The sequence below is a fragment of the Larus michahellis genome, chromosome 3, assembly GCF_964199755.1.
Source record: "Larus michahellis chromosome 3, bLarMic1.1, whole genome shotgun sequence".
In the NCBI taxonomy this organism is placed as follows: domain Eukaryota; kingdom Metazoa; phylum Chordata; class Aves; order Charadriiformes; family Laridae; genus Larus; species Larus michahellis.
The window spans coordinates 105,875,207-105,945,368 of record NC_133898.1 but is presented as its reverse complement, the minus strand read 5'-3'; the positions used below and the strand labels follow the sequence as shown (position 1 = coordinate 105,945,368).

General features: G+C 42.6%; 4 protein-coding genes across 8 annotated transcripts; 1 reads left to right on the top strand and 3 right to left on the bottom strand.

Moving 5' to 3' along the window:
- The first annotated feature begins 20,879 nt into the window (after window positions 1-20,879).
- TMEM14A (transmembrane protein 14A) lies at window positions 20,880-36,465 on the top strand. Of its 4 annotated transcripts, XR_012586335.1 has the most exons (6): window positions 20,880-20,938; window positions 22,170-22,255; window positions 24,011-24,112; window positions 28,040-28,127; window positions 29,021-29,116; window positions 35,094-36,465. XR_012586335.1 is itself a non-coding variant. In XM_074581643.1 (5 exons), the coding sequence occupies exons 2-5, from the start codon at window positions 22,180-22,182 to the stop codon at window positions 29,058-29,060; spliced, it is 306 nt and encodes a 101-aa protein (XP_074437744.1). In that variant the 5' UTR covers window positions 20,880-20,938; window positions 22,170-22,179; the 3' UTR covers window positions 29,061-30,171. The 4 variants fall into 4 exon arrangements, 3 of the variants coding, with proteins under 3 accessions (XP_074437744.1, XP_074437742.1, XP_074437741.1); XM_074581643.1 differs by lacking the exon at window positions 35,094-36,465 and having other exon boundaries at window positions 29,021-30,171; XM_074581641.1 differs by lacking the exon at window positions 35,094-36,465 and having other exon boundaries at window positions 20,927-21,052; window positions 29,021-30,171.
- On the bottom strand, window positions 31,809-42,358 carry LOC141741276 (glutathione S-transferase). Of its 2 annotated transcripts, none has more exons than XM_074581637.1 (7): window positions 42,234-42,358; window positions 38,985-39,091; window positions 37,859-37,910; window positions 37,482-37,614; window positions 36,210-36,351; window positions 33,007-33,138; window positions 31,809-32,159 (listed from the first exon to the last, which is right to left on the bottom strand). In XM_074581637.1, exons 2-7 carry the CDS (start codon window positions 39,069-39,071, stop codon window positions 32,037-32,039), a joined length of 669 nt encoding a protein of 222 aa, XP_074437738.1. In that variant the 5' UTR covers window positions 39,072-39,091; window positions 42,234-42,358; the 3' UTR covers window positions 31,809-32,036. The 2 variants fall into 2 exon arrangements, with proteins under 2 accessions (XP_074437738.1, XP_074437739.1); XM_074581638.1 differs by having other exon boundaries at window positions 42,155-42,289.
- Window positions 42,359-43,675: 1,317 nt separating this feature from the next.
- Window positions 43,676-49,358, bottom strand: LOC141741277 (glutathione S-transferase-like). Its single transcript, XM_074581639.1, has 7 exons — window positions 49,268-49,358; window positions 48,069-48,182; window positions 47,060-47,111; window positions 45,625-45,757; window positions 44,684-44,825; window positions 44,378-44,509; window positions 43,676-44,073 (listed from the first exon to the last, which is right to left on the bottom strand). Exons 2-7 carry the CDS (start codon window positions 48,153-48,155, stop codon window positions 43,954-43,956), a joined length of 666 nt encoding a protein of 221 aa, XP_074437740.1. The 5' UTR covers window positions 48,156-48,182; window positions 49,268-49,358; the 3' UTR covers window positions 43,676-43,953.
- Window positions 49,359-55,983: 6,625 nt separating this feature from the next.
- On the bottom strand, window positions 55,984-69,219 carry LOC141741275 (glutathione S-transferase 3-like). The gene is made up of 7 exons (XM_074581636.1): window positions 69,045-69,219; window positions 64,627-64,733; window positions 63,877-63,928; window positions 60,191-60,323; window positions 59,698-59,839; window positions 58,527-58,658; window positions 55,984-56,298 (listed from the first exon to the last, which is right to left on the bottom strand). Exons 2-7 carry the CDS (start codon window positions 64,711-64,713, stop codon window positions 56,176-56,178), a joined length of 669 nt encoding a protein of 222 aa, XP_074437737.1. The 5' UTR covers window positions 64,714-64,733; window positions 69,045-69,219; the 3' UTR covers window positions 55,984-56,175.
- Window positions 69,220-70,162: the final 943 nt, after the last annotated feature.

Below are 70,162 nucleotides of genomic sequence, written 5' to 3'. Positions count from 1 at the left end.
TCTTTGACCAATCTGTTACACTGCTGGGCTGTCCTTGTGGGGAAAAGGTTTCTCCTCATACTCAGTGGTAACCTCTCTTGTTTCAACCTACAACATGGTCCTTCATCCTCCCACCCTGCAACACTGTGAAGAGCCTAACTTCATCTCCCTGACACCCTCCCTGTAGGCACTGGGGGCTGCTGTTAGGTGCCTCTGAAGCCATCTCTTCTGCAGACTGAACAAGCCCAGCTCGGCCTCTTCTCACAGCTCCAGCCCTGACCATCTTGGCAGCCAGTTTATCTATGTGTTACAAGAGGAAGACTGGGGGCAAAACTGGACATCCTAATGTAGATAAGGTCTAATGATTGTAAAGTAAAGGGTAATAAGCATTACCTCAAATCAACCGATGATTGCTCCTATTATGACAAGCCCAGATACTGTTGGCCATCCCTGCTGCCAGGGCTCACTGCTCTCATGCTCAGCTCACTGCCCCAAAGCCTCTTCAGAAGAGCTGCCCTGCAGGCAGTCAGTCCCTGGCCTGAATCATTGACAGTGTTTTTTCACAGAATCACAAAATGATTGAGATTCAAAGGGACCTCTGGAGGTCATCTGGTCCAATCTCTCTGCTCAAGCAGGGTCACCTAAAGTGGGTTGCCCAGGGCCATGTCCAGGTGGCTTTTGAGTATCTCCAAAGATGGATATTCCACAAGCTCTCTGGGCAACCTATGCCAGTGATCCCCCACCCTTACAGTGAAAAAGCGTTTCCTGACATTCAGCTAAAACCTCCTGTGTTTCAGTTTGTGCCCATTGCCTCTGGTTCTGTCACTGGGCACCACTGGCTCCATCTTCTTTATGCCTTCTCTTCAAGTGTTTATACACATTGATAAGATCCCCGTGTGCCGCCTCCAGGCGGAACAGTCCCAGCTCTCTCAGCTTTTCCTCATAGGAGAGATGTTCCAGTCCCTTAATTATCTTTGTGGCCCTTCATTGGACTTGCTCCAGTACATCCATGACTCTTCTGTAACGGGGAGCCCAGAACTGGACTCTAGTGTGGCCTTATCAGTACAGAGTAGAGGGGAAGGAACCCTTCTCTCAACCTGCTGGCAACACACCTCTGAATGCAGCCCAGGATACCATTAGCCACCTTTGCTGCAAGGGCACGTTGCTGCCTCATACTTGCCATCCCACGTGCACAACTTCGCGTTTGTTCTTGTTGAATCTCATATTGTTTCTGTTGACCTATTTCTCCAGCCTGCCTAAGTCCTTCTGAATGGCAGTCCTGCCCTCAAGTGTACCAGTTGGTCATTCCCCTAACGCCACTTTGTTGTCATCTGCAAACCTCAGGAGAATGGCCTCCCTTCATCACCTCCTCCAGGTCGTTAATGAAGATGTTAAACTGGACAGGTCCCAGGACAGACCCTACATACCCAACTTGTTACTGACCTCCAGGAAGAGTACAAACCATCAGCCACTACCTGCTGAACCCAATCATCCCATGAGTTTCTTTCTGGGATGAAGAATGCTTAAAATTTGCATCTAAAGGTTTAGGAAAACCTTATAAGCAGAAGCTGGCCAATCTGCTGCTGAGACTGTGCAAGACTGGTTCAGGAAGATCTGGGGTTTCCACTAGGCTAGTTTTGATCATTACCACCAGTGGAGGAACTGGCTGGAGGAATTTTCACCTTTGGCTTCCCTTATAGTCAGTGGAGAGACAGAACAAAAGCCTTATCAAAGAAAAACCCATTCTATCTACTCTAATATAGATTTTTAAGACAGATGGCATAAATCACTGGGGGCTATCTGTCTCCACTAAGGAAGGAGCTTAAGCGACTAGTTCAATATTAAACATCTAATTTGCATGCGGCTCAAGTCAGTGAGATGAGCCATACACTTGCCATCTTTTTATTTTAATTCCCTATCTGTAAAATGAGGATGTTAATGCTTCCTTGTTCCTCACATCTATTTGAACTGTATGCAACTACTAAGTTAGGCTGAAAGGTGTTTTGCCTTGTGTCTAGAATAACGATAACATCTTTTTGAGCCTGTCTTTTGGCTTCATGCTACCACTATTCATGATGAGGAGACAGAAGATGGAGCTCCTAGAGGGAATAAATTTTGAGCACCTGCACACAACCTAAAAATCTCACATAGAAGAGGCATGAAGGGGAAAATAAGGCAGAGAATTTCCACAATTTCTCATTCTCTCAACCTTTTGAACTGCTGCCAACTTCAAATCTAAACTGGCATATTTCTTATTTTGCTGTTTTTAACAGGAGATAATTATAGCTCATTGTTCCACAGCTTACTGTGTAAAATGCTGAGCAGTACTTCTGTCTATTCTTCTTAGCTCTGAGGAACTTTAACTACTTTTGATTCTTGTGTCCCAGATAACCACTATTTAGCAGTTAAAAGTTCATTAAAAATGAGGCCAAACATAGATAAAAATGCCAACAAAAACATGTCTGAAAAGACAGATGAATAACATGGCAGTGCCAATAGAAACAGGCTTTCTCACACTACATTTTTAAACCTATATCTAATGAACATTTTATAAACTTCAAATGTATTTGATGAAATGGACTTTCTACAAAGTAATTGTCCTAAGGATTGGGAATTTAAAAATGTAAATGATACTCTGAAGCAGCACCCAATGAGAACACTTTCTGCAAATATCCATGTGGATTTCTTTCATGACCTAGAGTTCAAATTTCTCTACTGTTTTGCACACTATGGAAATAAGTTTAAACTATAATGCACTATTAAAATGAAGATGGAAAAAGCATGTTTTAATTGCACTCCTGCACTTTTCCACAATTAGGAAGGCAAAAGTTCCCTTGGGTTTTCTTTCTTTGGCTGTGAAGGAAAATGGCTGGTTAGTATTTCCAAAGCATTTCTGTGCTATTCCACAACATCAATTAGCTCAGGTTCCTTCTCCCATTCTTTTAATCCAAACTCCAATTGAAAAACACGTAAGTAGAAAGCATTCTTTTAGGGGTTCCTCAATTTTTCTTTTTTTCATTTGAAGTTTTCCACATTGAAAGGATGCTCAGATCATCCCTTCTCTCAGCTTGAACTTTGCTAACGAGAAGGTCCTCTGCTTTTTTTCTTCTTTGTGGATGGGTAGGGAAAACCCAGTGCTTTTCTTGCTAGCAGAAAAACAGGGTGGATGAACAAAGCGCCACAATCTTAGATTAGGACAGAGACTCATCACTAGAAGACAGAAGAAAGGTCAAATAATTTCTTACCAGAAAATACCTAAAACAGTGAAGAACCTTTGAAGCACAAGTTGCAACCAGAATTCCTGGCCAGGTCATAGCAATAAAATCTATTTTCCTACATTCAAAACTAACTCTAAAATACTAAACAATTATTAGTAAGCTTTGTGTTTTGTAGCACTGGTTGAAGAAGCCTAAGAAGCTGGCAGAGTCAGGGCTGGCAAGCAGGCAGCAAGGCGGGATGATAACCTGAACAGGGTAATAAAAGTGTGCCTCTGTGTCAGCGGTCACATTTCACAGGCCAGATGTTTGTGGAAATAGACATTCACTAGAGCCTGAAATAACTGTTCAGAGCACAAAGTAGGGCAGTTCTAGTAGAGATACGGGCTCAGTAGCCACCACCTCTGCTAGGGCACTGGCTGGCAGGAAGAGGATACAGATAACCAGCGATATGACTATCGGTTATGAGAGTAACAATTTTTTATTTGCCAGAGGCATGCAAACTGTTGTTCACCCATTCCTAACAGTTTACGGCATTGTTTGCAACATATTTCAATGAGAATCTGATGGTCATTCAGAGATACAAAATGAGCCTCTTTGTTTGTCATGCTATGGGCTGATAAAAAGAGAAAAACATAAAGTTCTCATTAAAGAATAAAAGAAAACAAGAATGTTTTCATTAACCCATCAGAGGCCTGACATTGTACGAAGGACCACTGACTAAATTCATGCTTGTTTTATAGGAATGTGTTTCGATGTGAAAAATATCTGGATTTACATTGATTGGTCCTTGCTAAGAACATTTTATGTAATAAGAATAGCTAGGCACTGCATGGAGAAACAAGCAGGGTATGATGCAAATTTTTAAGGAGATGGAAAATCACCCGTATGGTAATTATTTATTATGGAGACATTCAAAAGCATGCAACTAAAAGTGCCAGGAGTTGACTTCATAAGTTCCCTGTACTTTGAAAGCTTTTTCTCTTCTAGTGTCATGGAAATTGAAATTGTTTCTACATGTTCTTAGCTGCTGCAGAACTTGAGGAATAATGATCCAACTCCAAACTGCTGTGCTCACATGAACCAAAAGAGACAAAGAAAAAGTTCAGTGAATGTGAAATGTCAAACAGAAGAGAAACAAATTAATACAAGTACATAAGATAAAAATTGAGTCTAGAAATTATATCTGGCTATGCAGTCACCTTGATAACTTCAACAAAGAGCCTTTCCAGATTGGTTTTGAGCCAACCTAGTGTTTTTCTCTTATTAAATAACTTCAATGATTTGTAGTCCTGTTTGTATGCTATTTCCTCCTATTTTAGTCTTCACAGGATCGGTGAAATGTTAGCTCAGGCATACTTTCTCTCTGAAGCACAAGAGGCTTAGTCAACCTGTTCTGCATAAACATCTGAAAATACATAGATCAATTGATTTACCAAAGGCAGTACAGTATCTAACTTGCCCATTCCTTCCTGTCCTGAGATAGTAATGATTAGAGACATGAGATGCATTTATTATGTTTTCCCTGTGCTTGAACAATTGTCATAAAAATGCAGTTCTGCTAAGTCAGTAGACCAAGAACCAAGGATACTTTGACTACCTGTGCTTTGCCATCACAGCAGGGTTTTAAGGTATGAAAGCTGATCAGATAAGCAGTCAAATCCCACCAGGTTTTCTTTGTCTCATTTCTGAAGGCCAGTCAGGTAGATATCCTTCATTTCAGTCCCCTTAATGTAGGACTGAAATAAAAGGGATGGCTCCAAATTTAGCAAAGTGAGACAGTCCTGTTCCTTTTTTAGGGCCTGAAATATATAGAAATAGGATAGGTATCCTTCTTGATACTTCTGTATGGCACTTTCCATCCAAAAAAATTTCAGGGACAGGTGAATGCTTTCACATACTCCTGAGAGCCTGAAGGTCCCCAGGTGGAGTTCTGGGGCCATGATCTGAGACAGCCATAGCGACTAACACACATAGGTGGAGCTGCAAGAAGCAGTAGCAGAAGCAGGCTACTCTTAACTAGATCAGAGCTAGCTAAGTGCCTAAGATCTACCCTTGATTTAAAACAAGGCCTGTGACATCTTAAACAGCCACAGTTTGTTGGGATGACGGCCAAGCCAATGTTTCCAGTGCTACTTGGAAATCCGATGCACTTCATGTATCAATTAAAGAACATTCTTTGGGTTTCAGTGTCCCAAGCTGTGACCGGTGTCCCAACCTTTATAGACTCACAGCTCTACCTGCTTGGCCAAACTGCACCAGAAGCACGTCTGATCTGAACCCACCATTCAAAACATGTGTCTTCATCTTCCTTGTGCCTAATCTCCCTGACACAAAATTTGACCACTCACAGGTGAACCAGACTGAGCAAAGGACTGACCTCCATCTGACAGTTTTAAAACCTCTTGTTCAAGGAAGAATACGCATCAACATTGATTTGAGCTTCTCTGGAGTAGCTGAAAGGAGATCTTCTGTCTTCCCATGGTGTCTACTCCAAAGCTGAGGAAAAAAACTGCAGACCGTGAACGCAGCTGAAACAGGCATATCTGTATCTCTGCCTGAACACTACACTTAGCCCCTATTTTTACCCACTGTTACAGCTAAGATGGCTGAATTACAAGGTCACGTATTTTGCTGAAGGCCATATCATGAGTCATTTGATTAAAACTCTGCCCTTCCTGGCTCTCAGTCCTTTGCTCTACTCATTAGTACACACAATGTAATGAAATGTTGGAATATCCCCAGAAGGGAGTCTTGCTTAGACCACTTCCTCTGTAGTTCACTACCACAGACCTCAATTCTTGGCTTGGGCAGCTTTCCAGCTGAACTACATGATGCAAAATAACATTTTAAGTTAAATTTCAAGTGGGATAATGAGCAGCTACAGAACTTCAACATTGTTCTAAATTTAAACAAAACAGCAAGAAGAATTTTAGAGAGTATTGAAGAGAGTAAACAGAATAGAGGCTAAGCAAATACACAGCGGACACTATTCACCCTTCCAATTATCCATCTTGACAAGCGTTCTTTGATGCTTTTAGTAACTTATGACCTCCCTTCCCCTTTCTTCAATTTTTAGCAAAAACGCTTTACCCAACCCTCTACCCCACGATAACTGAAAACTGAAAAGCTGGTAAAATTAACCAGCTGCGCTGACTGATGAGAAATCATTGATAACATTAGATACTTTATTAAAGTTGTATTAAAACTCTTCTATTTAATAACACGGTTTTAGGAAGGGTTCATTTTATAAACTCATAGGGTGTTGGAATGAAAGATGTGTTAGTTCCCATGTAACCTCATAAATTCTCTTGCTAGTCAGTCTCGAGTCTATGAGCTCTAATAAAATTCTCATGAGAACACAGTATCCGTCCATTAAAAACTCCTGAACCCCCCATGGGAATAGGCTGGTTTAGAAGGGTTCAGAGGTTCAAGCCTGTGGTTTATTTATTAAAATTTTCTCAGTAAATATATCATGGTATAATAGATAACAACCACACTGTTCTGTGCTAGTAACATCCGTCTTCCATAAAATACATGAACAGTAACCTTCAAAAATAGGAAGGAAGAAGAACCTTAAGTTACATTTAGATGTGGGTGCACCAAACCTTTGCTCAAAAAGCAGCTAAAATTGTAAACAAGAGTGAGAATTTGCTTCTTTACTTTTCCTTCTCACAAAACCACTGTCATCAGAAGCCGCTAAAACATTGCTCTATGCAAAGCAATAAAAAGGGAATTCAGATCACCTGAGCTTTTAATAGACTGGGCTGAGGTTAGACACTTATAATCCCAAAAGACGATGGTGACTTAGAGATAACATAGCTGTAGTATTAGAAGTGTGAATCTGACCAGGAACACCACGTCCATGCTGGAAATACAAGCATTGTGTATAGTCTGTGGTTGAAGGCTTTGAACCAATTTTACTTTCTTCCTCTATAAAGCCTCCGAATCAACCCTAAAAAGAAAAGTGCAAATTCCTTCCCCTGGAGCCAGTGAACAGCAGCAGGAATGTGACAGATAACAGTACCTTCTGCGAGGCAATATTGTACCCAAGAATTGTTCAGTTACTCTAGTGATGAGTTTGATAGCTAGTTGGTGTTAGACTAATTATTCTAACACAGGATCCACACAGTCGTTTCCACCATAAAAGGCTCCGTAGGGAGAAAAAGTATCACTAAAATCCAGACAGATCTTTTTTTTTTTCTGTTGGAAAGCAAAACCAGTTGGTCTAAATCCTGGGCCTCTGGTGGTATTGCCTTCAAGAACACTTCCACCCTAAGAAAGAGTATGTCTTAGATGTTTTATGGCAGGTCAGTTCAGGCCTTTAGAGGCAGGCTCTTGGGGTGGCAGGAACAATGAGGTGACAAAGTCCCTTGCTCCCAGCACTACCTGGGAGCTTCCAGCTCTGAAAACGAACAGGCAGATGGTCACAGCGCTCCTGGTCCAACAGACACTGCTTCACACAGGTGAGCAGAGCACAACAGCCCCAGCACACCACGGGATGCAGGACTGCTTCTGCCAAAAACACCCTTACTTTAAGGAGTGTGCCACAGGCAGTCTCCACTTTCTCTACTTCTCTGCAACTGCTGTATCCTCCACCCTCCTCCTGGTATTAAGAGAAAATGGCAAAGGAGGATGTTATGTGGAAAGGGTGGAATACCCTTGCATATTCCCCACCTTGCCTTCCTGGGACACAAATGCAGAGCCTTCATACTCAGCTGCTCTGTGCTCCGTACTGCATCCCATCCTCATCTCCCCATTCCCTAACGCTGATGCAGTGTTCGCCTAAAAAGAGCACAAGCCTGCGCAGTAAATGAGCCGTTAGCTTCATCTCTCTGAAGCCTGTGTGCAGGCAGATCCTGCAGACCCATCAGAAAAATGGACTTTGTTCTGATCTCTGCCAACCATCCACTGAAATGTAAATTTCAAACAACTCCAGGCAACTTCACAGGCTTCCTTCACTTACCATAACTTGGATAATAAAGTTCTGGCTTTCTATTTCAAAGCAGTGTACTTCAACCCCTGCTGGGACTGCATTTTTATTAAAAATTCTCTGTATCTTTCCTTTTTCTCTACGTGAGCTCAGCACATATACAGTATTTAAATGTCTGGATTACAAAGATAATTAATAAAAATATTCAAACAACATTTTTTTTTTCCCTGGAAGAAACCAAACTTACTGTGTGTATGTGTGTGCATGTCTGCATGCTCATGCATGTGACAGAGCTGGTTCCCTCCACACTGACACACCTAATAAATGTTTAAACAGAAATGTGTGTGTAAAATTCAACTGTTCAACATGTAAATTTACCGTTAAAATCTTTGTTAATTTCTTAATGGAATCAAGAATTTGATCTTACAAGTAGTGTACGCTATTATTTACTGTTAGCCAGCTACAGCTGTGCCCATACAGGAAGCCTGCAGGTACAGCACCTGTACACATCTATACATCTTTTCTCTGGAACAGAGTTGGCATTTACATTTGCCAAATGATTTACACCATACAGATAACAGAAAGCAAGGGAATCCAGCATTCATTGACTTTTGCAAAGTAGAAACTAGACCTGAATCCCATTTTAGCCCACTCAAAATCCTAAGGTTTTAGGGAAAGCTTCTGCTTGCATTTTAGCTCCAGCAGTAACAGTGACCTGTAATTTACATAGCACATCTTTTGAAAAAAATCTCAGACTTGCAAAGATTTACAGGGGTCATTTCAGCCAACAGTGAACTGCAGAGATGAGGGGAAATAACTTTGCGACATAAAGAGATAGGCCACAGAAGTGAAAGACAAAAGACCAAGAATACTGTATTCCCTTGAAAAATGTAGAGGATAATAGGTAGACATACTATAAACGATAACACCGGATTATCCTTCAGCTTGTAAAAAATGTCAGGAGACCTTAAATACCTACAGATGGTCAGTGCCTCCATTTTCAATTACCTCTGACAGATGGCCCTTCCCTATGGCCCAGTGCTGATATGCCAAGAACAGCAATTAGAGATTGACTCAGCGGCAAGAGCGGTGCCATACTTTGCAGCTGCATTTATAGTCAGACCCAGAGTTTCCCTTGCATGCCGATCTGCAATTCAAAAACGCTGCCTGAAAACATACTGAAACAATAGCAGTCACATAGCTCTATCCCCTTGCCCTGATTTACCACCATAAATCATACTGTATTGAGAGAAAAGGCTACTCATCAGTTACGTTAAGACCCCAGAACTTATCTGTTGACTTTCTGGAAGTTAACAGCTCTGCGTACATTTAATGCATTAAATTATCAATGCAACTCTCTTCCATTCCCAAAAGTTGAGGATTCTGTTATAGATCAAATCATCAGTTGAACTATTGGCCAGTAATCACAAAACCCGAGCCAACTGCTGACAAACCAAATCCATAACTGGCATTTATACTAAATTAATCATGTAACACGTGGCATTTGTTAGCACTTTACCACACTGTACACAGTCTGGTTATTTCCTGACTCCAGTTCCAGTTCCAATCACAGCTCTTCATTTTATGTAAAACATCTAAAAAATAAAATGATCCAAATGTCTTTATCACCTCAGAATATGTAAACTGTGGGAGTGTGAAATGTAAATTCTTCACCATCCATAAAGCACCAGGCCCAGATGGCCTCTCTGCACAGTTTTTCCAAGGATCCAATTTGCTGCTTCCGTCTCATTTATGATCCCCTTATTGAGAATCATAATAGGTGTTCAAAAGACATTTAGTAAAGCAACTGCTAATTTTATTTTTGGATTTTGGAGCCTGAAGAGAGTCTAGAAATAGGTCTGCTTGCCCACTTATCATTACCTTCAACCATGTGGGATGCATCCAGGACATCACAAGTCTGGTTTGAGCAGTGTCAGCCACATGGCTGCAGGCACTTGCTTGGCCGTGCCCCTTCCTCACCCTGCTCCGGTGGCCCACGTGCCTCCCAAGGATGGCTCTTCCTCACTATGGACCTGGCAGGGATGGCGTAGATAATGTCACCTGTGAAGATAAAGATGTGTCCAAATTGTGTCTGTGGATCAATTACACCAAACTACCTGGTCAGCATTTGCCCAAACTGGTCATGTTACAGAAGATGACCATCAGCCAGATTAAACAATCACTGGGGAATTACAGAGAGAATTGCGACACAAAGCAGGAGTGAGACTGAAAATAAATATAAAAGAAGCATAAAAGTTTCTAACAGGAGAGATCTGGGAGGGAAAACAGCTTTCTCAAGGGTGTGTGGTTCAGCCAACAACTTGCAGGGAGCTGCAGGCGTCTGCATAAAGGTGAAGGAGCCACATCTCCCGCAGGAGGCATGTGTAAACAGGGAGGCCTGCAATCTTTGGGAAGGGGGGTGTTTTTGTAACCCAGACTGCCCAGGAGTGAGGGGGTGCACACAAGTCCGTCCGTGTGTGTGTCCATGAGTTGCTGTGTGTGTGCATGTGTACACTAAGAAGGCTTTGGGATTAGTTACAGGAAGCTGTTTAGAAATTTCCAGTATGGTTCACCTACTGCATTACTGATCTTGTATGCATAGTTCAGTGATTGATGATTAATTACATACTGTCAATAAAGCAATAAACTGCTTTGATCCGTATTTATTTTTAACTATGAGAACTCAGCAGTTTTTCCCTGCAATGTCTCACAAGTTGCTGAAGCAACCAGAGATCAATGTAGCACAAGGATTTTATGTTTTTTTCCAGAGCATTGACACTGAATAAATTCATACAAAGAATAAATTCATGTTTAGTGAATCACATCTAAATACAGGTGAGATCCCTTAAAAGCATACAATATTTGTCTCAAAATAATTATTTTTAAGTAAGACATTACACATATAGTTATTTCAGACCTATTTCACAGGAGTTTATACGCAGATGTTACGTGGTTAGCATTTGTAATTAAACATGCTTTTATGCTTCAATTTGGGGATCAGCACTCACTGTTTGCACCATATTTTCCCTTGGAGTTGTCTGTGACAATAACAAACTGGGCTGGATCCGGATCTCAGTTACCACAGTCCGACAGAGAAGAGCCTTAGCTAAGCTCCCCAAAAGAATCAAAATTGTAACTGTACAAGTGTTTTTTGTATGTTGCAGAGTTTCACTAGCGCTATAGGGTTTGGGATTTTGCGGGGGGAGGGTGGTGGTGTAACATCAACTCAGAATTTCCTTTTTCTGTAAGACAGACAAATCTTTTCAATTTTACCCATTAAATTGGTCTGGCCAATTCTCCCTCCTTCCATAGCTGTAATAACATACTCTAGTATTCCCTAAAGCATGTTTCGCTGTGCATGCCTGGATATGCTAGTCAGTGCTAATTTGCTCTAACCCTGCTGTCCTGACTTTCCCAGACTGCCCCGATACAAATGTAGGCAGTTTGATCCAAAGTGTGGACTTGGCGATAGCATCACCGCCCAACACCGATGCACTGACAGCGGCAGCAAACTCTCCACGCACCATCGCACTACGGAGAGGGCATAAGCAGGCAATCAATCAGGAAGGCTCTAACACGTACCAAACACTGAACTTTGAACAACTTGGTAAAGGAAACAGCAACAAAAAAATCTATTTCTGGACTGAGATTGTAGCTGGATATCCCAGCCAAAGATAATCGTATTTTACAAAATTGCAAACCTCACATGAGGGTTTATAGTGGAAAAACACTGACAGGCCATTGTCTGTGGCATTGTGTTCACAATGCTGTAATTATCACTTTACCATAACGAGTGTAACTCTGTGGTCAGAAAGATGGCAAGAATATGATATTTTTCCATGGAATACTTCTTCCTTCATAGATGTTTGGCTTGAAATCCGGAGTTTAAGTTGCAGTGTTGTTGGCATTATTTTTCTCACATTTTAATTTTTTGGGGTCAATCTATATCAGTGCTTTAACTTGGCTTCTCCTTTTAGGTGTACAAATAAAAAGTACTCATTTTTTCCAAACTCGATTAATTGCACACAAAAGTAGACGTGTAAACACTTCCTATCATCTGATGTTTATAATCCTCCCTTTGCAGCCACAGTGATACTCCTTTGGGTATCATCAGCCACAAAAAAAAATGAAGATAGGGGGTTTTTTTCTTTTTTCAAACTAGGTCACTGCTGTTATTAGGCGAGATCCCTGAGGTCTCACTGAGCTGTGCTCTTCCAGGCTGGCTTGGCAGAAGACACATCCTAACCCACGCTGCCTGATGACAACCACCATGAGATACCAGTCTTAAAGCCCACCAGGGGCTCCTTTACCACATGGTTGTGGAAGGTTTCTGGCTTGTCTGCACTGCAGGAGCAGCAGAAAAACCCTCAGCACAGACGAAAGATCTGGCTCCATAATCAACCAAGCATGAAATATAGTACTGTCTAATATACCCTCGTGTATCCAAGTGTGGGATGAGCTTTGGAAGGGGAAGGAAAACAACATCTGAACTGTTAAAAATGTTACCTCTGATAGGTCTAGAAAATGGGTTGGTAATCATTCCTGAGTAGTGGGTGGTCCTCCTTACTGAACATCCCCACACTAATGAGCTCTGAAGAGGAAACAAGGTCAGAATCTCACTGGGAAACTGCTGGAACTAAAACATTGCTTTGAGCGCCCAAGCCTGTTCACCTCTTTTTCTCAGTAGTACTTGTGTAAGCAATAGTCCTGATGTTAATGTGATTATCTAAAGGCAGAAGGAATACTCATGCAAATAAGAGTTGGGATTCATGCCTAGTAATCTGTCTAATCTGGCACTCTCTCCCCTTCAGCTGCACCATACGTTTTCCAGCAGAAGACTCTCAAATACTATATCCAAAATACACTGATATCCTGGGGGAAAATTCTATGATAGCTTACAAAATCCTTCCTGGGACATGATTATTCATCAAGTTCAGTGCAGACAGAGCAGAAGGATCCCAGGGGAAAAGTGGAGCATCAAGAGGGCTATAGTTTAGTCTAAAGGCCCATTTCTAAGTGCGAATACTATGTGGATTGTCCTAAAACTACACGTTTTGTCAACAAGGTACAACACAGTGTTAGTGAGCTAAACATCAGGTTTCACTGAGGTAAAAGAACCCTGAGAGATCGCCTTCAAAAAATAAAATACAGACTCCTACCAACATCACATTTGTCCTCACATAGCTGTGGACACAAAACCAGGACCCTGAAAAGAACACAAAGGATGCCCTGGTGGGTCAAACCAACATCCAGCTATCCCCACGTGGCAGGCTGACCCTGGCTGGACACCGGGTGCCCACCAAAGCCGCTCTGTCACTCCCCTCCTCAACTGGACGGGGAGAGAAAATATAATAAAAGGCTCATGGGTCAAGACAAACACAGGGAGAGATCATTCAGCAATTACCATCATGGGCAAAACAGACTCAACTTGGGGAAAATTAATTTAATTTATTACCAATCAAATCAGAGCAGATAATGAGAAATAAAACCAAATCTTAAAACACCTTCCCCCCACTTGTCCCTTCTTGCCAGGCTCAACTTCACTCCCGATTTCTCTACCTCCCCCTGAGTGGTGCAGGGGGACGGGAAATGGGGGTTGCAGTCAGTTCATCACACGTTGTCTCTGTCGCTCCTTCCTTCCCAGGAGGACTCCTCACGCTCTTCCCCTGCTCCAGCGTGGGGTCTCTCCCAACAGAGAAGTTCTCTCCATGAACTTCTCCAACATGAATCCTTCCCACAGGCTGCAAGGCTGCAGTTCTTCACAAACTGCTCCAGCATGGGTCCCTTCCATGAGGTGCAGTCCTTCAGGAAAAGACTGCTCCAGCGTGGGTTCCCCACGGGGTCACAAGTCCTGCCAGCAAACCTGCTGCAGCGTGGGCTCCTCTCTCCACAAGGCCACAGGTCCTGCCTGGAGCCTGCTCCCAGGCAAACTCACCACGGGGTCACAGACTCCTTCAGGCATCTACCTGCTCCAGCATCAGGTCCTCCACGGGCTGCAGGTGGATATCTGCTCCAACGTTAACCTCCATGGGCTGCAGGGGAATCTGCGTCGTCTTCACCATGGGCCGCAGGGGAATTTCTGCTCCAGCACCTGGAGCACCTCCTTCCCCTCCTTCTTCGCTGACTTTAGCGTCTGCAGAGTTGTTTCTCTCACATATTCTCAGTCCTTCCTTTGGCTGCAATTGCACAGTTGTTTTTTTCCCCCCTTTCTTAAATGTGTTGTCACAGAGGCGCTACCACCATTGCTGATGGGCTCGGCCCTGGCCAGCAGCAGGTCCATCTTGGAGCCAGCTGGCATTGGTTCTATTGGACATGGGGGAAGCTTCTAGCAGCTTCTCACAGAAGCCACCCCTGTAGCCCCCCGCTACCAAAACCTCGCCACACAAACCAAATACACACCAGCATCCTTTCTCCAATAACAAGAGATGCTATTTTAAGAGAACACGTAAGATGGGCTACTTTATGGGTTTCCTTTGCACTCCTCCAGCATCCACGATCACTGTATTAGGGATGTTAGAGACCACATCCCTACTCACCCCTTTTAGTATCTCTTTATGAACCTGTAGCCCATTTAATAGTTTAGTCTGCTTTTCAGTCTACTGAGCTGTTTCCAAAACCTCTGCTGGCAGCAAATTACACAAGCTCACTATATCTGCTATATAAAAAAGTATTCCCTTTTACCTTTTCTAAACCAATCTCCTATCAGTTTCAATGAGTGCCCCCTAGTTCTAGTACTGCAGGATTTGGAGAACAACAACCTGCATTCACTCTACCCACTGCCTTGATTTTGCAAATCCTGATCATATCCACTCTCTCCAAATTGAAGCTCATTCTGTGGATAGCCTCACTCCCTTCTCTTTGCCCCCTGAGAGTACGGCGTGTGGGTTTGAACAGGACTGTCCCTCTGCCTTTCGCTCCTCTCTTTGATACATCAGCAAGGATCCCAGGGATCATCAGCTTGCCAAGACTGCAGTTTCAGAGCAGAAATGTCAACAGTGAGCTAAGCCCTTTTTCAGTTTTTTGATAATTTATCATCATGGCTTGGCATAGAGTTCACTGAATGCTGCAGGTCGTTCAAGGAAGGGATCAAGAATGAGGAAGCCAGCAATTGAAATAACTGATTATTGCAAAATCAGTTTGAGACACTCTCCATGTACCCCATAAAAGTTAGGATCCCACAGACCTCTTCCTTCTGGGAGGGAGGTTGCGTTTTGCTTTCCTTTCTTTTTTTGGTGTGAGAATAATCCTAAGAATGTTTACTATTTGGATACTCTTATCCATAAGCTTGTCCATACTGGACCTGACCAAAGGTCCAGCCAGCTCAAGCTCCTGTGTCAGTCAATGGCCACGTGTAGGAGAGAAACAGCAAGGACAGTGGGCGTGAACTGATGTCAGGTAAGAGTAAGGACAGGGCATGCATATATGAACTTTCCTCCTGAAACTTTCCTAGCTTCAAACTATCTTTTAGCCCAGGCAGCTGCCTTGAGGCATACATAGGTTTTAGACATGCCTCGGTGTATCTGCTAGAATTTGGAGAGGGCAAAGGATCCTGTGTCTCTGTCCTTTGGTGAGCTGTTGTCTGGGAAACTCTTGTCTCTCAGTGTTTGCAGCTGAAAACAGACGCCTCTGTACCAAGCACATAGCGGTGAGAGGTATCAGAGGTCTGATGTCTATCACAGGACCACAAGTATTAGGGAAAGGGTCTGAAAATATACACACGCACACACAAAATCTCTCCTTTCCTTTCAGGAAACTTCCATCTTCCTAAGTTGTTTTCAATCAGCTGAAAACATAACACAATGACAAACAGTCCACTTCAAATGTCTCTGAAATCCCTCAGGGTTTCACACTGACTTCCTGAACTGCTTTAAAATTCACATGCTTACTAAGAGAGATGGGAAATTTGGGATATATCGGAAGCAGAGCACAGCTAGCCACCATAATCTGGATTTATTTAGCCCAAGGACTCCTGAGATACTGAAGAGAAAAACCTCAGTTTCTTCAGGAGACAGTCTATCAGCTTTTGAGAACTCAGCTAGGAAAACTAAATCGCTCCACTGATCAGAACCCCAAGGCAGTTTAATCATTCACTCCTTACACCCGCTACAGCCCTTTGATCATGCCTGATGGGCAGAAACAACTTTACATATGCTCTCCCAAATCACTGCGTATCACAATCACATTCTTGTAGTTTGTTCCCATTAACGTCTCCAATATTAAAGGTAGCTAGAACCTAATTTTGCTGGAAACCTCACAGTAAAATTGTGGATATTGTCAGCTCACAGCAAAATTGTATATTGTCAGCTCCAAGGCCCCACAGGCAGGTTTCTGTGGGCATGTACCTTATCTCAGTGTTTGCTAGCTTCCACAAATACTAGTTTGTTGAACTCAGCACTTGGGAAGATTCCTGAAATACAGTGAACCATAATCCTGAGCTGCATTTCACTGTATTTACCAAGAATTTCACTTAGTGCCATACCATAATGCTTTCTCACAGGCAAAGTTCCCTGGAAAGTCAGGAAATACATAGCTTCAGGTTATCTCACTCTTTCTTGCTGACCCCTGCAGAGGGTCTCTGCAGTCTCCCACCTGGTCATGCAGTCCCAGCTCCTCGTTTGTGTCCTGATGCTTGTTAGACCTTTCTGACTGAATTAACTGATACAAATGCCTGACTGAACTAATTCAGCAAAAACCTACTTATTTTTCTGCCCCGTTATGTTTCTGCTGGGCTACTGAGTTGACTCAGCCATTGAGGACTGGGAAAGAAGGTGTAAAACCCACTAATTACTGCACAAAATAAGGGACTGGAAAGCAGAATTGGAAATGAAGGGGCCCTTTTGGCAGCAGTGAGCTGTTAAATTTGAGCACCATCTCCTGTGAAATCACTGCGCAAGAACTCATCCCTTTTTCATTTGCAGGCTTTAGTCCATGTTCTCATTTATATTTAGTTCATAGAAAAGGCCTTAGTTTGTGTGGTTGTTTATTAACGTACATGCTGTGCCAGATTACTTCATGGTTATTATAAAGAGCAGTATCTCTGCTTTTTACCATTTGATTAAACTGACAGGGATGATTACGGATCTAAGCTTTCATACCAAATTTTCCAGTAACTGACACCTCAGGACTGGGGGATAATGATGCATAAATGCAGCCCACTGAGGCTCCAGATCAGTCTCCTCAGCCTTTTAAAACAACCTTCTATTATTTTTAACGACACTTCCCTTCTCACTGCTTATATACACGTGTGTGTATACATATATATTTGAAAGCTTACAGAATTTCTTTCTAACAGTCACCTTTCTGTAGCAGAACATAACTGACCTTCCTTATTTAACTACAGATTATTAAACCTCAAGCCTCTGAATCTGCATTTTTTTAAAACTACATTTTACTCCTCTTCCCTTTCCATAGTCCCACCTGATGAAGAGAGTTTTGCACCAAAATGTTCGAGAATTACAGCTGTCTCAAGGTGCTTAGCTGCTCCTTTTCCCCCCAGGAAAATAGGTGCTTATATGCTCCTTCCCCCCCCCTTTTTCCCACTCAGAACCTTTTCTTCTGTCTCTGGTATTTCAGAGGCACTCTTCTATTCTACAGATTCCTTCTGATATCACATTAGGTTCTGGGATAGAAGTCAGCATTAAATCTTACTTGGAGCTTGCAACTATGAGTAGCCTTTAGTGTTAATACAGGAAGACCAACAAAAACCGCACACAGCTTACAAGCAGGAGACAGGTCTTTCATGTGATTCATCCTGCCAGCACCCTCTCTAACAACAGGTAGCCTGAACAAAAATTTTCAAGGGGAGGGAGATGGGCTGCATTGCATTTCAGCCCACGCCCCTTAAAGCCTTCTTGTTTTATACAGAACACTATAGCAAAGCAAGCGACAAAGTCAGATTTTCTACAGAGAGAGTGCATACTTTCAGATGTGAACGCAGATGGGCCTAAAAAAAGTCACACATGATCGACATGAGCAAAACGTTCTAGGGACTGGGCTGTACAATTTTAAAAAGCTCAGCATTTTTAACTGTTTTTCTCTTCAGGTTACATTTTCATAAAGATGGAAAAATATATCCCTGAAACTAAAGCAATTTACTTGCCAAATTTGAAATCTGTTTTTCCAAACCAGAGAGATGCTAGAGGCTGTTCAGTGGAATGGTTATGTTTATAATGGACAAAACTGTGTATTCTCCCCTAAATTCATCCTTATAGTTGGCTCAATTGTTGTAAATGGAACTTTCCAAAAACTAAGCAAACAAATCATAATACAAAACAAAACAATGAAAACAAGCTAAAATAAAACAGCTGGAAGCAGATACCCAACAGGGGAAATTGCAGCTCAAACTGGCAGTTACGAACAACTGCAAACTAGAATAGAAAGCACTTAGCAACGCTAACACTAGCTTTGCTGCTAGCTCTGATATACCTTGCTGCTAGGACTGAGGGGTTCGATTTATCATGCTACCAACAAACTAATTTAATGAAATGTCCTCCCATTAAAAACCTCCCACAGAAGACTACCTGTGCTACAGCAACTGTTTCACATCAGAAAATAGTTTAAGTAACATCTTAGGCAAAACAATACCAAATACTTTTTTGTAATTGAAAATGGAAGGGAACATAACAAACAGCATATAATTATGAGAATTCAAATTTAACCCAGATTTCAGGGTTATCCAGTCTACTTTAGCGAGGAGTATCGTTCAATCAGTAACCACAACTGGTCATTATCCTAGAGGTGCCAAAAGACACTGTATTTGTTCCACTTTGGAGCCCTCTCAAATAGAATCGCATGGTTTTGTTCCATTTAGTCCATTGTTTATTTTACTGTGCTTTTAAAGAGCCACAAGTCTCAGAATATTTCATAAAGAAATCCAAGATTTCGGGATTTCAGTTTATGAATCTGCTTTTGGTTTGCATTTTGGAGCCGTCCTGCCCTCAAGTGTCCTATGTTTGTTTTCCAAAGTTGCTGTACCTTCAGTCTTCCTTCCCACAGACACTGGTGAGATAAGGAGAGCGGTTCTGTTTTCCACCGAGCAGACGGACTTGGACAGCTCACACAGAGTGGGTTGGTGTCACAGCAGTTAACGCTAACAGAAAAAACAAATGGAACATTAGGAGTGGAAATTAAATACGTTAACCCTAATGAGAATACTGATTCGCTTTCCAGCAAGCTCGTTGGAGCGGAAAACTCCCACACCTTTAAGCAAAGAAATCTAAAGGAAACACAAGATTTTGGCAGGGATTTTCAAGTGACCCCTGATGAAGGCAGGTATCCAAGTCCCATCACACAGCATTGTGCGTCTCTCCCTGTTGTGGCCACGTTTATGCTCAGCCTGTACGTGGGAACAATGGAAGCGTGGGGAATGTCACAGGCGGGCACCCCTTGATTACTGCTGAAGGACACATCCTGCGCTGGTCAAGAACACCTCACTTGACAGAAAGCTAAAGAAAGCACAGGAAGGACATGGACCTGTTGGAGCGGGTCCAAAGGAGGGCCATGAAGATGATCAGAGGGCTGGAGCACCTCTCCTGTGAGGACAGGCTGAGAGAGTTGGGGTTGTTCAGCCTGGAGAAGGCTCCAGGGAGACCTTACAGCAGCCTTCCAGTACCTAAAGGGAGCCTACAGGAAAGATGGGGAGGGACTCTTTACCAGGGAGTGGAGCCATAGGACGAAGGGTTTTAAACTGAAAGAGGGAAGATTTAGATTAGATATCAGGAAGAAATTCTTTACTGTGAGGGTGGTGAGGCACTGGAACAGGTTGCACAGGGAAGCTGTGGCTGCCCCATCCCTGGAAGTGTTCAAGGCCAGGCTGGATGAGGCTTTGAGCAGCCTGGTCTAATGGGAGGTGTCCCTGCCCAGGGCAGAGGAGGGGTTGGAACTAGATTTTTAAGGTCCCTTCCAATCCAAACCATTCTATGATTAAATACTATGGAGGGTGACAAAATACAGATAAAAATAGCTTGTGGCAGATTAGCTGCAGCAAACATGGCTAGCACATGAGAAGTCACTGCGTTAAAATAACCATGTCAAGCAGGTTCATAAATTAGCTATGTGTGTTGTATCTGAGTCTTGGGACTTGTGTGGGTTGGTTTCCCCTGACAAACATTATTAGCCTTTGGTCTGTGCGTCTGCCCACCTGACTTCACGCAAGCAGCCCTCCAAGTGGCAAAGATGGGGGTGAGGAGGAGGCAAGAGGAACCACCCCATGTGAGGGGCTGCGGGCAGAGGGGAGCCCTGCACGGCGATGGCGCTCAGGGACACTGAGGCGGCACAGGCAGGAGAGCCCAGCCCCAGGCCTTGGCCAGGTCTGCATGCATGCGCACCCTTTGGGGACACGGCTCTGCAGACATGACTGACTCTAATTCAGGGGTTCTTCCACCCCCAACATGGCAAGGCAAGGTGTTTTAAGCCTAAAAGGCTAAAAAAAGCCATGGATCTCTCTGCTGCCTATGGAGCCCCGGCACCTGAGGGCAGGAGGAGATGCCAACCCGGGAGCTGGGCCCTGCAGCTAAGGGGCCCCGACAAACAGGGTGCAAAGCCCCCCGCTGCCCCGGGCCTGTCTCCCCGACCCCCGCCTCTGCCAAGGGCCACAAAACTCCACTGCCTCCGCTCTCATAGGAGCTCTGCAAGCAGCTGGGCCCCGCCATGATGGCGGCAAACGCCCTCCTTCCCCTCCACCGAGGCAGCAGCGAGGCGGCCGCCAGCAGCTCCAAGGCCCCGCGACGCCTGACGGTGCCCGGCGGGGGCGGGAGGCGGGGCCGGGGGAGGTCGGAGGGCGGCAGGGCGGGCGCGGCGCGGCGGGAGCGAGGTACGGCTGGGCTGAGCCGCGGCGGGGGTGATGGAGGGGCAGTGGGGCTTCCCTCGGCGGTCACTTGCCTTCTCTGGGGGAAGCGAGCTCCGGGCTGGGCTGGGCGGAGCGGAGGTGGGGGCAGCCTGGCGAGAGGCTGAGGGGGGCGGCGGGGGAAGTCCCCGGCCGAGGGAGAATGGCCGGCAGCGCCCGGCCTTGGCCGGGTGGGTGAAAGGCCGGGCTTTGGGCCTGGCCCCTTCCTCTGCAGACCTCGGTTTTGGGGGTGCCGTGGCCCGCTAAAACCAGGTGCCTTCCTGAGGGAATTACAGCTGGGGTGTGAGTTGCTCCTTTTAATATTAAAGGCCTGACGTGAAATAGTGCAGTGTGTGGTCCTTCCTGCCAACCCCCCTTAACACTGTGACCCAGAAAGCACCCGCTCAGGTAAAAAAGAAATGTATGCTTAGTTAAGCATGTACTTAATTTGGGAGAAGGAGGGGAAAGGTGTACCCCAATGGCTGGGGGTACAGGCCGTACGCTGTGGGGTTGCAGGCCAGCAGCACTGCTGCCGTTACAGAGCACAGCCAGGATCGGCATTACAACAGCAAATTAAATGCTTTTTAGAGGACAGGAGCCTAACTTTGGACAATGCATCAAAATCTAAAGGTGAAATGAAAGGGGCATAGACAGAGATAGGATAAAGCGCCTGTGTATATAGCTTCCTGTAAACAGCCTAGGTTTCTGTCTGAAAACTTTGGGTAGACTCTGAAAATTGCTATTTTTGCCTGGTGTTGCAGGGCCTGTGGCATTCCGCTTGAAGTCCACCAAGTACGGCCTGGCTGAAAGGGCACTAAGCTGTGTGCTCACAAGACCTGTGTGTGTCCGTAGCGTATGCCCAGATCAGCCATGTGGCACAAGTGCAACACACCTGGGCAGTGGCAGCTTTGGGCAGTGGCAAGCTTTTTGCTTGCGTTTGATTGGGAAAAATGCATGCCACGTACATCCAAAAAACCACCAATTTCCCTAAAAGTAAATATGGTATACCTCGATACTGAGGTGTAAGGAAAAGCAGCAGTTAGAGAAAAGATCGTAAAATAGCTAGTAGGCATACCTCAGCCTTTCGAATGTTACACAGTAGTCAAACACAACTTAGGAGAGTGTAGTGTTATTTAGAACACTTTAAGTAATGATTTTTACTTCTTACCAGGAGGAAGGAACTTGTTTGTTTTCAGTTGCAATGTGTTTTCTTCTCCAGAGTTGGGACCATGGCTATTGACTGGATTGGTTTTGCATATGCTGCATTGCTGGCTGTTGGAGGTGTGGTAGGATACACTCATAAAGGTAAGTACTGGGACAGCAGGATTTGGAAATGAAGCGTTTGTGTTTCTTCTTCACTACACTTTGTAAAAAAAAAAAAAAAAAAAAAAAAAAATTATGCAAGACATGAAAACTCTGCCATAATGAACATGACTGCATCTTAAATCCGTCCTGAACTGCTATGAATGAGCTGAGTCTCATGAGATTTACTTGGGTCAACTTAAGCATTTAAGTGTTCACTTTTTTCTGTTAATTTAACTGATGAGTTTGTTTTCAGGGCAAAAAGGGGCTGTTATGTTATTTTTGACCTTCAGTGTATTTTGGGCCTTCTCATTTCCTTTAATCATTCCTGCGTTGAGTACAGTAGATGATCTTTGATTAAAGTTTATTTTCAGCGGAGGCATCCTGGCTTGGTTTTGAGATTTCCAGATGCACACTGGAAAGAAAACCTATTACTTGGGTATTCTGATCTTGTGGTTAATTATCTGTTAGATATTAACTGTAAGATAAGCAGGTTTTAGGTTATCATGTGCTATAAAGTGCATTTTCCTTATTTCAGTCATTTTTGCAGTCCTTCCTAGCCAGCAGCGCCCTGCCCAAACCCAGCACAGCATCCCGGCAGAGGTCGCAGTGGTACCGGGGACAGGCAGGATCTCTAGCCTGGTCCCCCTCAGCTCTCCCACAAAGCGTTCATCCCAGCAGCTCGTCAGTCTGTGCCGTGGCCATTCCATCCCTATGCTTGTGATTCAGGGTCACTGTTCCCCTGCACAGGGTGTGCATGCTTTGCTCTTAGACATCTGGCTTTATGTCTGACTTTCTGAAATACTTGCTCTATTTTTTTTGGTTTGTACCGAGCTGCACTCACTGACTGTCACGATCGCTTGTTCTCACTCTTTAATAGTTGGTCAGTCCTCGTGGCAAATCTAGATTATTTTTTTTATTGGTAATGATTTCTGTTTTCTTGCAAATTCTTTATTAAAAACACTGAATATAACAGGACTGTGAGCTGAATGACATCTGGGGATCAGGATTCTTCATTTATAAACATTTTGGGATCAGCTCAATCCGGATAATGCCTGCTGTGCTGATTCTACGCTTTTATCATATTGTACCGAGTCAAATGCCTATTCAGAAACCTAGGTGTATTACTGAAACTCTGGGCTTTATGAACCAGTTTTCTGATAGCACTGAAGGAAGATGTTGACGTACTTTTAAAAACCATATTTTAATCTTCATTGCTATCTAATTGTTTTAACTCTTTTTTTTTTTTAATTCTTTATTAATTAAATGTGATGTTTGTGGTACTGTTCTTTTGTCCAGGATTGGTGTCAGACTGAAAGGTTTGTGATTACATGTATTATTCAATTTAACCTTTTTATATTGACACACTTCTAAGATTTTTTGGAGACTCCCACGTGCTGTAAGATACAGTTAAAATCAGCAGATAGTCCAGAGAAATTACAAAACTGCTTCTAAAGGCATATATGGTAGAGAAAATAGCCAAATTTAGGTTTGTGCTTCAAAGATTATTTTTCCCAAACTGCAAGTATAACTAGATCCTCATCATCTCCCTCTAATTTAGTCAATTTTCCCCCTAATGCCATGCCAGAGAATGACCCAGTTACAGAAACACCACCTGTATTCACGCTGAGTGAGCTAGCTGCGCTGTGGCAAAATCAGTTCTATTTTTAAAATATTTGGTTGTAGAAAGAACTACTCTGTAAAGATTGAGCTTAAAGACATTGTATTGAGAAGTAACGCTTGAATGGTTTCTTGCAGGTAGTAAAATCTCTTTAGCTGCTGGTCTCACCTTTGGATCTGTGTCTGGTTATGGAGCTTACTGCGTAACACGTGATCCAAGAAATGTGAAGATATCATTGTGTAAGTGTTTTACTACAGTAAACAAAAAAAACTCAAAAAACAACAATAAAAACTAGCAGTTTCCTGAATTGCATACAGAAGTCTCTCTTATGTTAACTTTTGAACATTGCTTTGGTTTAAATGTTATTTTTTAAATAGAGTTAGACATTTCAGTTTAGCTTGCAAAGTTCAGGAGCTTGTACGTGGAACTGTTTGGAAGCTAAGGCAGCTCGTTCACACACACAGCCAGCGGGTCTGTGTCACCACCTGCCAGCACCTCCTTTTATTAGCTGGTTGCATAACACTGCAAATATTGTGAAATCCAGTTGAGAAACATGGGAGAGTACTGGAATAAACTCATTAGAGCTACAGATTAGAATGTAATTTGAGAAGTAAGGAAGGTGTGGGATCCAGTCCTGCATAATGGAATGTATCCTCAGCTCCCAATGAAACAAATAGTTTGACTTAGTGTTTTTCCTTTGCTGCTAAGGAAGACAGGATACAAACAATGCAATAATTGTCATGTTAGCTAGTTTGCCATTAAATCCTCATGGAGGCAAGGAACTACAGCCTCTAAGGGGGACATTGTTAACCTCATGCAACTGTTTTGCTGTTAAGATCTATTTGGAGCTTGTCTCACTCATGGTTTTAGCAAAGATGGCTGTACTTCCGCATGCCAAAATGCATTTAAAATACATTTAATCCAGATTGTGTGAGCACACCCTTGCTTTTTTGGAATTTAGTTAGAATTTATGGTACAGTGTTCATGCTGGCTTTGTGCTTTACACCAGCGACAGTTGTAAAAACTTCCATTTCAAAAAGATGTTGAATAGCATTGTTAGCAAAGTGTATTCGCACCAGCTGTGGTCTTTAGTAAAGGTGGTAGTGGCATATGTTATCTGCTCCTAGATGGCTTGAAATTGGATATTCCAGTTTTGCCACCATGATCTTGGCTTGGATTAAGTTATCCCACTGTTAAAAAAAAAAAAAAACACCCTTTTTTTGGAATGAAGGCACAGCCTTAAGTATGTGTAAATTTGTAATTATTCTGTGTGACATGCTTTTAACTAGCATCTAGTATTGTACTTTTGTGATCACTAATTTGGATACAGAATTTGTGAAAGAGAAGACTAATTAAAACTAAGTACATGTTGCCTGTTTCCTAATTTGCTAGTTTTGGAAGGACTAATATAAAATTTCCACTAATCTGCGTGTTGATGTCAGATATACTAAAATATTGTCAGTGTTGTGCATTCCATGTACCTGTAGGCATGTGAGGACTTTCAGCTGGAGCAATATGTATTATTAATTTAATAGAAATTATAGCAGTACAGATGAGATACACTACACCTGCCTTAGAGAGTTCTTACTATGTAGAGTAAAAAGAACAAAGGCTTTTTAAAGCAGTCTTAATTCAGAATGCTTACAAAGTGATGTTCTGATTGCTTAAAACCTAAGCATATATTTAACCTTGGCTATGAATGGGTGGCCTCTTCGAGATCCACTTAATGCTGAATGAAACCAAGAAGGTGATATGAACAGACAATTTTTGCCTGAAGTGAGTTAGGAAGTGTTCATACAAAGTACTCTGCCAGTGCCAACCATTCAGGCTGGTTTTAATTTCTCACAGGCTGATGTATCTCAGTCTGGAAGAGGGTGTCTTCCGGCTTCTGCATACATAGATACCTCAAATGAGTAAAGAACTCAGTAGGAAAACTTCAGAGGAAGAGAGAATTAGACACACTCAGAAACATCTACAGGTCCACACCTTAAAAACCTTTGGTGCCTACTGTATCTGCTACTTTCAGAATACTACGGGCTTTTCGTAATAAATGTGTATTGTTTTTGTAGAAAATCAGAATGTTTTCACTTATGCCTAACCTGCCCAAAGTGTCAAAAGCAACTAGAGCACAAATGAAAGAAAGAAATCAGTGCATGGAAGAAAGTTACCACTCTTAATTTAGAAACCGGTAGAGTAAATTGGAATGTAAAATGAAGCAAGTACACAAACTTTTAAAAGGTTAGGAAATTAAATAAAAAAAAAATTCCAAACAAGAATTTATTAATTAAACCAGTATTTATTACCTATGCAAGAGTCTCCTACAATAATGTAAGGTAATGTTTTAGTACAAGACCTTGATAGTGCGGTTCTTGTAACTACATACAAGGAGTACGTAGCATACAGATACCCCAGGCAAATTTCCTTAGTTGTTTTGTACATTATTATTCCAGGTATTTTGCCCACTCACCCTGAAATTAACTCTGAGCTTTCTTGAATACTTTAATGCAATTTTATGTGTTTGGAGTAGGTGTGGAAACTCAGACTTCAATATGCAACAGCTAGTGCTATTCAGAGTACAAGTTGATGCACCTGCTTTATTGAATTTCTGATCTGAATCTGATTTACTGAATTGATTTTGGCTTGATTTAATTAATTGCTTTGATGGATTTAAGGTGAAATAGTGAAATTTTGAAAATCAGGTCTAAAAGTTGAATGTCTTAAAAACTCACTGGCACATGTGAAAAGCCAGATACTAGTAACTGGGAAAAAAAAAAAGAACATCACAGAGTGAACACGCTTAGTAGCTTGTAATTAATTGTAAATACACTCAGGGCAAGATGCATACTGTGTAATAGTCCACTCTTCAGGCATTCCTGAGAGGATCAAGGCTATGGGACCAGAAAATAAGAGCAATGGATAATGGAGCGTAAGAGGGTTTTTTGCAGGGTATCTTTAATGAGTGCACATGCATAGCTGGTAGAGTTTCATAAGATGCTTGTAGCTGTCAGAGCTTGTTTTATAATGCTGGAGTGAGTTTAAAATGAATTCTTGACACCTGTGAGCACAGGACTGTCCACAGGAGTAGACCGTGGAGTTTGAAGAGAGTTAGCCAGATGGTTTAACTGCCCCATAAAAAAGGGAGGAGATTTGTGTAACTGCCATTAATTTGGCTGCAAGAGTATTAAAGCCCTGCTGCCCATGAGAAGTCTTGCCTCTCTGCCCACTTCTAGGAAGCATTTCAGGTGACAGTTCTTTAACGAAGCTAGCTATCTTTGCAGAGTTTTATATATTCTCATTAATCTCATTTACGTACCGCTCTGCAGCCATAGTTCAGTATGAAATCCCTGTGCCTTATCAGTTCATTGCCACCTCCATTTTTAAGTAAAACTGCTCCATGAAGAAGATGCAGTTCCTTTCGTGATGTTTGTTCTCTGCTGCTTGCACTTGCATTTGTTGCCCTCTTGGGCTGCCCACCTCTTATCACAGACAAGGTTGACGCAAAATGAAACAAAGGAACTTGTGCTCATGATGAAGGAGACGTTGACAGCCATGTTCTGTAGCAAAAGCAAGTGGCAAAACTTCCAATCGGTTTTTTAAGGCTCAGCAAATAAAAAGCTAGCATTCTAAAAAAAAGAAAACAGATAAAGTTGGATGTTCTAGCTCCTTTAATAGTTAGAAAACAGCTGCAATGGTCTAGGGTGGTGGGATTTATGAGACACTATTCCTGTAATTCAGCATGCATGTTACTCTTATGATGAAGATTCAGTCTGATCTAGTTGAAGATGTCCCTGCTTACTGCAGGGGTGTTGGACTAGGTGGCCTTTAAAGACCCCTTCCAACCCAACACATTCTATGATTCTTCCTCCTTTATTTGTATCCCTGTGAATGTAGGTATGGGGGAGTAGAATTCACTGTCTGACAAACTTACTTAGTGTCCGTGGAATAAGATTTAGCATTCTGCTGCACCTGGAAACCTTATTTGTAGCTGAAAGAAATCATAGCAGTGTATTTTGAAAAAGCAAGAATGTTTTTATAGAACCTATCTCTGATCTAATGTTTTATTAAATTGCAGTTCATAGCAAAACACAGCCATGACCTTTGAAAACTCTCCATGTTCCTGAATGGTCCACTGGGAGAACATAAATATATTGAATTGTCTTTTACAGTTTCAGCTTTTCTTTTGACCATTATAATGGGAATGAGGTTCAAGAGGTCCAAGAAATTAATGCCAGCCGGACTAGTAGCATGCCTGAGGTAAACATATTCAGGATCTTAATGTAAAGATTTCACTGATTTTTCAAATAGTTGCCATTTGACATCTGATTCAAGCCAGGATCAGTGGAACAGGTGGTGAGGGTGGTGAGACACTGGAACAGGTTGCCCAGGGAAGCTGTGGATGCCCCATCCCTGGAAGTGTTCAAGGCCAGGCTGGATGGGGCTTTGAGCAGCCTGGTCTAGTGAGAGGTGTCCCTGCCAAGGGCAGGGGGGTGGAACTAGATGGTCTTCAAGGTCCCTTCCAACCCAGATCATTCTATGATTCTGTAAGCTCAGCACCTTTGAAAACTAGGACATTTTTGACCTGACTGAAGAACTTTGGTCAGTGTTACTGCAAATTATGATGTTTCTAACCATTCTGACTGCTTTATTGCTGCTGTTTATTTTGGCATTCTGATAAACATAATTTTCTGTACTTATTATTTTGAAATTAAATTATGGACTAATTCAAAACTTTTTTTTCCCAGTGAGTCCGTAACTCAAAACATTTTTCAACTGTAAGTCAGAAGCTCTGTCTTCTGAAGGAATAATAACTGTTGCTTCATTGTTACCAGTTTTAATATGACACCATCAACTCTTTTACTCCAGTTACATACAGGGAGGAAAAAATCAGATGTAAATTGTCAAGATGCAAAATTTCAGAATCAGAACTTAAACTGGAAAGTGGTATTTTCCCTTGTGGATTGCATTTCAAGCGTAGGTGGGCTCTGTGTTTCAGCAGGCACCGAGGCTGTAGATGTAGACATTTTGAAGGATTGCTTACTAGAGGCTCTAGTGTCAGGTATTTATGAATGTGTTGTTACATAATGATGACTTTCACTGTCTTTGTTCATGCACAACCGTATTTATGTTTCTTGTTCTTTTTTTGGCAGCCTTTTGATGATTTTGAGGCTTGTTTTTATGCTGCTGTAGGAGAATTTAGCAACTTCAGAACCGAAGTATGACTGCTGCACTCACTGAACAAACAGGCAAGCTCTCTATACTTGAAAGACAAGTTTGAACACAAGTCTCTACGTTGGAGTTATCTTTTCTGTAAAAGATCTGTACCTGTAATTTGATTATTGGCATTTGCTGATATTTTGCAAGCTTTTTTAAAAAACTTAAAACAAATGTTTTGTTGAGGATATATTTTGATCTACTTCTGTTTAAGCAGTTTGTTAATTCAAGGGATCTTTTTCCCTAAGTTTGATCTCTTTCAGGGGTGCTGAGCGCCCCAAGAAATTTAGTTAGTCTTGCACTGTATCTCTGAAAGAATAATATATATAATACATGTTTATGCTAAAAAGGTACATTGTATTGAACCATAATTTTGTAGCTTCTGAGATTAAATAATCAATTCTAATCGTATTGTTGCTTACTAATTAATAAAGGCGTGGGCCTGTACTATATTGCACTAGAAAACCCACCTTTCTTTCAGATACACGCATGTTGTTGCACTGGTTCTAAATGTAAAAACCATTATCAGTGTTAAAATAAAACATAAAATATTCAAAGCTTCTCAGTTTTTTATGCAGACCAGTGAGCCATTTTGTCAATGGTGTAGTGATCTGCTTTGTACTTGGCACTGGTTTAAAACATGTAACTTCGTGTTCAGTACTTCAGTACTCTTTACCAGGTTTGCTGTTTTGGTCTTATATGGGTTATCTTGCTTGACCATAAGCAAAGGAGAGCATTCAGACATAAACTGTTCAGGGACTGAAGTTGCTTTGGTTTGCATTGAAAATAATTGAGTAGTCCCTGGGTCTGAAAGCTTGGGTAAGACTATCTTCTGGTGCACAGGAATGTGCAACCAAATCATTAGGAAACAGAATATGGGGGAGTGCACTACTGAAGACAAAAAGAAATTTTGCTTCTTTTCATTATTTTTTTTCATACAGAGCTTGCTTATAAAGGCTATCATGTATCAGATCTCAGTGCTGCACAAATCCATCAGTGGAATACCAAGCTTATTATTCTTGGCAGGGGCTTAGGTGGTGACAAGGTGTTGCGAGCAGCTCAGATGTCTAAGGCACAACTGGCACACAAAAAAAAAAAAAAAAGGCAACCCCCCACCACCAACAACCCCAAACCACAGCCTCCAGCTCCGGAATCTTTTGTTAACAAATGTTAATGTCAGCTATCTCCAGGTCTTGCCGGGTTTCCAGGCAATTGAGCTGGTATGTTACGGATTTCAGACTGGGATGACAGCTGGACACAGAAGATGTGGTTCATTTCATCCTGAAGTAGAACTTCACAGCACCCCAGTAGAATTGAACTGCCATGGACCATAATAGGCTTTGGTGACCCATGCCAATGTGGCTAGCTGTACTGTAGGCAAGCTGAATCCTGCCTTAGATTAAGCTCCGAAGAAAAGTTCAGGCAACCCAGAGCTGAAATGCAGAAGCCATCCTGCAGTTGCTGCTACCCCAGATCCTAAATGCAGTAAGATTGTACGTTTTTGAGCATGTCCAGAGTTGAGCCTTCTGTGCATTCTCTGAATTACCCCTCGGGGGAAGGGAGCTTCCAAGCCCAACTGCAATCCGGGAGCTTTTGCTGATGTTCCTGAGCAGCCCAAACAAGCAGCATTCTCATCAAGTCCAACACATACCTATGGGACTGAGAACTCACAACATGCAAAGGTGGTGTCCTGTGCCAAGCTTTGCGATGGTTCAGCAATCATAGCACTGTTTGGAACAGAGGTGTAGCTCCATGAAACTTGAGTACTACGGTAGGCATGGCAAACTGCTGCTTCCAGCTACCTAGGTAATTTTATTTAATGTCAAACTCTGAGGAGCTGATCTGGGCAGTGCCTGGGGTGTTTCTGGTTCGTACCTCTGCGATCCATTACGTGGCTTTTCTTGTGCACAAGTCAGAAAACGGGTTAACTTTGGTGGGCAGCAGTTCTGTATATACTGGTTGTTGTTTTCTCTGCCTAATCAGTTTGAGTCCTACTGAAAGAAACAACTAACTGCAAGGAAGAATAGTTTATGGCACTGTCTTTAAAGGGGACAGTGATGGTACCCATGAAATTAGGGCAAAGAATCTGAAATAGTAGTGCATGGTTTAAACACTGTTGAGATAAAACTAACTCTTACTGACAAGGTAAGTAGCCAATGCAGTCTCTTTACAACTACTTGTGAAGTGACTGGGGAAGGCAAAATCTTAGGGAAAAAACCAATCAAGCGGCATTTTCATCACTGCGACCAAGCGAGCAAAAAGAAGAGCAAGGGAATAGATGGTTTCAATGGTTAAAAACCACATCAGGCTAATTAAACACATGTACTTTGATCTTTCAGTGAACAAAATCTCTTTTAAGGGACTCATATGGGGATTAAACAAGCTTCTTACCTTTGCCCATAAACTTATGAGGATCATAAGTTTTAATTTTTTGAATTCTTAAAATATTTATTTATTTCTCTTTTAAACTGCAGCTCTGAAAGTACAGGGACAGCAGTGAAATACAGCAGTGGGACAGTGAACTTTGATCTAGGAGACCACCTAGAGAGCAAAACCAGACAATTCTAGGCCTGATTTTAAACGACTTCCCCATTTTTATGGAGTGGCTCTTCTCTCCTGCAGTTTTTAAAGTGTGTGTGTGGGTGGGTGGTTTCTACAGTATTCTGAAAGCTACAGCTGAACCATTGTACCCTACCAGGAATGTACTGTAATTAAACAAACACAAAGTATCATCATATTTTATTTCATGTAATCGTTCCATGAAATACCACTTTCTGGGCTCAACAAGTCGAAATCAGCCTTTTACTCTAATTTAAAAGTATATTCTGTTTCAACAATGGCCATGTGACTGATTATATAATCCAAGCTATAGAATACATCTATGCGGTTTACAGTTACGAGGCACAGCTCTAGTAACATACTACGGTTGTGTTATCTTCAGCAGCCACATGATTAGATATTGAATATTTTCCTCACAACGGCAACAAACTTCTCATCTGTTGGTGGCTTCCTCTGGCTGCCAGGCTGCAAGAATTTTTTGATTGTTGGAATGTTGCTTATTCTTCCTTTAAAAGCCTGGAAGAAGCAGCAGTAAAGCCAATGAGAGTCAGGAAATTATAATTCAAACCTTTATAGCTTAAAAACCAGGTGACTTGGATTTTTATTTCTCAGACAGAGAAAGGTAGTAGCTCCTTCTAGCCAGCTCAGCACAGCATTTTCCATTCAAAAAGAAAAAAAAAGGCAGGCAGAACCATATCTGTAACATACTAGCCTTTTTGGAAAATCCAGCTGTGAATGTTCTGATCGGCAATGCTGGTGCTATAAAGTTTACCTTAGTTTCCCAGATGGGGATGGGAGAAATTAATATTAAAGAGTTAAGATTCATCTGGTAAAGGTGGAAAAAAGAAGAAAGAAAAGGGAAGAAGCAAAAACCACAGCCCGAATCCAAATCCTGCAGATATATTTGGGCAAAAAAAGAGGCAAGGACAGGAATACCACAATGCAAAGCACCATGGAACATAAGACACAAGAAACTTAACAGCTCTTTTATGTGATTTCTTCAAAATATAATTTTGCTAGCAAAAACAGAAGGACAGGAACTGCAGACGCAACAGGTGACAGCCTTCCCTTCCTGATGCTCAGCGCTGTGTTTGAAGACATGAAAGTAGCAGTTACGGGACCAAACTTCAGTAAGTGAATTCCTGCCAGCTGAGAACAGCTGGGAAAAGTAGAGCTGGATAAAAGGCGAGTGCCCAGCAGCTCTGGGGGCAAGGCAGCGCACGCGTGTGCAGGTTGTTGTAGTCAACAGAAGTAGACCAGAGAAAGATTCAAGATTCAAGAGATTTAAACATCAATTAGCTTTTAAAACTGGGCAGTGACATTTGTACGTTCCGTTCCATATTGAGATCGGATGATTACCAACCTGTAGCAGAGGGAATGCTGACAGTATATCAGGCTTACATTCTTCTGCCATTAAAATGGCTTCCAACAGATGGATGTCTGCCCAGCTTAATTTGTTGCCAACAAGATAATCATGCCCATGGGCTTTTAAGGCCTACAAAATACGAACGAATGAAAAAAGTCATATAGGATGTAATAATTTTATCTAGGTATTTCATTACAGGCAGATTTCTACAAAAATACACAGCAGAGCAAATCTATGCAAGAATCTATAAAGTTAGAAAGTGATAGGTATTCTCACAACAAAAAATTAAATCAGAACTCATGTTTCAGTGTGCGTGGACCTATCACTCACGCTAACCTACTGCACCAGGTAGCTGTACCAAGTCCAGTCCCACAAGAAACGCTTAAATCATAGAAAAGAAACAGCACCAAAGTAATTGTAAGAGGTAGTCACGACAGTTTACCTGTAGTGTACTTTGATTAAATAATACGCACATGCACAAAAAAAAGTCAAGTGAATTCCCAAATATTTCAGCAAAATTTGGGATTGCTGATTATAGTTTGAAACAAGTCAGGATTGAAGGAACACAGCCTTTCCACCCTTCATCCTGTATGGAAGGATTCTTTCATGGGAAACTGCTGATGCAAGAATCGCAGCCCGCCAAAGCTGCTAATAGCTGTCATGGACAAGTTGTGGTGAATGCTGCAGCACAGCTCCAGAGCAGTTACCAGCTCCGCAGCCTACCTTTTCCCTGAAGACTATCACCCTTGTAGCAGAAGCAGAAGGAAACATGTCTGTGCCTAAGATACCCTAATGCTACACTTAAACAATTAACAAACGTGCGCTAAAAGTAGGACATCAGTCTGTGACTTTGGAAGCTGATTCCTTCTGCAGTCCCATCTGCCAATTTTGGTATAAAAGAGGCAGTGAGCTCTGACAGAGGCAAGGCTGATACCTTCAGGGAGTTATTCCCCACACTCTAATAAGGACCTCTAACAAGGTCCACCACAGCTTGTCTATCAAAGCCATATGGAAACTCCCAAACAGAGCATCGGAACCAGATTGCCTGCAGTGCTTTATATTACCTTTTGCTGTCCTAAAAGTGAAGTCACTTAAAGTGAACACTCGGAGCTAGGGATATTTTCTGTCAGGATTGCATAACACGTGGACGGGAAGCCCTGCTAAGATGAATCAATGCACAACTTAAGCAGCTGGTACATGTCCTGCTTTAACCCCAGCCACCAACTAGGATCACGCAGCTACTTGCTCACCCCTCTTTCCCCCAGAAGGGTGGGGAGAAGAGGGAGAAAAAGAGCGGAAAGGGAAAAAAAACCCTCATGAGTTGAGATAAAAGACAGTTGAACAGAACAATAATGGAAAAGGAAAATAATAATAATAATGGTAAAATAACTTACAAGACACGAGTCACTCTCACCGCCTGGTGAATTGGTTGCCCAGCCCGACCCGAGCAGAGATCATGGATTCCCACCCCCCCCAGCCAACCCCCATTTATACACTGAGCATGACATCTATGGTACGGAATATTCCATTGGCCATTCCGTTGTTCTGTCTATGCTCCTCCTCAGCTTCTATGGGAAGCTGAAAAGAGTCCTTGAAAAGTATAAACATCGCTTAGCAACAACTAAAAAAATATACATTATTGGCATTCCTTTCACAGCAATCATTAGAAAGAAAATTAACTCTTTCTCGGATGAAACCAGGACAGTACAGAAGGAAAATTATTAATCATTCTAACAAAATTAACTAAGCTAAAAATTATGGAAAAGTTTAGCTGTGTCTTTACTGTAAGTGAACAAGGATTATTTTAAAGACTTTCCTCCAGTGAGCATACACACTAAAACATATTGTAACAGTAGTTTGTGCCAACTATGCACAGGTTCAGAGAATACTGGTGTCTAAATTTGCTTTTTTATTTTTTAATAGCATAAATTCTTATGTTATCAGACTCCAAAGCTTTGAAAGATTAGTACGTGCAATCAATCTCTCTCAGCACAGCCTTGCACTGGTATGGCAGTGGATCTATATGAATTCTGATTACAGGAGTGCTGGTTTATGTCACTTATATGCAATTTTTTTTCTCACAGGGCAGCCTCTGTGGGTTCCGCTTGTGCAATTTAAGGCTCTGATAAAGAGGCACATGAAATTGCATCAAGTCCTGTATTTTTTGAATGGACTTCAGCTGCCTGTGAACCAAGGATTCAAGCTAGAAACCTGGCTCAGCTCTGAAACAACGCAGCTTTGTACCCTTGGCACAGACTTCTGAGGAGACTGCTACACTCTGAAAAAGCACTGTGAGAAGGTCTGCATAGTACAACCATACAAGATACAAAAGGTAAAGTTACAAACAGAAGTAGGATAGTAAGATGAGGATCCCAGCTGGCTAAACTCAAACAGGAAAATGTTAACACCAAAAAAACCCTTGACTATCCTAAAGGGAAAAACAAAACAACTGAACAAACAGCAAGTTGGCAGAAAATGGCAAGTCAGTAACATCCAGGCTGTGTTCCAGGGAGAAACAAAGAACAGCTCTTCCCCTCCTGACCAACTTTTGCCTAGCCAAGAAAGACTCTTCATGTGCTCTACGGGGGTGGCAAGCATACCAGTGCTTTACTTCGTAGCTCTTTAGAGGCTAACTCTTTAGCACACACTGGCCAGTAAATAATTGCTTTATGCTTTTAAGCTAGATACGTCCTGTTTGCAGAGCCTCTTTGTGCGCACCTAAGGATGCCCAAATAGCGATTCAGAAGACAGTTCGTAAGTATAATACATTTAAGCAATGGGTTTGAGAACGATCACAGAATTAGGTCCTTAATTATAAAGCACAGTTATATTTAACTTTGAACATCAAAAGTATATAGACTTTCAGGCAATAAGTTGCAAAGGCTGGCACAGGTATTTAAATGGTGCATTTATGCAAAATGCTAGGAGCTATCAGCCACTAAACTAGGTTTAAAAAGTAGGATCTGCTCTTTGAGGAGTCTTAAAGAAGACAGCAAAGATACTCAGTACTGAAACCAGCCAAATATTATTTTGTGTCCGCCTTCTCATATTGTTGAATACTGGCTCCATCATACAATTCCAGAGTTGTACTGTCACTTGGTCTTCTAGAAAACAGATGTGTGGGGCCAGGGGCGTGGCGTGGGGGGAGACTTATACCCCATGTTACTGTCTTTGTGGACTACAAGTGATTTATCACTTACCTTTTCATAAACAGGGAAGTACCTGTTTGTAGCTCGTTCAATGATTAAAGCAAGATTCTTTTCTTTTGTGTCAGCTGGTTGAAAAGGGAGGTACATGATCATTCCCATCAGGTCTGTTGTTCCCTCCACGTACATATCAATCCTGAAACAAATATTTTTATTTAACATTTGTCATTTGAACATTACATTTTGGTTATTTTCCTGAAATAGATTGCTGAAGCGATCACCAAGTAAAATGCTTATTAGTCAATATGACAAAAGATACTAGTTTGTTTTCTTGTTCTTCCACTTTGATTCAAGGTCAGTTTGTTTCAAAGTGCAGTTCTTTATAAACAGGCTCACAGTGTCTGCAAAAAGCAATGTATAAATAAGAGTCTCCAACTAAGATATTTAAAGTGGAGTTTACACTGTTTTCCATTGATAACCTATTAATCTGTGCTGTGGGAGAAAAGATCACATATGCAAACCATGCTAGAGAAAAAAAAAATTGTTTTGAGGTCTAATCATGAAAGCATCCCAGCAACAAATGGCTACCAATTGCCAGTTCAGACGTGCCAGTCCGTAATAATCCCCGCAATCTCTGGTGTTGCTCCTCTGTTATTACTGAATAAACTCTTTACAGTAAGTGGTAATCGGTTAGGTTAAGGACTTAATTGAATTTTTGCATGACTTTTTTTTTTTTTTTTAAACAAAGAGTAAACAAGGATTTTTGCTTTTGCATTAGTCCTTTAATTATAACAATGGAAAGTATCTACAGATTACATAGTAGATTAATATTAGGGAAATATTGGTTTAACTTTGAGTAACATTAAGCCACTGAACATGTCTTTTTTAAATCAGCTATGAAAGATTCTTTACATTTAAAAAAAAAGGAAATTAGAACACTTAAAGACACTTCATTTTTTTCAGGCAGCTGTAGTTTTTCCTACTGTTTTCCAGTTTAAAGAGAAAAATAAAAGGCACACTTAGCCTTTATTATTGTATTAAGGTCCTGCAGTTGCCCAAGAACTTAATGTACTTTTGGTCTCTGTGAAATTAAATGAGCCTGAAAGCGGCGATCACATTCTCACTATGTTGACAATTAACAATCATTTATCAATCACAAAGTCCATTCACCCAGTCCGTGGATCTGAGGGGACAAAGCACTGGCAGATGTATATGCACCTTTACATGCAGATGTTTCGCAGCAATATTAATTTCATAAATATTCAAAAAATGATCCAAAAAATCATGGAAGAGTACTAGTAAGGACAGTATGCACCATTACCATACCAGGCTCTCTCCTTCAGGTCCTTTCCATAGAGGTTGTACTTTGCTGCTATGTAGCTGAGGATGGCTCTGGTCTGCACCATCTTCATCCCATCGATCTCCACCATGGGCACTTGCTGGAACATCAGGACTCCATCTAGGGAAGAAAAACCAGCGAACTACTTGGATTGCTGCAGTACTGCACTGCATCTGAGAAAGAGACCTGGTAACACATCAAGACATTTCCAATTCTGGGGGATGAAAGCATTTGCAAGCAAACAGGCCTCTCAAATCTTCTCTTTACAGGTCACGTTGTATTGGAGGTCTTACAAAAATTTCACCTGTTGTCCTTTTGATATATTCGCATGAATTTATGTTTAGGGTACAGTTTACAGACTCACCATTGCGTAATTTTTCTAAGTCTTCCTTGGTTTCTATGAATTCTTCCTCAAACTGAAAAGCAATGAAAGAAAATAACACTGTGTCACTCCAAAAGCAACGGAGAAGTGGAAGGAAGTCTGGAAGTTAGACGCCACCTCTCCACACTATTCCACATACTTCTCATGATTGTGTTGACCCCCTACTCTTATTCTTCATTTCTGCTCCAGCAAATAACTCAGTGTCCCCAACCCCACAGTAATATACAAAGCTTTACACTTCAAAAAAACTTCCTCATTATAAAGACGAGCCTATTTGCCTGCATGAACAATTAACAGACACCAAATCATTCACTTAAAAGCAGCTGAAATACCGAGAAATTTTTAATAAGTCATGCCTGTGTTACGCAGCGTTTATCTACCTCTTTCCCCCTACTGGCATTTTTTTAAATGAGTACATTTGAATGAGGGCAAGATCTTTGTTTCCTCAGCACTCGTGCTCTGCAGCTTCTCTGTCAGCAACATTCACAAGTGAACACCATTAAAAAAGCCTTTTATTTCCAATGGAATATAAATAGTTTCTGATAAAATAGTTTCAAAGCACCATATTCAAACAAAAACTTGAATGTAGAAATTAAGATGCCTTAGGATGGTTTTCACCTGATGTGAATCTAGATAGCTCCCCGACTGCCTTCAGGGCAGCTCTGCTGATTTATGCTACTCAGGTCCTGACCCAAAGAATGAAAAGCACTTTGTTTGGAGATAATGTTCTAAGGTTTTTCATGTGGTAAGCATGGTCTTTCAGTGGAGAACCATCATGAGATACAGGGAAGCAATAACCATTCAGAAAAAGTCAGAGATACACAGTTTTGGTCTATAGCAAAAATTTAAGATGTCAGCATAAAGTACGTTTCAAAAACAAGACTTAACAATTCTCTTTATATGTTAAAATCCTTTTACTGCAGAACTATTGCTCAAGGAATACATTAAATACAACATGACAGTGTGTACCACTGAATCTAAACATTCTGCATCACAATATGTGATGATGTGCATATCTCTAAGCACAGATGTAACTGGGAAACATTTCCAAAGAATGCCTATTTTAATCACAGATTAATCTGATCACTTTATAAAAAAAGGTACAAACCTCAACCCCGGCTGCTGCTAACAGCCATCGGATGGACTCCATTTTCCCCCTTCCCTTGGTGTAGTGCAGCTTGGGTTTCCCCGCCATGATTTCAGAGTTCTTGTTTCCTGATAAATTCAAGATGATGCTCTTAGAGGAAGAATTTTTTTTAATTAACATTTAACATGCTCCATGCCAAACTATTAAATACAGTTGGATGAATGTGAAAGTAGAAGGGCAATCAAGGCGTAGATACTTGGGTTGCTTGATGCAACCAAGTTTCCTGTGGATTAGCAGAAAAAAGAAAAAGTACACGATACCAGAATATGCAGCAATTCAAACAAGAATCATGCCAGAATGTAATAAGCGTCTACTAAATCATATAAATATCTTTTAAAATATTAACATAGCTTTAGGAGCTCAGGAGAACAATCAAAAGCAGAACTATAGGGTATTTCTGAATTTTTAACCTTGTAGTGACGCAATCTCTGCAGTAGGTACTGGGTTTTGTGACAGCATCCATGTCATACCACACTTGAAAATGTATTATGTCAAATGAATTGCTTCACAAGAACACCAATCAGGAGACACCAGCATTATTTTCACCTCTCTCATTATGGCCTTTCAGAGCCCCGTGCTCCTGTGCCTTCACAAATTTGAGTTTATACCAGCAATATATATTCCAGTATATATTTCACCAGGACTACTGACTTTTATGTTTAGTTAGTTCTGTTTTGACTGTTAGCCAAATCACAATACGTCCACTATAGAGAATGTGGACCAACTTAAGACCCATTCCAATTTTATGAACAACAGTTAAACTGCAACAGGGACTTATATCCTATTTGCCCTGAAAACTTAACTTTAAAATCAAAACCAAGCAAATGAGACCTTGACCTCTGTTGGGCAGATAAGGCCTGGTCAATGCCCCCAGCAGCAGGGGGCTGAAGTCAGCCCACTGGATGATGGCACTGGGATGAAACACTTCATCCTTTCAAATTTCACCAACAAGCACAGTCACATGCCATAGTATGAACTCAGCAGCTGATGTGAGCTTGCCTGGTGCTGGAAACAAAGCTAACACTGTACTCTTATCACTAATGGGTCCCAGAAGAACGAAGCAGATTTAATAAGACGGCAGAGTCACGGATTAACAGTGACTCTGTTAACAGAGTCCTTCATCGTTAAACCAGGGTCTTATCTGTTTACAGGCAGGCTTATCTATTCTTGCATAGACTTCACAGTATGTAATTAAACCACAAAGCAGAAACTTTGGCCATAATCCCAAAGGTGTCAGTGAAGAGGCACAAACAGTACAACAGTGAGATGGGAGACCACATCCCTGGCCTTCTCCACTGAAGTCCTTTGTGTTGGGTGGTATCTTCAATAGGCCCTGTAGCAAACAGCCATTGCCCTACTAGAGGCTGAACTCACAGGAGAAACCTGGTGCTCCAGTCCACAATACAGGTCTTCAAAACTGCTGCTCAGCTTCCACCTATCCCTGGCAATACCCGTATCCCCAGACACCTCAGTCCCTCACAACAAACTTCTCCTGATACATAAATATTGCTTTTTCATGAAGATTTGATTATGTCTTGACAGTTTAGAATTGGCATCTAGTCTAGACCTGCTGGATGCCTAGCTATATTACCAATACCTGAACAGCAACAGGGCACATAAACAAGGCGTTCAGAGAAGTGCCATATCACAGCTACCTTAGCAGGTCCCACACAGAGAAGACGACAACCTGTGCTCCATTTCTAGTTCCCATAAGTGCATGAGTTACGCTATAGCAAGTGAAAGAGCTCTCAATCATCCATACTTCAAAAATACCCCATTGCCTGGCACTCGGGAAGTAGATGATGGTCTCAACTCCACTCCATCACAGAGGAGAACTGCACTCAGTCCCTCACAGACCGCTCTAACCTCCAGCACATGGGATCTAGGCTGGGAAACACACTACAAGGACAGTTTAGCATAAGCAGAAAGAGCAAACTTCCCTGACCTCTCCCAGAAGCAGAGATAGAGCTGATAAAAATCAACCCAGCCAAAGCCCTGCTTGCCATTGTCAGGACAGTGCTGCACTCCAAACAGCTGGGAAAGCTGAAGAGCAAATGTCAGTGGAAAAAAGTCCAGATATCAACATAACCTGCCCATGACAGTTCCTTGTGGGAACAGGCCAAGGCTGAGGCTTTTTGTGCAGGTAAGAAAAAGCTTACATTTTTCTGGAACTGCACCGCTTAAGGACAGACTTCAGGGTTTAGGCTGAACACTTACACAGACTTGCAAAGCGCTTTGGTGACTATTACTGCTCTGCAATGAATATCCCTTTGTAAAGCAGTGAGTCATGAAAGAGCAGCAAAGTTGGTAAGTTATCTTTCTTGAGTAGCTCTAATGGACCTGAAATCACAACTTTTCTTGATGTTCTAGTGCATCTGACCTTCCTCGGACCTCAGCCAGGCAGCTGTTAGAATGACAGCTCCCGCTGTGATCGCTATATTAAAAAAATCACACTATTTTATGCAAAACAATTCAGGCACTGGCCTTCCAGTGAGAAACACGTAAGTGAATTTAACAGCAAGCTCACAATCTGCCGCAAAATCTTAGAATTTCCTCCTAATTGGATGTGGATCCCAAAGAAGATCCCTGCAACGCTTTGCTCCTCGAACACAGCTCGCCCAAGGCTGCTGGAGCAGAATGACCTTAGAGCACAGGCCCTGCACTCCATCCAGCCCAGCTGCGCCTCCAGAACGTCTTAAGACAGAAACCGCTCACCAGCCTGTGGCTTCCACTGGGACTCGGGCCCAGCCTGGATTCTGAAAGCCTTCCCCTCGCCACCCAGGCTTGGAGGAGCATTTGAACTAGGCGAAAGGCAAATTACCACCCACCCCCACCCCTCCCCGAGAGATTTTAAGATTCCTCAAACGAGGACAAACTTTTAACTCCGAACAGAAACCCCTCTGCAGGTTCCCAGATGATCCTACCCAGAGCCCCCCATCTACGCACACCCACCCCGCCGGGCTGCCGGGGAGCGATGGGGGGTGACCCCTCCACAAACACCCCGCAGGACGCTCAAGCAGGTTCCTCAAGACCGGTCCGTCCCAACCCTCCCCTTTTCCACTCCAGCGGAGGCCCCGGCTGGCCGCCGCCCGACCCTGCCCGCCCGCCCCGCTTCCCAGCAGAATTCACACCCTCCGCCGGGCCGGCACCGGCCGCCCGCCGCTCCCCCGCGGGGCCGCCGACCCCCCAGCCCGCCGCCGCCGGCAGTACCCTCCGCCCGGGCCGCACCGCCGACCGATCCTCAGCCCAGCAGCTTCCCACCGACTGCCCTCACCGCCCGGCCCGCGCACGGCCCGCTCCTCCCCTCAGCGGCTGGGCCGGGCCGCCTGCCCACTGCCCGCCCTCGGCCGCCCCCCGTCCCTCCCTCCCTCAGGCCAGGCGGCGGCAGCGTGGGACGCCGAGGGCCGGCTGCCCGCAGTCAAACCCCGTCCCTCGGCCCGGCAAGCGTAGCTGAGGGAAAAGCCACCTCAGCCTTGTCCGCAAAGTTTTGTGAAGCGACTTTTTCCACAGGGCTCGCTTCGAGGACGGCGGCCGCACCTCGGAGGAGGGACATGGTGGCCGGGGCAGGAGGGAGCTGGAGAAGGGCTTTGAGGTGGCCATGGGGTCACAGCGATGAGGTGACCTGGAGAGAGGCGTGGGCCACAGCCCCCCTGCGAAGGGTGCCAGGGGCTCTGGATCTGCCTGGCCGAAGGCTGGGGTCTGTGGGCAGGCTCCCGAAACCACTCGGCTGTGGCGGGGACCTTGCCAGGCAGAGTCGGCAGCCACGGCCAAAGGTTCCGTCTCGAGTTTCTGAGGGCGCCCAGCAGCTGCCAGGGCTGCCCAAAGGCCTCAGCGAGGCGGGAGGGAAACGGCTACAGAGACAACTCGCATTAATACATGTTCCGCTGCAGAAAAACATTTATTTTTTTCCTTTCTTGATGGTGAAAACTGGTTCCAGCCGCATAGCATTTCTTATAAAGGAACTATCGGTGTCAGCAAGAGTTTTAGTGCCCTGAGTGTGCTCAGATTAAAGCTGCCAGTTGGTTTTAGGGCACTGGCTGTTGCATTTACATACTTGGTTGATTTGGTGCTCAAATAACACACGTATTTATGTGTTCAACTGTCTTGCTAGCCTCTCAGTAGTGGTGCTTGATTTAAGTGATCATAATGTACCACTTACGTGCAACTGAGTGTAATATAAAGTGACATAAGTCAACATGAAGTCCTGCATTTCAAGGTCTCAACTAGCACCTGACACCAATCTGATGACTCCTTCCTCAAACAACAAGTTTTCAGCTTTACAGTCCGTGACAAGCATTTGTTTCTCAGGCAAGTCTGCAAAACGCTTTTAGCTGCTACAGTAGACCTTTCATTAAAGGAAATACTGGTGAAGCTACAGTACAAGAGTTTGAACATCTAATGGCAAAACAGAGGTGCATTAGGACCTCTGGTCCCAGCATACTCCAGGTTCAGAGGAAAGCTGAATCCAAACCTGTTATCCCCATCAAACCAGAACCTGCAGGCTGTTCCTGGCATTTCCCAGAACAGATGCACTGCCCACTGTTTGGGCTAAACTCTCTTCATTTCCCCACAACTCTTGGGAATGCCAGAAAGACAGAACCAGAGAGCCCTTAGGTATATAAGTAGCAGCAAGAAGTTATTGAACAAACTGGTTTTGAGTGTCAATAGTAAGACTTTATTTCACATCATCTCTTAAGTAATTTAAGACATCCTGTGTTGCCCAGTGTACCCCCTAACTCAGTGAACTATTTCATTTGCTGGTATGCTTCTGTACATTTACCTTGGAAATGTTTGCAGTAAGCTAAAACCAGTCCTGTAGCTAAGGAAAGAGAGATCAAAAACCTTTTCACTATTTTCATTAATATCACTTTGCCACTATCAGTAAACACAAAGACAATGAAATAGAGTTTCTGTCAGTTTAGGCTGCTGCTCAGTGGAAAATTTTCATCACTTTTGGTACATCTTTTTCCTGGAGTGGTGGTTTCCTCTGGCTGCCAGGCTGCAGGAATTTCTTTATTGTGGGGATATTGCTTATTCTTGCTTTAAAACTCTACAAAACAAAACCAAAACCAGCACTGTGCTTAAGAACCACGGTAACTGTCAGAATTTTTGATGTTGTCCATGTTCTAAAAGTAGCATTATGGGTTGATCCTGCAGAAGGATCTATATGCTTCATGCTATTATGCTGTTGTGGCTGTAGCAACAGAAGGCAGGAGTAATTGTTATTATGTGAGACCGGCTAAAAGCAGTTAGGATACTTGATTTTGATTTTGTCTTTCACTTCTTTCCTCACCCTCCCACTCTCCCCTATTTCTCATCCAGTTTAAACCAATTAAAACTGTCCCTTCAATTACCTGCAAGAGAGGAAATTTGGCAAGTATATCAGGCTTGCACTCTTCTGCCATTAAAAGGGTTTCAAGTAACTGCACATCTGCCCTGCTAAACTGGTTACCAACAAGAAAATCTTGTCCGTGGTCTTTCAAAACCTAAAAACAGAGAACCAAAAGTGAATGTGATTTTTATTTTTTTTTTCTCTGTGTGACTTAATACGGTATCTTCAAAGCAAGGTCATACACTGCATGGAGTTATGGGATGGAGTTATGCAGGATGGAGTTTCAGGAAAAGAATGTTAATTAAGCTACTACATCTTTGCCATGTACCTTCTCATAGACTGGAAAGTATCTGTTTGTGGCCTTGTCCACAATAGTAGCTAAGTGTTGCTCCTTTTTATCCGCTGGTTGAAGAATATGGGTCATGAGTAACTCATTCAGATCTATTATTGCTTCCACGTACATATCAATTCTGAAAGGAATAGATACAGTTGGTCAAGTCAAACACAGTAGGTCTAGAGACCACGATAGCTGCTGGCGTAGCTTGGAGCAGCTCCCCCCGGAGTCCGGTAGCTTCGGCCGGGGGAAGGGGAGGAGCGAAGTGCAAAGTGCCTAAACAAAAACTAAAAGACTGTACCCTTTTTTCACTAGGGGTGATACTTCTCTGTATTAAGTTTTTTTGAACCTGAGTACAAAATTGGCATGCGTGTCACCCAAACTTGTCTTAAAAATCCAATCAGACATGGTAAGTTAAACTGTAGGCTTATACATTTCTAAGAAATATCTTGAAATGTGTTTACCTGTGCTAATTAACTTGAGGCATTTAAAAATACTTCAGGTCAAACCATGTGCCCTAAGAGCCCTGTCTTTTAATAACCAGTTATTAATTCTAATTCCTGGTTATTAGAGAGAGAAGTTTCTTGTCTCCATCAATGACATTTCTCTGAATTTGATGCGGTGACAGCAGGATAAAATAAAAAGCAGCAAGACAGTTTGGCCTCTGCACTCCTGACTTCTTTCTCCTGATAACTGTATTGACCTTTGATCTTTATGGACTCCCTTGCACCATCCTGCCTATCTGATCTAGCTGGTTATTGCTGTTGTAGACATCATCCGCTGGCATGGTCAGCACGTGCTGCTGCGTGAAAAGCTGCTGCGTGAAAAGCTGCTGCGTCACCCTGAATCTAACTCTGAGCTGGGATATTCTTGTGTTGCACAGGGAGGTAGTATCAACTGTAGCCTAACAAACAAAGGAGGTACTGTTACAGTACAGGGCTCTCTCCTTCAGGTCCTTCCCGTAGAGGTTGTACTTTGCTGCTATGTAGCTGAGGATGGCTCTGGTCTGCACCATCTTCATCCCATCGATCTCCACCATTGGCACTTGCTGAAACAGCAGGGATCCATCTAGGGAAAAGGGGACAAGACAAGGAGACGTTCAGTCTCTGAATGAGAACCACTAGTGGGTGTTTGGCAAAGTAACCACCCGTACTATTTTTGAATGTGTGGCAGTCTTCCTCACTCTCATAATGTGGTGTGGAAAAAAGCTTACCATGAAGCCAAGAACCATTTCTTAGTGACATGTTAATAATGTAATATTATAGCAATCAGCTTCTTGAAGTTTATTCAAATCTAAAGAAGCATTCAAATGCAGAACTTTTAGCAGTCATACACTGAAAAAGACAAGTCCTGCGCTGCATGGCCCTAATTCAGATATTTTCATGGAGGTTAATACAGATGAGAAGGACTGAAGGATCTGACCCATAATGAGCTAGTTTCTCTCATGCTTTCATAAGTATTGTGGAAATCTGGACTATTTAAGGGCTTGTCAACATAAAATGTGAATATAAATGCATATAATATTATCTCTGTGACTACTATATTCATTTGTGCTTGTGTCTCAAAATACTTTCTGAAAGCTGGCAGGTGTCAGGGGATCAAGTCATTGTTCCTGAAGGAGAACAGGACTACAGATGCCAACCCTAGCTCAGACTTCTTTGAGATGCCAAGTGAACTGGAAGAGCACAGACATGCAATTTGGTTTGGAGGAAATGTGAATATCGTGTCCGCAGAGATGGAAGCTAAAGATAGCAAGGTGAGTAGTTGCCTTGGGAAACAGGAATGCCTTAGAGGTACAAGTTAAACTCAGAAATCTGGACCTCTGGTTTCATATGGGTATAAAACAACTTTGTAGGCAACCTAAAATGCTAATGAATTTCAAGATGATCTGATGATAAAACACCATATTGTGGTAGGACAGGAAGCAACGGGCACAAACTGAAACACAGGGGAGTCAATCATCTGAACTTAAGGAAAGGCTTTTTACTGTGAGTGACTGAACACTGGCATGGGTTACCCAGAGAGGCTGCGGAGTCTCCATCCTTGCAGATACTCAAAACCCAACTGGACACCATCCTGGGTAAGTGGCTCTAGGTGGCCTTGCTTTAGGAGAGGGGTCGGAGCAGATAACCTTAGAGGTCCCTTCTGACCTCAGCCCTTCTGTGATTCAGTGAAGACTGAAGCAACAGGGTGGATGATACCATCTAACACGCTGCAGTGTGCATCCGTGATAGCTCATGTACAATCCAGTCTAGATTTTCTTTTAAGAGACATAAGACTTCTCAGGTGTTCTAAGACAAACTATTCTTATTCTTGTCATCATTGTCTGCATCATCATCTTCTAATTATTAAAAAGTGAAGGAAACTTACCCTTCTGTAACTTTGTCAGATCATCCTTTGTTTCCAGAAAACATTCTTCAAACTGCAGGAAATACAGAAGAAAAGTTGTGTTGTTATTGTGTGTTTTAGCTTCTGCTTTGCATGAGACAGTGAGGGCACAAGGAGCTGTGTTTTGGGGAATTATATTTTTAAAAAATAAATCGGTTTTGGAAGTGTATCTTTAAAACTTGTTTTGCCTCTGTCACATCCCTGTTCCCTCTCACATGTGATTCATATTTTTGTGCAGGTAAGATTTTGGCTAAAGCTGAGGTGACTGAAGGCACAAAACCCGGTCTGCTGAGCAAACGATGACCATTGCCGCTTCTGTTGTCAGTGCTGGCAAGAGATGGCACAGATGGAGGAGAGGACAGGTAAATACACACTGCAGCTGCAGAACTGTGTTATAGGTCCTTTGCCACAGGCTGGCAAAAGGAGGGATGAAGAGAAGAGATCATGTGCCCCGTGCAGCTTTCTGGCACAAAGCTCAGCACCATGACAAAGTCTTGTTTGTCATGACAGCTATTAAAACACATAAATCTCCACGGTCCCTCTCTGGTTTAGTATCAGAAACCATTAGAGGTGAAAACAATTACTCTGTGTATTTATAATATACAGTACTTTCAGGGGTAAGCTACATTGTAGTAGGCATAATAATTTTTTGCTTTTTTTGGACATTGGGATTTAACTGAAGTTTTAGAATTGAAAGTGTTCTACCCTTGTGAGCAGAAGATAAGAAGCCAGGTTTTGCTGCTGTGGTTTTAAATTATTTATTTCACTAGTGACAGGGGAGAGGCATTTATGCTGCCACCAGTAGGCTTGGATGCTTGGAAGTGAAACGTTAACTTGCCCCCCTGCTTGGGGTCAGCCAGTGGTCATTGTTGACTTGATCAGCAATGCACTAAATGCAGAACTTGAAACTGCTGGCCAGTCACATTTTTTATAAGGAACAGTAAAAATACATATTTGTCACATGCTCGCAGTATAAAAAACAGAGGCAAACCTCAACGCCAGCTGCTGCTAGTAGCCACCGTATTGATTCCATTCGGCCTCGTCCATTGAAGTAGTGCAGCTTGGGTTTCCCAGACATGTTTCTACACGCCTGATCGCCTACTATCTGGAATAAAGAAGTAAGTTTTGCAAAATAAAGATTCAGAATGCTCGTTTTGAGTCTCTGACTGGTTCTCAAACACTATTCAAAGTTGTCTTGTTTGAAACCTACGATTTATGGTCCAAGACTCTCATCAAATTAGCAGAGGAGGTAAAAGACTATGTTGAGAGACTGCATTGTATCATTTTGCTTTAAGATGTCTTTTATATGTGCAGTAGTTAATCAGAATTCAGTACTGAGAGCGACTGGCCCATGTCAGAGAACAAGCAAATCAAAACCCGTTTGCATCCCAAAGCGTTCTGCTCTGTCCAAAAAGCAGGGTGTGCAAGATACACTGCTCTGTCTATTTTGGCACTATCTCGGGGTACTGTTTACTGTTTGATCAGATACACAATATAAAACTCAGCAACTGCTGTGCTTTCTCCAGGAACCCTTATGTAACTCCATTATAAAGTGACAGGAATGTGACTCCCATTGTAAACGTTCAATCTCATTTACAACGCTCCCTGCTCTTCTCATTTCTTTAGGCAAACACCTGGACATGGAATTAATTTATTTTTCTCTCATAACATTAGATTTGCCTTTATTACAGACAGAGCCAAAGTGCAATACCTGCTCTGTTCAATTCCAACTCTTTGCTGAAATTTAAAGCGACAGTGGTTCCTAGGCAGACTGTCATCCTCCCCATGCAGAACCGGTGCGTACACATCAGCAGCAAACACGGAGGCAGTGCCTAGTTTATACTTGCTTCACAAGTATTAACATCATGTCAACAGTAAAGCTACAGCATTAAAAGCAGCAACATACAAATGGATACAAGAAACATGTATTTCCCTTGTTGTAAGTGACGTCATCTTCTCTACAATAGGAAGAAGGGGGTGAGGGGAAGCACTCCACACTTCTGAGATCTAAATTTCTTTTTCTTAAATCTGTACACCTAGAAAGCAGCTGGTTAATAATTTAACATTTAATGCACATAACCATGTTAGTAAAAGAAAGTACATAGAAGTATTTAATCCATAAAACCCGTTCACTGACTTGGTTTCAAGTACACTAATTCCCCATGCATGTACAAAATCCCAACAGCTTACCTTGTACACAGTGTAACTCACGCTTGTGCACAGTATGACTCACGCTAAGCTCTCAGTAGCTTTGCCTTGAGATTATATAGCTCTGCAGCCCCTCCTACAAAGAGAACTGCAAACAGTTCTCAGCCGATGGGAAGCTCCTATTTCTTAAATGAACAAAATCACTGAGGTCTGTTTAGTCACTTCTCACCTACAGAGAATAAATTCCTGACTAATGCTGACTATGTACAAATGTAAGATTCATGAGAGTTCATGGTCATTGGGAACATCTGTGCCAGCAGAAAATTGTATGCTTCCTATTTTCATTGTTTGGCAACCTGCTAGTTAAAAATGATTGGAATGGCTGAAAAGCTCCTAAGATTTTATAAAAAATACTGTGACAGCAACCAAAAATTTATTTTAATATTTTATGGTTTTTTACTTTTAACCGATTGCTGCTTTACATAAGTCACATCAACTAATTCAGCTTGAATCCTTCATAGGCTTCCTTTCCTTCCTTAGTGATGGGGGATACTCCTTCAGGACATTTTTCTGCTGAATTTAATTCCTGGACATAGAAGGTTTTTTTCTTTTTCTGTTAAAAATGTTTCCCTGAATTTGATCTGATGAAAATGCAGGCCAAAGACAACTGTAGGAAACAGTAAATGAAAAGCAGCATCAGAAGACAAACTGCCCTCTGCAGTCCTGACTGCTTTCCTCTGATAACTCTGTTGACTTCAGAGTCAATACAGCATAAACTCCCGTGAACCATCCTGCCTGTCCAATCTAGCTGGTTAATACCGTTGTAGACATCACCTGCGGGCAAGGTCAACGTGCGATATAAAATTCTGCTGAATCACCCTGAACGTAACTGTGAGCTGGGATATTCTTCTTGTATTACACAGGGAGGTTGTATGAATTGTAGCCTGTCAAACAAAAAAATGAGTTGTTACAGTATAGGGGTCTGTCTCCTTCAGGTCCTTCCTGTAGACGTACTTTGCTGCTAGGTAGCTGAAAATGATCCTCATCTCATCAGTCTCCAGCACTGGTGCTCCACATCTGGAGTACTGTGTCCAGTTCTGCGGTCCCCAGTCCAAGAAAGACAAGGAACTACTGGAAAGAGTCCAGCAAGGAGTTGGACTAGATGATCTCCAGAGGTCCGTTCCAACCCCTACCATTCTGTGATTCTGTGCCTGTTAGACCAATATGTTCCATGCTTGATTTATTTTATTCCAAGCTTAATTATTTATTTAGAGCTAGAACCACAGAAGGACAAAGCATCAAAACAGTCAGCACTGCAACATCTAGGAGGTGTCTAGTCCCCAAATGGAATACTCCATACCCTATACTGCAGGCTTCACAGAAGGGGACTCCTCACTGACAGCCTGTCCTATAGCCTCCGCCTTCTGATTCAGGCTCTTTTCCTTCTTATTTCACTCTCTCCCCTTCTTACATTTGGGGAAGTTCTTCTCTCCAGCCTCTGAAAACCTGCAGTGGGGCTCGGTCACTTAAGCAGGGATGTCCACGCTGCTGTGCATGTTCCAGGGTGTCCGGTAGCCTCCAGCTGTTGCTCCGGAGAGCCCGGCCCTTCAGCATGCGCCATGGAATGATGGCCAGCCCTGCAGAGGTGTCATGGAGAGCCCCAAGCTTCTGTGCTAAGTGCAGCAGAAGCCTACTCTTGGTATTGCTGTAGAAGCACAAGCTGCTCACATTTTGTTTTCTGTTAACATCCAGATCAAAATAATTTTTTTCGTATTTTATAATGAAACAGAACTCTGAATAGGAATGTTTTATTTGTTTACTTGAGCAGTGACTGCTTTCCCCTCTAGGCTTCTGGGCGTAATGAGGTTTGCTGTTAGCGCAGGGTTTTTTTAAGAGTAAAAGATCAAACTACACTGCTGGAAACAGTGTTTCCTGCGTTGTTGGACAGACGTGACTTATGACCCAGAATCTAGGATAATGTGGGAGATCGAAACTTTCCCTGCATAGACACATGCACCGAGGTGCGCCTGGTAGTGATTCACAAATCCAAACTCACTCTTAGGTAGCTTGGCTGGATTAATCATTTGTAGGCCTGGCCATGGTAACTGTAGGAGATATCCCCAGTCCAGCGATTACTCCCACAAGGACTTGACATCCACCGTGTCAGAGGACTGCAAGGTACAAAAACACGAGTTCAAGCATGAAAGTTAATCACAGTGGGAAACTCATCTCACCTAACTTTATAAACACCTACATCTACTTTAGCTGTCTAGTCTCCACTAAATAGGTCTAAATTCAGGAGGAATCCCTCACCATGCACTTGAGCTACATCTGATATCCAAACAACTCGAAAGGATGGTGTCTCAGCCGAGGCAGTTAAAAGTTTAGATGAAGCCAACCCCTTCAGCCTTCCCTTAGGGATGGTGGAGAGGAGTAGAATTCTTCAGAGGGTGATTTATCCTAACACTGATATTTCTTACCCTATCAGAGATATCCATCAACATTTCAGGCAAGTCTTCTTCAACACAGTTACTAGCCTAAATAAAAGTGAAAAATACGATACAGTCTGTCTTCTGACTTAACAGGACTTTTGGAAATGTCACTTCACTGAGCTGGTAAAGTATTTTGGAAAATGCTATAGAATTGTCATTCGTATCTTGCATGCCTGAAGGCATCTGATCTCTTAAGAATGTCTAGGTTCAGATTGACCATCCAGGAGTTAAAACTAGAGGAAATATCAAAGACACTGTAATAACTTAGGAGTGAATATTCACCCCAGCTGCTGCTGTTCCCCCACCACCACCACAGCTTGTTTCCATTTACCATCTTCCTTTAAAACTTCAAAATTTTTCCTACAAAAAAATCAGAATTTTAGTTTCAGACAAGATACTGACTTGAAAAAGCATTGGAAAATGTTTTGTGTCATCAGGCTTTGCGAACTTTCCTCTCCGTATAAAACGTATCAGAATTATGTTAATTTGGGTTGGAGCCGTGTTCAAAATTATGAGCCAATAATTAAAATGTACTTGCAAGGGAGGTAGGTGCGCACACAAACTGTTGTGCCTTATTGCATTAGCAGGGGGAATAGGGACTGCAGAGAAGGGAGCCTCATCTGTGGCTAATGAGACCTTCTGGGATATGCCCAGCGCTGCCTTGCTGCAGAAATAAAGTGCAGCTCCGTTTTTTTTCATATTATTTAAAACAGAGGTTCTGTTTGTTGTTGTTTTTCCAAACTGGCACTGCCTGTGTTCAGCACACTCAAAAAGTACAGCTCATGCATTATGTCCCATGAAACATTTCTCCACGCTGAATTACACCCTCTGAACCTGTCAGGTTCATCTTATAAACCCAAGAATATGTTTTAAAAGATAGCCTTGCAGAGGGCAGAGAGAAATTAAAAGAAAGAAAATGTCCTTTTCTCCAGTGATCCTCACGCTGGCTTAACTCTTGGTTTCAGGTATGTGAAGGGTATTAGGTGTTTTCCCAAACATTTTGAAGAGCAAGTGGGTTACCTAAAATCCAGCAGGTGTTCTCAGTGCAACTGAGCTTGAATTTTTTCTACTATGATGCTTTTTTTGACAGCGATTCCTTACATGATGGTTTGAATAACAAATGAGAGACCTTGCCTAAGCAAAACCAAAAGAAAGCTCTGATAATCAATGAAAAGTAGTGACCATCTTTCTTTGGCTAACATCAGCAGCTCCTGCCATCTCCACGTGGGGCATTACCCCAAAGACAAGGTTGTGAATAGGGCATTACCTTCTCACCGTTGCTTTTAGGGCTATCTCTCCACATAACAGCATGTAAAGCTTTCAGATTTCCTTCTAGTTCCCTCTAGTTAGCTCCCTTTCTCTCTCTCTCTCCTGCTTAGTTTGTAATCTTAGTTTGTGTCTTCTTGACAAATTCCAAACTGTCTCACTTAGCTGGGATTATTCCCTATTTTCCCCCCACACTTCCAGACCCTGGACCTTTCTCCTTTCTGGATGTGATTCTCTCCCCATGGAGACAGTCGTATTGTAAGAATAAAAAGTAGCATGCCCTCGACAGGCAGGCAATATCAGCGCTTCCGGAGAATTTCACACCTGAAAACCTTCTGTTTTTCTACACTTTCATCATGGCAATATTAAGCATCAGATTTGGTTACTGACATCTACTGGAACAAAGTTTCCTTCTACGCAGATGCTGCTCTGCCAGATCAGGCCCCTTCACAAGGCAGTTGTTTTCTGCTGTAAATGTATATAAGCCCTAATATTTTTGTTTTAAAATCAATAGAAGCTGAACCTCTGTTGCTCTGTGTTCTGCCCTACAGCTGTAGAAATAAACCACCTCTGCCTTACCTGAGTCTGCAAAATAGATTGCATGTTTCTTTCACGACGCTTCGTTCTCAAGAGATAATATATTTGTAGCCTGCATGCGAAATCCTGGTAAGATTATACACAGTATTTGAAATAATTGATTTATGAAGAAAAATAATCAGTTTTGCAAGGAAGACTTTGCAGAGAGGTCTTAAAAAGTCCAATTCACCCATAGGCCTTAAATTAAAGATGGTAACATTGACTACATTTTGACCTTTTACAGGTGTATAAGCAAGTGATGTACCAGACAGCTCACAATAATTCCATTTTCATGTTCAAAGCCCATCCTGTTGCTCAGTGTGAAGAGGTAGCAGCCACATGGGTGCATGGAGATGTACATCGCTGCCATAGCAGCTATTAGGGAGGTGGCATCCATGCACAGGCAGGTATGCAGTGGCTTTCTTCTTGGGACAGCACAGGGGAGCCTGGTGACACAAGGTGGCAGGATGCACCACAGAACTGCAGCCACGTGGGCAGTTCACCTATAGCATTGTCAACTGTTAACAAATTCAGGTACTTTTCCTGTAAAATCCAGCCTTCTGAATTTTACAGGAAAAGCAACTTCTTCCAGCAATTGCTTGAGACCTGCCGCTTTCACTTACTAGGGAACCAGGAGGAGACAAAGCACTGACAGCGGGGGCAACACAGGGAGGCTGGTATCACAGCGCTGAGCACTTGGGTGGCCTGGGGTACCATGGCTCAGGGTGCCTGGAGAGGGTGAGGCAGGCCAGTGCAGATCCCAGGTGCTGGCATGCCAGCTAAGTGAGGAGATATCTCCCGAGGAGATCTTTCCAAGACCTCCTGTGACTCCCAGAGGGTTAGACAGTCACTACCAAATAGGACTGACAGTCTTGTGGAACAAGCAGCCAGTGCCAGCCACAACAGCTGCCACTGCTGTGCCCAGTAGCTCAGTATTTGGAACAGAGATCCAGGGTGAAAGTGGTGCAGGTCTGTTCCTCCCTTCAGCCTGAGTTGACCCTGACATCAGACCTGGAAGTCTTTTGGGTGGCACATTCTTCATGGCTCACACTGGACCAAAGTCACTTTCCAAGAAACCTTAAATAGTTTTTTAGGACAGCAATAATAAGCATGATTTACTAAATGATCGGTGAAGTTACCTGCACAAGAAGAGATTGATAATAAGGGAAATTTAGGAAACTTTATTGCACCTTTAATGCACCTGAGATGTCCTAGACATGAAACCTGTGCTGTTCTGCAACCCCACTCCTCCCTTCCCCACCGCCACTCTGTGAATTGCCTCCACCATTGCAGACAGGCCTTGCTGGGAGGAGCTGTGACCACCTTGGTGTCACTGGTCCCACCATGTTGCCACAAGGGTGGGTGGTGCCCCACAGTGCCACCGAAGCAGCAGCAGCTCTAGGCTGCCTGCATTTCACTCTGTGCAAAGTGGCAGCTCAAGGCTCGGGTTTTGCCCTCTGGAGTTTTCCGAAGATCACATCAAACATGAGGCAGTGCCAGGGCACGGGCGCTGGAAGACGTCATCTGTGCTACTGAATTGATGGTGGCTCAGGGGCTATTGGTCTGTGCCCACTGCTCTCACCCAGATGGCTCCCAGCCACAGTCAGTCCACGCCAGGGCCCAGCCACAACAGGATGTTTGGTTGTGGTTACACAGCTTTGGGTAATAGGGGAGTTTAATAGTGTGTGTACGGCCTCAGAGCCAGGGAATGGAGCCTGCCACTTCTTGTTTTACTAGGACAAAGATGTAGCTGGCCCTTGGTGTCCAGAACCGGGGCTAGGAAGCAGCTGAGAGTTCCCTAAAATGGTAGATGAATGCGCAGAAAGAAGCATAAACAAATATTGAGCTTGAGTGATCATCTGTTTGAGGATTTGACACTGCCCTCCTCATCCTTTGAAGAAGTTCGTCACTTGAAGAAGTACACAGACTCCAGTGCATGGGGAACAATGAACTAAGGTGCCTGGAAGAATCACATTTAAAAGGTAGAGGAAGAAAATAATGGGACATTATAAAAGCTGGTTCCTAGGCAAGACCTGGGAAGTGTGAGAAACCAAGGAGATTTGGCTTTGGTAACAACAGATTAAACCAATATTAAATTACAAGTTTCACTCACACAATACTACAAAAATACTGCAATATAAGTACTTGCTCACCAAAACTGCTCTTGAAACAAGTCTACTTCTTGAAGGGTTAGTGATTCAGTGAGTATTCTCTTCCTTCTCTTGCATAGCTCTTATTCTGAAGCCTATTTTCATCCAGAATATAACTTCTTCAACAAGTTACATTCTGACAATACTAACACCACACTGGTCTTTTTCCAAATGAATGAATTCCCTACCCTACAAATAGTTCTTGCTTCCATATGCCTTCGTTTTCATGTTTTGCCAAGCATTTAATATCAATAAAGACAAATCTGCTGTCACATTTCCAGAGTAATCAGAATGCTTTATTTCAGGTTGGTTTTTTTTGTTTGTTTGTTTTTACCATTGTTTTAACTACAACAATACTAATTTACTGAGCTTTCTACTTCCTTTGGTTTAGGGTTTGGGTTTTGGGGTTTTGTTCTGGTTCCCCCCCCCCGCAGTATTTTGGATCTCTCTAAAGGTAGCAAGGCATTCATTTCTTAAAAACCTTCAACACAGTTTCTACATAACATTCATCTGGTGGGGGCTTCCTTGGGCTGCCAGGCTGCAGGAACTTCTTGATTGTAGGCATATTGCTCATTCTTTTTTTGAAAGCCTAAAAAATAAAAACAACAGAGTAAGAGAGAAATTCCAGCTACTCCGGTAGCAAACAGTGCTCCTTGCACAGAACAACTGCTTCCCCCTGCTGCTGGAAAAGATCCTAGCAGTCATTCAGATCTCAGTGCCATCTACAGCCTCCTCCTGTCCAACAGAAGGACTCTGCTGCTACAAAAGGCATGTTCTTAAAAATGAAGGCAGTACTGGAGCAGACAATATCTAAATCTCTGCTGCCTGAAAGAAACTGAAGGCAAAAATTCAATATCCAGGAGCATCAGGGAATAGTTTCGAAGGTACAAATACACTAACCCAGCTCATGACCTTTTTCTTTTCATTGCTGGTTCCACCGTGTGGGCAAACCACGATATACGTTAACATGATTTCCATTTTTACTACACTATGTAAGTATCCAAGCTCTGTTTGCATCTAGCATGGCCACTGTTGTCCCGCTGTCCCAGCATTTCTAGGATTGCATGGGTGAAGGTGAAATGCCTGGAGGCATCATTGGCTCAAGTCACTTGTGCAGCAGAGGTTTCTCGTACTGTGTTGCACCCTAGGGTAGCCAAAATATCTACATAGGGCTGGCAGATATAACATAGCCCCTTGGGGAGATCTATTCCCTTCTGGAGCAGCGTCTGGAGGCCAGGACTAGGATTTGGGAAGAGCTGGGCATCTCAGGTGGCAAGAGATGCCTGTGTTAAAGCAACTGAGTCAAGGATCCTGAGACATCTCATTGTACAGACAGTCAGGGGTGTCTCAGTGATGCAGATTGCAAGCAGCTGGAGACCCCACAGTTAGCTGAGCCATCTTAGGTACACAAGAACCTCTTCTAACAACTGGGCTAAGGGAGAGGAGCTTCACAGAGTGACAGCCAGTTCTTGCTGGCAAATGTATGCCGAGGGGAAATACAAGAAGGAGCAAGAAAAGTAAAACCTGTGAAATAAGTAACCACCAATTTTAGAAACTTTTTCCCTTCTGGCAGTGAAGGAAACCCTCCATAATTCAATGCGTGGCTTCAACCAATCTGTGCCCATGCCTAGTGGCTAAGACAGCTTGCTAGAAGATGGGAGCTAGAGGCAAGAATTACCTGAGGCTGCAAAACTGCATATGGGATAAAATCTGACACACGTTACTGCCCATTTTGTGGCTGAAGTGCCTCATTCTGTCTTACTAAATTCAGGCTTAAACTGTTGGGGATGAGATTTAAAAATTTTTTACAAGTAATTAAAAAAAAATAAATCAAAGCCCTTTTCCTTATCAATTGCAAGCAGAAAACATAACTGTGATAGTCCGATGCTGAACTGTTTCTTTTGTTAATGGGAATAAAGCCAAAGTCTTTGAGGGCGCCCCTCAAATTAACAGTTTGTAAGCACAAAGAAGCATGATCTTAAGCCTTGCATCCTCAACCCAAATTTGCATTGCCTCCCCTGCTTTATTATCATGATTACCAGCACATGGGAGGACTACTGAACACTATCTGCTTTTTTCCAGTCACAGACTACATGGGTCTACTGTATCTTAACTCTTAATGACTCCTGCAGGTCAGGCCCCAGGCTTGCCCCTGTGCTGTGCTCCATAGCATGCTGCATCCACGGAGGCTCCTGGTTCCTGGTCAAGTTTCACAACAGAAGTGCCTTACGTCTGCTTGGTTTCAGACTTTGTACGTGGCACAAAGGCAGAGAATTCGTCCTCAATTGTATTAAGTTAATTATTGAAAGAAAAGTGTGGCTTAATGCTAAGGCTTGAGTTTCTAGTCATACTGTAGAAGACAGAAGTGAAGTGAGGTTACTGGGATCCCAAAATTGTAATACCGGCCTGTACGGAAAATGGCACACTGTACCTTATTCTAATATGTCAACCTGTATCACAGACTTAATTGGTTATCTGATATTAGATAGCATCTACTGGCAGGAAGCAAGAAAATGAAAGGAGGGCAGCTTAGATCAGTGATTCCCTTGGCATGATATTAATTTATTTCTGTGGAGGAAGCATACACCACTCAAAGAGGGACAGACATACCTCAGCAGGGTTAATCAGGAGCACAGCGTCTTACAACTTATGACAAACCGACTAAATCAGTTCCCTCTTGTGCTTGATGTTAAGCAAACACACAGCAGTGACAGTTCCTCGAAGAGCCCACACTCCTGACTTACATAGCAGAGAGAGACGATCACTTCAGGATTGCCCTTAGCACCTGAGTGTGGGCATGCTCAGTAACAAAGTTACCTGCAACTGAGGAAACCCCGACAGCACAGCAGGTATTTTCTCCTCCACTGCTAAAATGGCTTCAATTAGCTGAACATCTGCCCAGCTGAATTTGTTGCCCACGAGAAAGTCTTGGCCATGTTGTTTCAAAACCTGTAGAATACAAGAGAACGTGGGCTGCAGATGAGAGTGGGACGTATGAGGCCTGGCAGCTAAGCCTCGCAGCACAGCTGTAGAGCTGAACAGCCGCTACAGCTAAAGTTTCAGGGTGGAGTTTTCAGCTGGAAGCTGTGAGCCTAAAAAATCTGAACTCTCGTAGTACACAGACTACAAACGTTATCACTCGGTAATGATGGATGATGATAGGCACTGGGAACAGGGACAAAACTACACACTTAATTGGACTAGTACCAGTCATAGAATTTGAAATAGGGATAATGGAGGAACTAGAGAGTAACTTGGAGAATTTATAAAATTGCCATTTAGATATTTCATTTAAAGTTACGTCCAACATTGATACCCGGAAGCAAACTTAGAAACGCAGAATTACAATAGCTAACCAAAGCTATTGTTTATTGGCTACTCCTTTGCCTTTGGGAGTAAGTTATTATAGTCATACGAAGGTCTAGGATATTCAGCCTTTATTATTGTTTTCCATCAAAAATAGATGAATGTTACAAAAGTGAGAAAAGTTGCCAGATGTCTGAGTCATTTGGGTTTGGTTTGTTGTTTTCGAAAGCGGGATGTGCAGAAATCTATGACTGTTGTTTTACTAAAGTACTCCTAGTCTCTCTACCTGATTTATTTGCAAGGGATTTTTGCATTCTTCTAATGAAAAGGTTCCAACTGAAATTAAGTCTAGCAGAGACATGTGCTCTAAAAAAATATAAGTGTGGAACTATCCCCTCAAGGAAAAAAGAAATCATACATGCTTGCTTTTACTTTAATGAGAAGTTTTGCTGTATAGCTGAGAACATATTGCTTTGTTTGCTTTGCAGATGTTCACCCACCACAGTCCTGACAACACCAGTCAACAAATAGAGAAAACGTGCTGCTGTGTTTCTCCTTCGAGAGAGCCAAGAAAGCTGAGGATTTGGAACTGACCTGCACTACAAACATGCTCTTAGTTTGGGGAAACTTTTTGATAATTGTAAATAACAAGTTCTATAGACACATCCTCACTGTCTCTTACCTTTTCAAAGACTGGGAAGTACCTGTTAGTTGCCCTCTCCTTAATTGAGTCAATATTTTTCTCCTTTGCCTCAGGTGGAGAGAAAGGAAACATCAAAATCATTTGCATCAGATCTGTTATTCCTTCCACGTACATGTCAATCCTATTGGTGGGGGAAGACAGTAGAAAAGAGCACAGAAGTTATTTCATCTGTTTTCCAATTAACTAAGGCAACTTATAGGAATTTTGTATCACCACCATAGTACCAATTTTCACAGCCAAAACTAAACATAAACTAAAGCTAAATATATTTTAAAAAGATTAAAAGCCTGTTTCTGTTCAGCAGCATTTCAGAAGCAGTGGTTAAAACCTAAGCAAAGGCTAGAGTCCTTGCTTTTTATTGCAATAGACTTTCTCATGCCTTTCTACTGGGTTTACAGAACTGAATTTGTTATATTTAATACAGCTATCAAATAACAGATTGCTCATTAAGCGAAAGGAGGTGTTACAGTACAGGGCTCTCTCCTTCAAGTCCTTCCCATAGAGATTGTATTTCCCTGCTATGTAGCTGAGGATGGCTCTGGTCTGCACCATCTTCATCCCATCAATCTCAACCAGGGGCACTTGCTGGAACATCAGGACTCCATCTAGGGTGGAAAGTTGAGGGAAAGCTTGTTAGTTCCTCCTAGAATGCCAGTTTTACAGGAGAGTGAGAGACTGAGCACGTTTCTTTTGCAGCGTAGGAGATCATTGATGTCTTGCCCTAACTGTAAAACTCCATGCAGTAAACTAACATTGTGGGAAAGATCAAATATCGACTCGCCTGCATCACGCTTTTGTATCTAGGTCATCACAGTGCAGCTGGGCCCCTCACTTTACAGCATTGCCAGAGCTTCCCTGGCTGATGGGAGCTGACACCTCCTGCTCCTGGGCCCTGCCTCGTGCTGGCACGAAAAGCCTGGACCAGCACTTTCAACCCAAGGGATCAGAAGAGAATAAAGATCTGTATTAAATCTGAACTTAAAGAAAAAAAAACCCCAACAATTATTTTGAATGCAGATCAGTTCCCTGTCAGGGACGTATACACAGGAGTAGAAAGAATGAGGGGTAGCACAGGAGCAAGACTGAGCTACTGGGATAAAGGAAGAGATCCGGCCACTTTAAACATCCTGAAGCTACAAAGTTAGAGGCAGGGACTGGGACAGCAATTGCTGCTTAAATAAGTTTTACACAGTCACTCCAGGGACAAGAGTTTGAGAGCCCCCATAGATTTTCATTACAAGCCTATCCTCAGTGTCGTTCCACAACAATTTAAGCCTATTTAGATGCGTCTTTGTAGTCCCGTTTTCTCCTGGTGCAGGTAGGAGCATTTGTCTGAGCCTTCAGCGAGGCAGCTCCGAGAGCTGATGTAGAGATTCAGCATAACAAAGTCGGTCTAGGTCTTTTCTAGACCAGTTTTCTGCTGGACTAATTCACTGTCCTCGGGGATACTCCCTCCTCCAATTACACATTAAGGGCATCTGGAGAACAATCCCACCCAGTTAAAGTCACAGCAAAACTCCAAATCCAAGTAGGCAGCTGCCACTTTGCATTGCTCAAAGTTACTCGTTTATTTTAATTGCTCGGGTTTAATCCATTCAGTGCATCCTTCTTTCAGGTATAAGGGTTCATGTTAACAGGCACTTCTGTTTGCTTTTTTCTCCACAGAGTTATTAGAATACTTTGCTAGCCTAGAATTAATAAACATCCTTCACTCATTCTGTATTATTAATCTACAGTTTAAATTCAAAGAGTAGTTTTCTCTACAGCAGCAAATAGCCTGTACTTGTTTCTTGTAAACATTCACAGAAAGATTGTGTGTCTTCATGTCTTTCCAGAACACACCTTGGCAGCTGAAGGAAGAAATATTAATTGGTATCTATCTAGCAGAAACACAGTAGAACAGAAAAACTAACAGCTCTGCAAGGATATTTTTCAGCAGAAAGATGTGAAGTGAAAAATAAAATCTGACTTTCTGGCACTCGACAAAAAGTGACGCAGCAAATGGGAGTGAACTAAATGCATGGTTTGTTTCTTTTCTTCAGAACAGAGGGATTTCTGTCTTACGACCAGTAGCGGACTGCTTCTCCTCACTTTGCAGTGAGAACCACTTCACATAACCACTGCCTAGGTATATATGCAGGATTATATAAATATAACTATAAATAAACTGATATAAAAGCAGTTTACCAGTTGTTTTGTGGGTTGGATTGTGCTGTTGGAAGGTAGTCTGTGGAATATATATTAAAACCCAATCATTTGGACCTACTGTTTGTCACCAACCAGCAGATCTTGTTGATATCCAGGTAGCAACTTGGGCAACCTGTGGCTGCACAAATTGAGCCAAGCTGTTCATCTCTCAGGCCAACAGGTACAGGTATGTCCAGGCCGATGCTATTTAACTCCCTTGGTCTCCAAAACAGCTGTCTGTCTGCAAGTTAGGAACAGCCCCCGGCCCAGCCTTCATCCTGGGCACTGCTGGGGCATTGCTTAGATCATCAGCTAGCATAGGCTAACGTCACACCTGGACCATTCTAACAAAGTGGTGGTGCCTAAACACAGGATACCCTAGCAAAAAGCGTGTTGGTAGGGAAAGAAAAAAATTAGAGGGAGAGGTAATGTGGAATTATTTGTGTTCAGTCCTTCCCTGCATGACTGGCAGCATTCCAGAGGTCCGTTTATCAGGATGACTAACTAATTTGTCTTTCTTCAAACCATTGTATTAAACTCCACCTTTTTCTTTGTGTTCTCACCCTCTTAAGACCAATATATATACAGAAAAGCCCTTAATCTTCTTTATAAAACTTCCCTATCCTTTTCATCAGCATTTAATTCTTCTTTCTGGATATGGATAAACTTGGATGCTGTATCCAGGATTGTACCACTCTGTCTGGATTAATTAGTATGTTGAAGCAAATTCAGATTTGGGCTTTCAGTACCTGAGCTATCATATTTAGAGCTATAACTGGTGTCTTTACACTGTACTCTCCTCCCACATTGTCAGATTCCCAGCCAGCTGGATCTGCAAATTTAATTCTGGTCTTCTTGATGCCACTTTTTTTTGTTCATTTTAGTTTTCCTGTCAGAATTTATTTAAACACAGCTTTTCCTTTCTGAGCAAGCAGCCAGAATACAGCTGAGTCCTCTTCCAAGGCTCCTAGTATGTCTTGGCAAGCTCAGCCTGCTGTAAGGTTTCTCTTACCTGTCTTGGGCAGCAGGTAAACTGCAGGTCAGGTGCACTCCGTAGGGCTCCTCACAGTCCCAACTCCTTCCCCACCCTGGCAGCAAGGTTTTCTCCTTCTAGGGTGGCTGTGGAGGGGTTCACTGCTGGATTTCATCTGGCCAAATATCAAGGGCAGTGGCTGGGGGTATGCATTGGTGTTTGGGAACTGGTCTCACTCCCAAGGTTGACACGAAGCCTTTGTGGCTTGCTGCTTTGACCATGTCAAACTTGCTGCAGGTCCCCCTGCTAGCTCCCTGTTTTTTACCTGGGGGAAGTTTCATGGCTCAGGCTTATTCTGCTTAAGACTGTCACTAGTGTGTTCGCATAGAGCCTAGCACAATGGAAAACTGGCTTTCCTGGGGATTTTGGTGCCATACTGGCCTTTCATTTAGAGGCTTCTCTCACTGAGGTTCAGAACCAACATACAGGTACATCTACACTAGGTACATCTATGCTAGTCAACTCAACAACAGCTCGGTCCAGCTGGCACAGACTGGCCACATTCACTCTATTCAGCTCTCTCTGCCTATAGAATATGGTGGTCACATCTAAATGACATCTTGGAAATGGCCCTTGGCCTGGGACAACTCACAGATGATGTCTAGGAATTGCTTCGTGGAGTGCTGTTTGCCCCGGACCAAAAATGTGCCAGGAACCATGCTAACAGTTCAACAACATAGATAATTAAGTTGCATTAGATAGGAATATTTGCTACCCCCATTGAAGGTACTACCATAAACAGTCATGGAAGCTATGGCCTTTAGCTTATAGGATTTTTAGGTATTGGAAAGAAAAGATTACTCAAAACTAGGATGTCAGTATTCTAGGTGTGCATCTAGAAGTTTGCACTGGTTTAAATAACCTAATTTTATACCACAAATTTAGCTAAATTGGATCAATTTTTTGAGGAACTAAGCCTCAGGCGTCAGAACTCTTACCTTTGATTAGCTTTTCATACTGCTCTCTTGTTTCCAAAAAAATTTCTTCAAACTGGAAAAGGAGAGAGAATAGTGTTACGTTGCTGTATGTGAACGTTTTTCTTCTGCCAGTGACTGCGTGTAATCACGCACAGAATGACCGAAAAGAGCAAAAGATAATGGGCTGGATCTTCAACTGTGCTGTTTGGCCACCGATGTCCTGTGGATCACCCACGCAACCTCACAGCTGGGGAGAAACAAAAGGGCCTGGCCACTTCTAACTTAAGGCACTGATTCAGAAATAACCTAAGTGCGGGTAGAAACAGAGTGCAGACAGGAGGAAGACAGGTTGCAGCGGGTGCAAAGGGAAGCACAAGGTAAATCAACTATTTCTAACTCCACCCCAGGGTGTGTAAGTCAACAACACTCTTCTGTTTATACACATTGTTACTGCAAGACTGAGTTAAGGTGGTTTTGCACGGCTGGAAGACTCAGATTAATTAAGGGTCTTTAAGTAAATCCCCGTTTTGACGTATTATGATAAATTACTTCAGGGGACTGATACTATCTCTAATAAATTCCAAGCTCCGCTGCATTTGCATACCAAATATTAACCACCGAACAATGTAGTTACAAACATGCAGTGCCACTGGCCAAATTAATTTAGCCACCCTCTTGTAGCTGTTTATCCTCCATGTGCATGTTAAATTGTTCCCTACTGAGACCAGTTGAAAACACCAGTCTGGAACACTGTGCAGAGAGTCAACTGACCTCCACACCAGCTGCTGCCAACAGCCATCGTACGGGCTCCATTCGCCCCCTCCCATTAAGGTAGGTAAGCCTGGGCTTCCCCGACATGCTTCCGAGCTCCTGGTTCCCTGAAAAATATTGAGCAGAAAACAGTGTCATAAAACTGGTGTAAGTACCATTATTTTGAGGGGAGAGAAAGCCTTTTGTTCTCACTATGCCTTTTGAAGTTTAAACTTAATCTGGTTTAAAACATAAGATGAGAGACGGACCAGAGACACCACACAGGAAAGACGTGCAGATCTCTAAAGCCTTCCCCTGTGCTACGATTATAAGCAAACACAGACATGTTTAAACAAGTGCTATGAGTCCTGAGCTGCAGGGGAAACCTTGCTGCATTTTAAAACATTTGTCCAAAGCCAATGAAAAATGGAATCCTCAGGGAAGTTACTCACCCACCCTTCATTGCCATCATCCTCACTGAAAAGGTGAAAAGAAGAAAAGGAAAACATCTTTTACTGCTAGGCTGAACTGCCTAGCTTTGTTTGCTGGATGTCGGAGCACATTTTGCAGCTTCCACTGCCATCCACTTCTTTCCTAAGTAGGGGCAAATGAATTGCTAATTTCCCTTTCTTCCATGAAACAGGCTGAGCTTCCTTGGTGCTCCTATTGAATGGCTACAGCCTGTTTCCTTGCTGCTTACGGCAGCCTTGAGGTGTCCCTCAAAGCCAGATCTGGAACCTAGCTGCCTTGGCTTCAGGTGGCCCCAAAAGCATCCCCCAGGGCACCAGGGACCTGTGTGCCCAGGGGCCCAGCACATAGGAGGCTGGCTGAAGCTTGCTGTAACAGCCCCTCTCTCTGCACCATGAGCAGCAGAGAGTGTGGCAGAGACAACACATCTGTATTGAGCTGTTCCATACGTAGGGACAACCAGATGGACTATGTGTGCTGACACTTGAGTCTAAGTGTTTGCAAATTCAGGCCTTACGTTCTCTGTGCTTCATTGCCCTAATTGCTAAAAAAAAAAATAGCATTACCCATTCACAAAGATGGTAGTATCATACATTAATGATTGGGAGAAAAAAGGCTTAAAAATGGGTATTCTAATCGTGTCCTAATGGCTCAGAAGCCAGCGTAGAGTGCCTGATTTAAAAAAATAATTTTACAGATGACCCCGGTTTTCTCAGAGCTAAAAGCCAAAGCTGCAACATTATGTCTGTCACACTTTGCATCCGCATGGCATTTCCCATTCAAATCAGGTTCGCTGTGCTCTAGCGATGTGTTCTCTTCAACTCACGGTGCTTTGTAAGTGTACTTAAAATAAAGCACATTTAGAACATATTTTGCCAAAACTTCGTTTTAAAGAACAATCAGATTGAGAGTTCTCCCTTGAGCAATTCTGGTAAGAACCAAGTCATGTTACTACAATAAATAGGGATATTTGGGGTAATTTAGACAATATAATCCAAATACACATAAAGGAAAACATGCTCGCCTCCAGTTTTAAAGTGCGGATAGCTGTTGCTAATTGCAATGTTTTGCCTTTAAGACAGTGGTTTTATTAGTTTCTGCACATTGTGTGACTAGCTTTCACTATATGGCACTGCAACTTACCTGTGTAGCTCACAACAACTAACTAGTACCGCTTTCATTATCGTACTTCTCAGACATGTTGCATCCATATCATTTCAACACACATCGCCCCGACTTGTAATGTGCAGAAACTTACAGTATACAAGACTTCTCCTTTAACTAAAAAAGCCAAAGACTGCAATACCAAGAATGTGATATGTAATCCTCTTGGAAAATTTAGCTATTGTTTGCAGAACAAAAGCAGAGGGAGTGAAAAGCCTTAGGTATAATTTTATCGTTTTACATGAACAAGAAATTCTATATGGCATTAAATTATGTGAGAAGCACAATGACAAATGGAGAATAAAAACCTGTCATCGGTTTCTTTTTTTTTTAAGAATATGTCTGTCAGCTCTAAGTGGATTTTAATTGTCTGAAGCTTCTGACACAGGAAAAAACCTTTGTTTTTCGGTAAAGTCTCCTCAAGCTTTAGGTCCACTGAATGCACCTCCACTGACTATAAAAGGTCCTGACACATGTGGCTCACATACAGACAGCTGCGTTGCAGTGCCTGGGTCTGGACACGAGTCTTGCCCTGAGAGCTCAGTTTAGTTGCCCATTCCTATGTGTTTTCTGACACTTAAAATTCCCCAAAAGTGGGCAGATACAACCCTTCACTTACTGGATGGAGATGGGCAACTTTTTCTACCTTAAATCAGTATACCTATTGATGCAGACTCTCGATGCCCTTTTGTGTTTATTTGGGGAAAGGTACAGCTAACATAGACAAGGCTCCCTCAGAACTTCACTCAGTCCGCTATTTTTCTAAGATTTTAATAAAAGATTCGCAGGATCTTGTGTTTAAAAAAAAATAAATCTGTTTCTGATACAATATGTTGGTGATTTATTAGTAGCCAAGGACTCTTGAGTAGCTGACACCCATTCCTTACCGTTTCCCTTAGCTGAAAAGGCCCCCGGGTAAGTTACAATTTTTTTAAGAGAAGAGTAGAATATCTGGGTTACATTCTCCAACAAGAGGAGCGGTGTTTATCTGAAAACCATATTGAACCCATTCAATATCTTTCCCGACCAGTTACTAAAAACAAATGCAAGCATTTTTAGGAGCTGTAGGATTCTGCCACCCCTGGATAGCTTTTTTCTAGGAAATGGCATAACCCCTAATACCAATTACTACTCAAGATGCTGGGGAACCCATTCACTGGACAACAGACCAAGTAAAAACATTTAAGCTTTAGAAGCAAGCTGCCCCTGCCCTGGGACTGCTAGACTACAGTAAACCATTTACCTTGTTTGTACAAGAAGGGCAAAGAATAGCCTCTGGGATGGTGACTATCATGCTGAACCCTGCTAATCTACTCCCTTCACCTGGGGAAGGAACTCCACATCATGACTGGGTAGTAACCACTCACGAATCCGAAAAGACTCATGAAGATTTAACAGACATACCTTTTCTAAATTCTAATCCGGAACTATTTATTGGTGGGTCTTCATATTATCTGAGCAGCAACTGGGTTACGGGTTATTCGGTAACTATTGTGAGTAAAGTAGTGGAGGTTTCACCACTCAGTTCAAAGCTGAGTGCACAAGCAGCCAAATTAATTGAATTAACAAAGGTCTATCAGCTGGCCAAAGAAAAGACTACAAATATTTATGCTGATTCTCCGTATGCACTTGGAGTATGCCACGGTACTGGGCAGTTATGGGAGCTGCGTGGGTTTATAACTTCCAGTGGAAGTAAAATATCAAACACTCCACAAATTAGTGAACAGTTAAAAGCTATATGATTGCCAGAGAAACTTGCTATCATTCATCCGCCAGCCCATGCCAGCAGAAGGACAAAAGAAGAGATAAGAAATAGTCTAACAGATACTACCACTAAAGCCCCTGCATGACAGCCGTGTGAACCACAGGGCTTACAAGCTTCCAAGGGTCCCACCTGGTGTTGCTCGCTCCTGAAAAGATGCGTTTGACCGTTCCTGCTGAAGAAATGGACTCTTGGAAACGGTATGAAGTGACCAAAGACTCCCAGGGAATACGGAGAGCAGATATGGAAAGCTTTCCTATTTTGCCTAAGCAATACCCAATTGCCATAGCAAAAATGCATCATCACCCAGGGCATTTTGGGACTGCTGCACTAGCCCAGACACTGATGAAGAATTGGTTCACACCAGGAATTTATGCTGCAGCCAAATAAGTAGCCACATCTTGCATGCACCACCTTTAGCCTTAATTAATATTTAGCAACGACCTCAACACAAAATTTGTCTACATACAAATGTTTTTACTGCTTTTGTCTAAACTCCATGTTTCCATCCTATTTCCTCGTGAGCCTTAATGACATGCCCGTCTTGAATTTCTCTGAGGATGCTTCTCGGCAGTGTAAGAACTGTTTAAGAGGGGATGGTCTTTCAGAAACAGCATTATCTGCATGCAGTGTGAAGTGCCCTTTAGCCCCGGAGCTGGAGCAGAGTCCAGTGTACCAACAGGGCCAGCTTTCCTGCTCAAACCCAGAAGAAACTGGCACGGTGCTAGAGGCTCGCACTCTGTTCTGCCACCCGCCTTTGCCTTCCCACACTCTGTCCCCTCAGCGGTTTCACAGTTGCCTCGCTCAGCTCTGAACTGCGCCGCAGGATTCATTTCCTGATTAAAAAAACCGTCTTTCTCCTGCTTTCTCTCTCCCGCAGCTTCCAGATGGTGAGTAACTATCGAGCCAGGCTTAGTCTACCTGGCACACAAACTAAAGAGAGGAGCATTACCCCTGCAGATGCCCTAATAAATTTGGAGGTACCTTCACTATAAGTAGTCGCTCAAACGCTTTAAGAAAAAGGAATTGGTAAGTTAGTACTTACCTCCTGACCTTAACGCAGCCTCCACCCAGCATAGGCAGGTTCCCTGGGGCTGTTTAAACTTCGGAGCTTAGGGGAGTTTCCAGCCATACCCAATTAGAGAGAAAATCTCCCATTGCTATTCAGCTGGCTCTACCCAGCTTAAAGACGTACGTCTCTGAAAATCGCCACCCAAGGCAGAGACTGTCTTTCTTTTTCACTTTGCCAATATGAATATACCATGTGGGTAGCCTGATAGTTTCTATGGTAGCCATCTCTTCAAACTGCTTTCTTGGAATTATTGGGGAGTTTTACCCAAATACAAGGGTGAGACACTTTAAAACACTGAGAAAATTATAGATTTTTCTGGGTCATATTTAGGGTAATAGTAACCATTTAAAGACTAACCACTGAAGTTTCGAGGCTTATTTCACTATTTAACAGTAACCCAGGTTTTTCTTTTCAGTGCTGTATGGCACAGAAAAGATACCCTAAGTTTGGGATAACAATGCTCAATTACTTTGAAATACAGTTTGCCAGTATCAAACTTACTTAGTGATAACTTGGTATAAAAAATATATGAGCAGTTTCTGTCACAACTCACCCCGTGTCTTAAGGCAATAGCATTAGTTTTGGAAACGGAGTGTATGTAGCTAATACTCAGTTAGAGAAGAAATAAATTATGATTTTCCTACCCTGTTTCCACGAAAGGTAACTGCTTCAGCTTTGCTAACTACCATTATGCTTCAGCTTTGCTAACTACCATTTCAGCTGAAAACTGAAAGTGGATGTGAACAGACACAAGGATGACATAGCAGATGGGAAATGGGATTTGGGTGCCAAAGATCGGGTTCCCACGTCTAGCATAGACCCACATGTGATGCTGGGCATGACTTTACACCCCTGCAGCAGATGCCAGTACAGCTGATCTGAAGATCTGTTCACAGAACCCAGCACTGAATCAAGATTAATCTATTCCTGCTTTTGATATCAGTACGTATCTGAGTGCAAGAGTTGTCTCAGGAACAGTGACCGCAAAAGAGCATGCAAGTAACTATTGTCTCCTTGTCCTTTCTGCAGTCTGAAATGCTGTCAATGGCAGCAATAGGCTTGATGGCAAAGAAGAAGAACTGATTTGAAGT

Bases quoted from the DNA above. Each gene is read 5' to 3' on its own strand.
- TMEM14A (XM_074581643.1), top strand. From the start codon at position 22,180: ATGGCTATTGACTGGATTGGTTTTGCATATGCTGCATTGCTGGCTGTT. The intron at 22,256-24,010 runs GTAAGTACTGGG...GGTTTCTTGCAG, and splicing joins GGTAGGATACACTCATAAAG to GTAGTAAAATCTCTTTAGCT. The intron at 24,113-28,039 runs GTAAGTGTTTTA...TGTCTTTTACAG, and splicing joins AAATGTGAAGATATCATTGT to TTTCAGCTTTTCTTTTGACC.
- LOC141741276 (XM_074581637.1), bottom strand. From the start codon at position 39,071: ATGGCGGGGAAACCCAAGCTGCACTACACCAAGGGAAGGGGGAAAATG. The intron at 37,911-38,984 runs GTTTGTACCTTT...ATTGCTTTTCAG, and splicing joins TAGCAGCAGCCGGGGTTGAG to TTTGAGGAAGAATTCATAGA. The intron at 37,615-37,858 runs GTGAGTCTGTAA...TTTCTTCCCTAG, and splicing joins CTTAGAAAAATTACGCAATG to ATGGAGTCCTGATGTTCCAG.
- LOC141741277 (XM_074581639.1), bottom strand. From the start codon at position 48,155: ATGTCTGGGAAACCCAAGCTGCACTACTTCAATGGACGAGGCCGAATG. The intron at 44,826-45,624 runs GTACTGTAACAG...TATTCCTTTCAG, and splicing joins GACCTGAAGGAGAGAGCCCT to AATTGATATGTACGTGGAAG. The intron at 44,074-44,377 runs GTAATTGAAGGG...TTTGTTTTGTAG, and splicing joins CCAAATTTCCTCTCTTGCAG to AGTTTTAAAGCAAGAATAAG.
- LOC141741275 (XM_074581636.1), bottom strand. From the start codon at position 64,713: ATGTCGGGGAAGCCCAGGCTTACCTACCTTAATGGGAGGGGGCGAATG. The intron at 63,929-64,626 runs GTCAGTTGACTC...CTCCTTTTCCAG, and splicing joins TGGCAGCAGCTGGTGTGGAG to TTTGAAGAAATTTTTTTGGA. The intron at 59,840-60,190 runs GTACTGTAACAC...CCCCACCAATAG, and splicing joins GACTTGAAGGAGAGAGCCCT to GATTGACATGTACGTGGAAG.